The sequence below is a fragment of the Trachypithecus francoisi genome, unplaced genomic scaffold (assembly GCF_009764315.1).
Source record: "Trachypithecus francoisi isolate TF-2019V2 unplaced genomic scaffold, Tfra_2.0 Lachesis_group8, whole genome shotgun sequence".
Lineage (NCBI taxonomy): Eukaryota > Metazoa > Chordata > Mammalia > Primates > Cercopithecidae > Trachypithecus > Trachypithecus francoisi.
Genome location: NW_022681473.1, coordinates 102,702,218 through 102,769,545, shown reverse-complemented (window position 1 = coordinate 102,769,545; position 67,328 = coordinate 102,702,218). Strand labels below are relative to the sequence as shown.

Genomic DNA, 67,328 nt, shown 5'->3' with positions numbered 1-67,328 from the left:
AAATATATTTGATAAAGGAACAGTAGAAAGACACAAACTAAGAAAATGATTCCTTACTGGGAACTGGTAGGAAATGAGCTGACAGGAACAGGATTGAGTGGAATACTTCACAATATACACTTTTTAATATTGTTTTGATTTTTGAACCGTGCAAATGTATTATCTATTCTAAGAAATAAATTGTAAAAGCAACACAAATAAATACATTTTAAAATGGTATATCAATAGAGCTTTGTGTTTCAAAAGTCAATATTAAAATAAATATAACAATGACTCTGTTCAGTTTGGCTTTTCATTTACTGAGAATATAAACTACATATAACTGTAATTGTTGCATAAGTAGTTATACCCTTGGCATCTTTGCTATTATCATTTACAGAGGGGAAATTACCAAAATAATAAAAACTAAACAATTTCTTATTTTAAGCATAAAACATAAGAATTTCATAAATCAAGCCACAAAAGCAGTTTTGTCTGTGTTCAATGCTGCCACACATGATTAAAATAAACATAATAGTTAAGAATTTGATCTCTGGGACATTTAAAATCCCATTTTAGCTATTTTGAAATACATAATACATTATTATTAACTGTGATCACTATGAGGTGCAATAGTACACCAGAATGTATTCCTTCAGTCTAACTAAAACTTTGTACCCTTTGACCAATGCCTCCCCTTTCCCTGTCTACCCCACCAGCCTCTGATAACCATCATTCTACTCTCTACTTCTATGAATTCAACTTTTTTAGATGAGATGGGATAACATTTTAAAATATTAATGACAATGTAAAACTAAAATCTAAGTGATTGTGTTAAAGCACTGCACTAGGGGTGGTCTTTATGGTTTGACTGTGTCCCCACCCAAATCTCATCTTGAATTGTAGTTCCTATAATCCCCATGTGTCATGGGAGGGACCTGGTGGGAGGTAACTGAATCATGGGGGTGGTTATCCCCATGCTGCTGTTCACCTGATAGTGAGTTCTCACATGATCTGATGGTTTTATAAGCTTCTCCCTTTGCTCAGCTTCTCCCTTTGCTCAACTCTTATTCTTCTCTCTCCTGCTGCCTTGTGAAGAAGGACGTATTTTCTTCCCCTTCTGCCATGATTGTAAGTTTCCTGAGGCCTCCCTAGCTATGCTAAACTGTGAATCAATTAAACCGCTTTCCTTTATAAATTACCCAGTCTCAGGCCTCAGGTGTCCCTTCATAGCAGCATGAGAATGGTCTAACAGAGTTTGCTAAAGGTATTTTTTTGGTGGGGTGCAGGGGAGACAGATACAATACTGTTGTAGTGGCTTTGTACTGTGTCTACTTAGCTGAGGTGTAACTATAGTTCCCAGAATTCCTTTCCCTGTCTAGTTTCCATTTAGAGTTGGTGTTGTACACCAATGCCAACAAAGGTCAGAATTTGGCCTATGTTCCTGGTTCCTGGGAGAGAACCTCTATATTCTTGGAATTTCCCAAGTGATAGGAGTATCTTTATTATTCCTGGTGAGCCCTGATCATTTATGCTACAAAGGTGACCTCTATAGGGTCCCTAGATATTTCAAGATGAGGCCTAGCCATGCTAGAAAAGTCAACCACATGATTATAGGGTTGGGGCTTTATGCCATGTAGTATCAGTCTGATATTGATTGGGATAGGAGGGGACCAGAGACTGAGTTCAATCACGTGGCTAAGGATTCAATAATGCCTATGTAATGAAACTCCAGTAAAAACTCTGGCTATTAAAGCTTGGATAAAGTTCCAGGCTGATAATACACGGTGACAGGAAGTGAACACAGAAGTTTCACCTTCAGGACTGGCCTGGGTCTCACTCTATGCATCTCCCCTTTAGGCTGGTTTTGATGTGTTTTCTTTTGCTATAATAAATCTGTAATCTTAAGTATAGCTTTTGCCAAAGTTCTGTGAGTCTTTCTAGCAAGTTATCAAATCCAAGAAAGTAGTGGAAACCCTTGAATTTGTAGCCAGCTTGGCCAGAAGTGTGGGTGGCCTGGGAATCCCTTAGCATGTGGCTGATGTCTGAATTAAGGGCAGTCTCATAGAGGACTGAGCCCTTAGCCTGTGAAATTTGGCCTAACTCCAAGCAGTTAGTGTCAGAATTGCAATGCAGTTGACCACAAGAGAAATTATCTTGAGATTTGGAAGTCATAGGGAAGTAGCAGCCATAATTTTTACCCTCTGGAAGACTGATGCAGGGTGCCAGGCACTATGGTACCTCATGCACATTGTTGCTGATTCCCTGGCTCACCTTGTTGGCTCACCTTGATGGCATGTGGCAGCACCCAACCCGCAGCTCCTCCAGCTGCTGCCACATCCCCTCAAACTTCTCTGTGTTCTGGGCCAAAGATATGTGCAGCCCTATGGCTAGAGGTGCCAGCTACTCCTGCAGGCCTCAGGCCATCCAAGTCACATAAGGTGGAGTAATGCGAAACAGATGCAAGCTCCATTTTTTTCTAGAAGTTTTTGGTTGGTTCCTGCTTTTGTTCTTGTTCACCTTTCCTTCCCAACTGCTGGTCTGGCTGACCCATGGTGACTTCAGGCCCGGCACCACATACAGGCCAGCAGATTGCCCCACCAGCAATCCCACTTGCATAATGTTGAATCCCTAGAATCAGACTCTTATTCTAGATCACTCTTAGTTCTGCTTCTCTGACTTTTACCTTGACTGATACAACTGTTTCAGTCTCTCCATTGATAGAAAATGATAAGTTTGTGATTGCTGAGAATTTAAGGGGAAACACCATGGGAATAAAAATAGTGTGACACTAGAGTTCTCAACCCTAACAGAATATTCTTTAAAAAAATATTGATACCACTCTTTTCCTCTGAGATTTTGGGGGTAAAGTTTAGGCACTATTTTTTTTTTTTTGAAAGGTGGTTACAGTTTGCAATCAGAATTATGAAATGCTGCAGTAGATGAAAGAAAAAGAACAAAGAAAGGTGATCAATATCATAAACATACACATACAAGAAAGTATAGCAGGAATACATCAGAACATAAGAGACTCTCCTGAATTCAAATGGCAGAGAAGTACTAAAAATTAACCAATAGACAAAGACATATTAGGGAAATATTAAGTAGAATAAAGATATGATGATAGTAATATAAAACAAAATAGAACTAAAAGTTAAAAGAATGAAAATGGGCCAAGGATATTTACACTGATAAAGTTTATAGTACATGATGAAGAAATGTTATTATTCTTTTTGCATCTAGCATAGCTTGGAGTTATACAAGGCAAAAACTGACGGAAATACTCAGAGAAAAATGAGAAAGTAAAATCATCTCTCTCAGAATTAAGAGATCAAGAAGAGGACAAATACAAATAATGTGAAAAATATAATTAACAAGCTTTATCTATCATATTAGAAGCTCTTTTAATGCCACATACCTGATTCATTGGATTAACTGATGTTCCTTATTCTTTCTATAACAAATGCCAATGCCCTTGATATATGAAGGCTAGAGGAGTAAGCCACTTTCTTATATTCACCCACTTTTTCTCTTGCCAGTCAGGTTATTCCAGATCTTCTAATGTCAGATCTTATTAATGTAAGTTATTTTTAAATACTATGTAAACTAATAAAATATGAAGGTAAAAAATAGTTCTTTCTAGAAAACTAGTTGAATACTTTGTAAAGATTCAATAAAGATAGATTGTTTTGAAATTTATTGTCAGATAAGTATGCATAAGACAACTATAAAATGATTTGAGTGACAATCTTGGAAAACTTGAATACTCCACCAGTTTCTCTACATTTGCCTTGCACCATAAAGAAACCCAAGTTAGAACTCATAGGCAATACAGTCTGGTGGTGATCTATACAAGAAAGCAGATTGAACTCCAATCAGTGTACAGATTTTTTTTAAAAAGACTTAAAAATGGTCCTGTCCCTGTATCAAAAGACTGACAACTGAATGTATATTTTTGTGTATTACATTAAAATAAAATGCATAGAAATTTTTTATTTTTTAAATGACCCCTCAGTCTGACTTTTGGGTTTACAGATCTTATCAGGTAAGAGAGCATTTTGTAAAGATAAAATTTTGACACAGAGAAAACAAATAGTTTTCAAACATCCATGAAACCATTATAGAAGCTGGGAAAAGAAATCATGAACCAAATACCATGCAACTAAAGTGATGCCATGCCGGAGCCACACAACGCATGACAGACTCAGCCAGGGAGGTTGGACGTGGGCCTAGACTCTCTTGGCATCTTCTGGAGAGGTGTGCTTGAGCAGCGGTTCAGCATAGCTAACTCATTGCCAGGCAACATAGAAAAATCCTGTTATCAACCAGTTAGCAATCTGGTTTGTCTCTTTATGAGTTTTTATCACATAGATTACATTCTCTGTCTACAAAGCTATGAAATTAGAAATCACAACAGAAGAATAAAGAAAAGTCATTTAGAAATAAAGACTCTTCTGAATATCTAAAGTTAAAAGAGAAAAATCAAAACTAAAATTACAGACTATTAAAAATGAAGAAGAGTGAGTGCATTACAAATCAAAATCCATGGATTAACTTCAACTTCTGGCCAAGTTGGAGTAACAGGGATTAGATTTACCCCCCTGCCTAAAACACGCAATACAAAGGCAAAATACGTAAAACAAGACCACAGACATCAGGAACAAAGGACAGTGATCCCAGAGGAACAGAAAACAAATGAAGTGAGTCACATGATTGCCTTGCATGCTACCTTGAGGGAATGTTTAGGCTGCAGTGTGTGGGGTTGGGAGACAGGGCAGGCAGAGCCTGGCAAACTCACTGAGTTCAGGAGACACAACTGAGAGTCCAGCAAAACAAAGGCAGCTGGAATGGCCGGTACACAGCACTGAAAAGTGATAAGTTGCACAGGAAGAGAACTCCCGGAGACCTGCAGGTTTTCTCCCATATTCATGAGAGAGCTGATCAGTATACAGGTTTAAAGAAACTACCTAAAGATGGAGAAAGGATTTCCCAAAAGAATTAGAGGGAATACTTCTCAGCACTCACATGTGACCAGAATCAGTGTCTGTTCCCACTAGCCAGAATGGGACATTTCATAACTCATGAGGCATCTACCTATCAGAGTATTTAAGAAACTTGCCTCACTAACGGGGTGAATTAACCCAAGACTAAATACTTGTCAAATGCAACCTAACAAACCTTAAAAGCAAGTCCTGAAGGGACACAATTGTTTATAAATAACTTAACTATGTCCCAGAACAAAACTCCTGATTATTTATAGAAATACAAGTACTGTAATTTTACTTTATTGGTGAAATTCAGCATGCTCAGCATACAATTAAAAGTATAAAGCATACAAAGAGCACGAAAATACATCTAGTAATGAGAAGAGTGGGACACCAACCCAGAACCAACAAAGATACTAGAATTAGCAGATGAGGACATTAAAAATTACTATAAAGTATATTTTAAATGTTCAAAATGTAGGTAGAGACAACAAAGATATAAAAAAAGATCCATGATCAGGCAAATAACTTGAAATTTAAAAAGACAAAAAAAGACAAAAGACATTAAAAAGATCCCCCCAAAAAGTTATGAGGAATACTACAATGTCTGAAATGAAGATTATATTGAAAATCGCTGATTAGACATTGCAAAAGAAAAGATTAGTAAAGTTGAAGTCATAGCATTAGAAACTACTCACAATGAACAAAAAGAGAAAAAGTAATTTTAGAAACTTTGTACTAGGCTGTTGGGCAAGATGGCTTATGCCCACAATCCCAGCTCTCTGGGAGGCTGAGGTAAGAGAATCACTTGAGGCCAGGAGTTAGTGACCAGCCAGGCAACAAATTTTTTTAGAAAAAACTAGCCAGGAATGATGATGCGTGCCTGTAGTCCTAACCACTGGGGAGGCTGAGGCAGCAGGATCACGTAAGCCCAGGTGTTTGAGGCTGCAGTGAGCTATGATTGTGCCACTGCACTTCAGCCTGGCAACAGAGGGACATCCTGTCTTTAAGAAAAAGATACATAGGCCAGTTGTGGTGGCTCACACTTGTAATCCCAACACTGGGAGACTGAGATGGATCACATTGCTTGAATGAGTCCAGGAGTTCAAAACCAGCCTGGGTGACATAGCAAGACCCCATCTCTACACTACAAAAAATAAAAAATTAGCCAGGCAAGGTGGCATGTGCCTGTAATCCCAGCTACCCGAGAGGCTGAGGTGGGAGGATCACTTGAGCCCAGGAGGTTGAAGCTGCAGTGAGCTATCGCACCACTGCACTCAGCCTGGGTAACAGAGTGAGACCTTGTCTATAAATAAATAAAATTTCAAAATATAAATAAAATAACATTTTATACTTAACAGAGAGCTAGCTATATGACAACATCACGCAGCCTCATATAAATGCATTGGAGTTTCCAGAGGAGTGGAAAATTGGTATTAAAAAATTCAAATGTCTAAAATTTTTTTTCAAATCAGGTGAAAACTCCAAAGATTGATGCAGCTCAATGAACCCCAAGCGCAAGAAACATGAAGAAAACGATGTCAAGGCACATAGTAATCAATTGCTCAAAACCAGCTAGAGAAAAATGACACATTGTATACAAGATTTCCTTATGGGAAATAATCAAGAGAACAATGGACCAACTATTTTTATGAATTGAAAGAAAAGAACCTCATCAATTTAGAATTCTATACCTAGAATTTATTTAAATATATATTTCAAAATATTCTTCAAAATATATTTCAAAACGGTGAAAGAGACTAAAAGATTTCATCACCTGCAAAGCTGCCCTATGGGAAATACCACAAGAAGTCTTTCAAGCACAATAATTATACCAGATAGATAAATGGATCTGCACAAAGGAATGAGGAGCTCCAGAAATGGTAACTATGCGGGTAAACAGTAAGATTTTTTTCCTATTTTTTCTTAATTATTATATATAATTTTCTTATTATTTAAGAATCTGCCTATTTTAACAAAAACAAGGTAGTGTAGGGCTTATAACATATATAAATGTAAAATGTATGCCAAAATAGCACAGCCAGTCTCATCTGAGGATGAGAGGGAATGTAAAATATATTGTCAGGAACTAAAACTGCACTATAACCAGAGATATTGGGAGTTTTACAAAAATTGTAAGAAATACTATGTACAACTCTATAGCAATATATTCAGAAAAAGGGAATGGTTGATTTTCTTGAAAAGTATAAATTATCCAAATTATTTCCTGAGAAAGTAGCAAACCTGAAAAGATGCTAACTGTAAAGGAAATTGATAAAGGAATCAAAGAACTATTTCTAAAGCAAACCCAGATAGCTGTATAAATGAGTTCAACAAATCTTGAAGAAACAGCTAATTCCTTTATTATTCAAATGTTTGGGGGGCACGGAAAATGATAAGCTTGCCAATTTATTTTATAAGGCTAGCAGAACCATACTCCTAAACCAAACTAAGATATTACAATTAAAAAACAAAAGCAGGCCGGGTGTCAGTGGCTCACGCCTGTAATCCCAACACTTTGGGAGGCCAAGTCGGGCAGATCACCTGAGGTTGGGAGTTCAAGACCAGCCTGGCCAACATGGGGAAAACCCATCTCTATTACAAATAGAAAAATTAGCCAGGCGTGGTGGTGGGTGCCTGTAATTCCAGCTACTCGGGAGGCTGAGGTGGGAGAATCGCCGGAACCCGGGAGGCGCAGGTTGCAGTGTGCTGAGATTGCGCCATTCCACTCCAGCCTGGGTGACAGAGCAAGGCTCTGCCATAAATAAAATAAAAACAAAATCACACATTATTCATGAATACAGATCCAAAACTTTTTGAAGTTTGACAAAATGAACAAATAGAATTCTAGAATGCATGTACTGTGACATGTAATTCTCAGGATGCCATGTTTTAGGTTTAGAGAGGCTATTCAAAGTTTTATGTGTTGAATCCTCCTTTTCCTTATTCAATTAACAGAGGGTTTAGAGAGGCTATTCAAAGTTTTATGTGTTGAATCCTCCTTTTCCTTATTCAATTAACAGAGGTTCTTCCTTTCATCAAAAAGTTTCAATGTTAAATATATGCCAGGCACTGGATCCTGGGAATGCAGTGATGAATAAGATAAGGTCTGTCTTCACGGAGCTGTCTATGGAGACAGACAAGTAAAAAGAAAATTATAATACAGTCTAAAGGCTATGGTAAGATATAAAGATATTTGGGGAATACGTAACTTGGCACTGAATCTGCATTTCAGAGCTCTGGAAAGGCTTTCTAAAGGAAGTAGTGCATAGGTTGAGCAGTGAAGGGCAGTTACTATGAGAACTAAAGTGGTGAAGTCATCAGAAGAGATCGAAGTAGCAGATGCCGAATGGGGTCATATTAAGTTGAGAATTTTGTACTTAAGTCAGAGGACACTGACACTTTATTTCAGGTGAGTGACAGATTTACATCTTCAATTCTCAAGAGTGTGGAATGAATTTGAGGAAAAAACACTGGAAGCAGGAAAACATTAGGGTGTTCTGGGAATAATCCTCTTGAGAAAATTGCCTACTCTAAGATGGTAGCAGTGGGTATGGGGAAAGTGGGCACACACAACATAATCAGAAAGTGGTAGAAAAATTTTATTTTAGATAGGGAAAGGTAGAAAACACTAGATTAAGTATAAAGGGATTTTTTTACTATAGTACTTGTCAGAAATTTTACGGTGCTGTTTTTGAGTAAAAGAAAGTCACACAATAACACACAATGGCTTCCACACATTTGACTTTTTTTTTTTTTTTTTTCTTAGAACACCTTTTGAGACTAGCGTTCCATGGGAAACACTCTGGGAGAAACTATTCTCCCACAAAAATAATTTCTTCCTTTCTGTTCTTGCAGCTTTTGAAATAGATGGAGCATCCCAAATCTGAAATCTGAAATGCTCCGAAATATAAAACTCCTTGAGTGCCAACACAGATGTGACACTCAAGGCAAATGCTCATAGGAGCACTCTGGATTTTCAGACATGGGATGCTTGACCGACAAGCATTAAAGCAAATATTCCAGAACCCAAAACACTTCCCAAGCATTTTGGATAAGGGATGCTCAACCTGTACTTAGGAGTTGTCTCACCAACTATATTCAATTTTTTAAGGCTGTCTTGTCCTGTTCTTTACGCAATACATGTATTTAGTTTGGTTACTTTCAGCTCACTGAAAGTGAAGTGAAAAAGAAGATTCACTGGAACTTCACAAGCTTCCCTCAAAACGCCATTGAAAAAGATTATTCTGAGTCAGGGTCATCGGTTAACCAATATGAAAGGATCTGACCCACAGATAAAGTTGTAATAACGCAGTATTAGGCCGGGCACAGTGGCTCACGCCTGTAATTCCAGCACTTCGGGAGGCCGAGGTAGGTGGATCACTTGAGGTCAGGAGTTTGAGACCAGCCTGGCCAATATGGCGAAACCCCACCTCTACTAAAAATACAAAAACTAGCCGGGCATGGTGGTGGGTGCCTGTAATCCCAGCCACTCAGGAGGCTGAGGCAGGAGAATCACTTGAACCTGCGAAGTGGAGGTTGCAGTGAGCTGAGATCCCGCCATTGCACTCTAGCCTGGGTGTCGTAGCAAGACTGTCTCAAACAAACAAACAAAAACAAACATGCAGTATTAATCTTTGTTAACATCTACAAACCTACTAAGTTTTCATATAGATAAGACACCCAAAAATAATAATCTCATTGGAGACAAATTCTGTGAAATTGCTTAAGCAAACAAATTGTTTATCTTAATTCTATACTGAGTAGTTGAATAGCTCCATTTACTTAGATACAGAAAAACTGAATTCATTTATAAACAGGAAATCTAAGTGTACTTTAACTCCTAGAGACCACTGAGGGTAACTAAAGTACTCCAAACTACAATCGAGGGGTCACTGAAAATCTATTCTGAAACATCATGCTCTGTATGTACAAAAGATGTATTTCAGGATGCTCAAAATTAAAGAACTGACATTCTAAACAGCAGGCAATTAGTGAATAAAAGTATGTTGGTAATTCTTTGTATACAATGTCTCTGAAGTCAGTGACATAAAAAAAAATAACACACACCCTTCCTTTTATATTTTCAGTATATTAAAAAGGAACAGTACAAATGCTGTGGTATTAAAAAGGATCCTTATTTTTCAAAGAATGAACTTTTATAAACAATTCTGTAATGAAATGAAAACAGTATCTTAATACATTAAAAGTTTTTGTTAAACAAGATTTTAAATTTTTAAAATTAGAAAACGTTGAGATTAAATTCTTTCAAAGGTTCAAACAAAAAAAAAACCCTATACGATCTCCATTACATGTGTCTTTGTACACATCCTGGGCACTTTGAAAATGTTAAAAGTTTTTAACGTTTGACTGACAGAGGCAGCACTTAAAGGCTCCATGAATCTTTTTTCCGAAAAAGTATGCTTTCAGTAAAACATTTTACCATTTTATCTAACTATGCACTGACACTTTTGTTCTTCCTGAAAAGGGGATTTATGCTAACACTGTATTTTTTTTATAGGTTATTTTTTAAGGTAAAAATATACATGTAGAGATATTTTAACTTCCTGAGTGACTTATACCTCAAATGTGACTTAATGAGCAATTTCTAAATTTTAGAGTGAAACAGTATGTGTAGGTCTACACATGTATCTTCAACTAGGGTAAAGCTCAAGAGCATGTCACAGAATTTATACCTAAATTATCTAAGAAGTTAAGCAATGCCTTTATCCCCAAACTTTACCAATAAGTCTTCTCAAATAGAATGTTAGTAAAATGAATCACTGAAAAGTTATATTTTTGAATTAACAAAATACCAGTAGCCATTTCAGACTGTCAACTTGGACATTTTCTTGATTCACTAGCAAGAAATTTCTTGCAATACAAAAAGATAACAAATAATTAAAATATCTGCTTTATCATACAACTTCACTCCCTCCTAAAGTGTCTAAAATGATTAGGAATTGTAGCACTTTCTTTTGCATAAAACCCCTTCCTCTTCATAAAACCCTGAGGTGAAAGGTTATTAATGTAATAAAACCATAATTCATTTTGTATTAAATTGTAGCTTTAAAAAAATGTATAAAGAAATGTGACAACTTGTAAAGCTGCTCTGTACAGTTTTTCAACAAAATATTTCCATATCAACTTAGTCGAAGGGCCTAAAATGACCCTATAAAAACAATGTCCTTTTAACACGTTAGTGTCGAGATGAACGCCATTTTCCATCTCTACTACTGTCTCTTCTGTTTTCATAGTCATGGCTCCAGCCATCATGATTCCTATCTTCATAGAAGAAATCATCTCTGTTTCCTCTGTAATGATGGTCAGAGCCATGATCAGTGTAACGCTGTTCCCGGCTATAATGTCTATCTGCTAGGTAGGGATGAGAATTCATTCTGACTTTACGCTGTGATGACGGTGTATCTTGGCGCCACTGAGAGCTTGAAGACTGGTTAAAACTATGACTGTGTGATTGAACTGATGGTGAAAATCCTGATTGATCCAGAGGTGGAGAACCAAATTTTCCACCATATGACATTTGTCTCAAAGCACTGTTCATCTGAGGAAGAGGAAAAGCAGAAATGTTAATACTTCTAGATACCAAAGCCAATATGTATTTGGTCAGTTAACGGATGAAAGAAAATAAAGTCACTCTTGCCTAGAGGGATCCTCAATTAAACACAACTAAAGTAGTACAATAGCCTCAATCATTCCAATTTATACCTACGAAATATATATACATACATACTACGCTTTGTCCTCAAGAATGCAACTCAGAATAAGTCACACAAAATGACTATAATGCAAAATCACTGTGTAAAAACATAAAGAATCAGGAGGTCAGTATCATTAGGAAAGGTTTCATGAAGGTGGCATATGATCTGGGTATTAAAACAATGGATGGAATATTTGAAGAAAATATTTTAAGGGGGAGATATGCCAAGAAAAGGAAATTGCACAAACAAAAATAAAAGGGAAACACAGACCAGGTTCACAGAATACCAAGTAATTCCGGCTGAGACAGGTTACGGATCTTAATAAGTAGTAAACAATGAAAAGTAAGGCTACAGGGTTTACTGGAATCAGACAGTAAGAATCCCTAATAATTGGGTTAGAGAAATCTGACTTTATCTTACAAACAATGGAAAGTCAATGTGCAAGAAGATAAACAAAACAGAATTGTAATATTAATTCTGAAATGGTGTGCAAGATGAACTAGTGAGGGGGAAATAGGGGCGTAATTGACTAGACTGGTGGTTCCCAAATTCTGCCTGTGGATAAATATTAGTATATGATCATTTTTATTTGAATATTCTACAGGAAAATTAGAAAAATAGGCAATATGTACATAAAAGTTAACATCCTCTATACTGGTCTCTCAAATTGATTTTCACATCTATATTTCATTTTGCAGACCTATGAAATACAAAAGCCTGGGGACTACAAGCCAAGATCATGATTTGGGTACCAAATAGTTACCAAGAGCTTCCTACCTGAACAAGTGATGACAAAGATAAAACAGTAGAAGATAGCTAAGATTTTAAGCCTAGTCTCATGATGACGTTACCACCACCAGAAAAAAAAAAAAAAAAGTTTACGTTTAAAATGGAACTGGTCTAGAAGACCCAAGTTTACGATAAGTCACTCAGGATAGGGTACAAGAACATCAGACAATGAGTAAATGATGGTTGAAAAGAAAAACAAATGTAAAAGCAGTTTTACTTCTATTTATCTTCAGTCTTTTAAGTGTATATTTCAGCCCAGTGAAAACTAAAATGAGTGCTCAATCTATAAAGATCATGCTAGTCTAACAAAAATTTGAGAAAAAATTTTTCTTGAGGACTAAAGGAATAAAACCTCCAACTTTGAACAAAGTTAATTAAAAACCAGTTATTTGATACAATATGAACATTTTAACTAAGGATGAATTTTTTTTGGCAACTCAAGTTGAAAAATAGTCAACCTACCACTGCTTGTCTCTGAAAATTTTCTGGAGAAGAGAAAGATCTCTGAATTATCTGAGCTGATGAAGTCATGTTATCCATAGTCCTTTCGTACCTGCTAAAAAGAAAACCAACATATAACCATTCATTCACTAAATATTTACTAAATGACAACCATGAGCAAAACGCGTTTCTCAAAGGTTGGCATGAATAAGACAGACAAGGTATCTGCTCCCATGCAGCCAGAATAAGAATACAGACAAGAAGATATTTTCTCATGATTGTAAGTGATAAAATGTCTGATTAAAGATCAAATGGAAGTGAAACAGGAGGTTCCCCTATCTTTTAGCTGGTGAGGGACTGCCTTTCTAAAAAGGTGACATTTGTAGTTAGAACTGAACAACAAGGTTACAAAGAGGCAAAAATTTCCCAGCTGAAAGACTAGTGCAGGGGTGAGCAAGTATAGCCAGTGGGTCAAGCTGCCAAATCCAGTTTTCCCTAAACAAAGTGTTATTGGAACACAGCCACACCATTGTTTTTGTATTATCTATGGCTACTTAAGTGCTACAATGGCAGAGACAGAAACAGTATCTTCTGCAAAGTCTAAAATATTAACTATATGGCCTTCTCTAGAAATAATTTGTCAGTCCCTGAGCTAATGCAAAGACCTAGACTGAAAACTAAAATGAAGAGAATTTGATCGACTGGATATGTGGAATGAGGGAAGAAATAAAGGATCAAATCTAGACTTTTGGCTTGAGTAATTAGGTAGACATTTCCTGCGACAGAAAAGAGAAAGAAGTTTTGGGAGGTAAGGAATTAAGAGTTCTATAACATACATAGGATATTACTTTTGAGGATTTATACCTTATTCCTTATTTATTAAAGGGATAACTTGCTCTACAGAAAAGCTCACTTTAAAAATGCTTTAAACTATTTTAAAATGTCTTCAGAATCCTATAACCAATTGGCTAGTCTTACAGTTTGGATCTTTTAATTTTAGGCTTTCTCAAATCAGATTATATTATATTATCTGTATGCTAAGGGAAGAATTCAATTTATAGTATAGAAATGATAAACTCTCTAGCCTTTGATTAAAACCAAAGTATTTACTTGTACTTTTTTTTTTTCTTTCAAAGAAATTCTTTAAATAGAGAGACTGCCTTGCTATGTTGCCTAGGCAGGTCCCAAACTCAAGGCCTCAAGTGGTTCTCCCACCACAGCCTTCCAAGTAGCCGGGACTATAGGAATGGGTCACTGCACCTGTTTTTTTCTCCCCATGAAATTCTAAGAGGGAAAACTTTTTATTTTCCTCTACCTAGGATGCCTTTGAAGACTCCATTAAAGTAGCTGGAAGTGCTTTAAATTCCAACTTTACCAAGAAATGTTTAAACGCTGTTAATTAATTTCAGCTGACAAGAAAGAACACCGGGAGGGTACATGTTTTGCACTATGGCTTGCTCACTATCCACCTTCCAGTATCTCTTCATATCCATCCACTTCTCTCCAGCTCATGACATTACCTTAATCTAAACTATCAACCTCATCCATCAATAGCTTCCAACATCAATACCTTGCTACTAAAAGCTTCCTCACTGCTCTATTTTCACTCTTGTCCCCTCCAATCCATTCTCCCATTGCAACCAAACAACTCTTAATATATAAACTTGTTCCTATCAGTACCCTACCTAAAACATTTCACTGCCTTCCTATTCAATTTTAGGGTAAATCTCAAAATCCTGATTATAGTTTACAAGACCGTCTCCAGCCTATCTACCAAAATCCCCTACTGCTCTCCATTTTCATTCATTATGATCTAGGTACACTGGCTTCTTTCAGTTCCACATTCATCTATATCATCTCCTTCTCCTAAAATTTTCTCAAAGCCCTTTCTACTCTTTCTTTAGAGAACTTATTACAGTAATTGAACAGGTATTCACAAAAATATATATGTGTCTTCATTTAGACTTTAAGCTCCTCTAGATAATATATCATAGTGGCTGGGCTCAATCACACTACACTGCCTGGGTTTGAACCCCAGCCCACTGAATATGAGCAAGTTAACCTCCATTTTTCATTTCCCTTTATATATAAGGTAGAGATAAAAATAATCTCTACCCTCATAAAACTGCTGTGAGGAATAAATGAAATCATACACGTAAAAGATTTGGTGAAGAACCTGACATATGGCAGGTATTTATTAAATCTTCCTTAAACGACTGTTAAATAGCTCTATGGATACACCGGGAAAAACTGTCCCTGGTAAAATATTAACCTCCCTAAAGAAAATAAAATTATTTAAGTAAATACGATACTTTCTAATACTCAGTACCTGAAGGGATTTTACAAATCATTTAATTCAACTTCTTTTCCTTACACATGGGAAGATGGGACTAAAGAAAGGAGACTAGCTCAAGATCACACAATTGATAGATGCAGACCTAGAATCCAATTCTAGGAATTCTTAGTCCAATACTCTGCTGACTAATTGGTATTTTTAACTGTAAGTAACAAGCAATTAATGACTATAAAATAAATTAATGTTTTTCAATGAAATAGTAAATAATGCAAGTAGTGAGGGTAAATAATGTTTTGAGAAATTTTGTTTCAAGTGTATACATGTACTGTACACGTATGTGGGGATGGTCATGTCGCTCATGTGTTTTGAGGCTATTCCCTATAAGAAATCCTGGTAAGTGATCTTAACAATAAGTGAGAAATATTACCTGCTAGGAGATGTGGAGGTAGGGCTTGAATTTCCAACATGATGCTGGGGATATGACAAACTGACATCTTGCGAGGCATGACTACTTCCTAAAATGAAATAATTTGAAAAATTATTCTTGATAGAAAATCTAATTTGAAATTTTGTCTTCCCCACCTGAAATCACTCCAAAAAGGTAAACACAATCTAAAAGAGAAAAATCTCAAACTGCTGGCCCAGCGCAGTGGCTCACACCTGTAATCCCAGCACTTTGGGAGGCTGAGGTGGGCAGATTTCTTGAGGCCAGGAGTTCGAGACCAGCCTGACCAACATGGTGAAACCCCATCTCTACTAAAAATACAAAGAATTAGCCAGGCATGGTGGCGTGCACCTGTAATCCCAGCTACTCAGGAGGCTAAGGCAGGAGAATCGCTTGAACCCGGGAGTCGGAGGTTGCAGTGAGCTGAGATTGTGCCACTGCACTCCAGCCAAGGGTAAGACTCCCACTCAAAAAAAAAAAAATCTCAAACTGCTGTAGACGGCTTTATGGCTTCATCAGAGTGAAAATTATAAGTGTATAACATCAGATAAGCAAAACAAAGCATTCCATAAATATCCAATCTGACCATAATTTTCTGATCTCCACCCTAAATTGTAAGACTGGATACATGGCCAGTTTCATCCTCACATGATCAAGAATCAAAATATATGAAAGTAATTACAAAGCAGCCAGGAGAAGCATTTTCAGAAAATAAATCTAGCTCTTTTTCAGAGCACCCAAGCCCAACTCTCTTAGTGATACAGTTTATGTTCTTTTCACTAACCCAAAATGAAACTTTAAGCTGTTTTAAAATTATAATTTCAAAATCCATGTGTCAATGTTACCCGTTTTCAAGATAAAGTTTGCCAATCACGATGCTTAAGAAAGCAGTTCCATCAACAAATAAGAGGTTCTTTAAAACTGAATAGTAAATTTAAAAACAGCAGGAAAAAATGACCCCCTAACCTCATTGGACATTTACCTGATCTAAATTGAATTTTGATAGGCCTTCCATAAAGTTTGATTCCATTAAGTAGATTCATTGCATAAGGAACAGATACTTCATGTTTGAAATTCACAAACGCAAACTGCTTTGGTTTACCATCCTTATCTTTTGGAATTTTCACCTTTATTACTGGCCCAGCCTACGAACAAAAAGGTGTTTAGAATTTAAATAAAGCAACTAAAGGAAAACACTCAAATTTTACAAATACGAGATGACAAAGTTAAAAAACAACGGAAATGTAATCAGAAACTTCTTTTAAAAATGATGTACGGATTTCCACTTCGGCTACAGTAAACATCCTAGTTATGACCGAACATTAGATTTATTTGGGGAAGGGGGCCCATAAGGAACTGAAAACACAATCACTTTTGCAGCTCACAGCACTGTATGGCTTCTCAGCATAGTGACCAATCGCCATTATTTTGCCACTCCATGAAAATGAACATTTATCAAGAACAAGAGAATGATTTTCTTGAACCAAAAACTGACTTTTGTATTGATTAATCAAACAATACCAGTTATTAGGGGATAGGGATGGGGGGAATGGGATACTCAGAATTTTTCACACATTTTAATATAGCAACACTAAAATGCTGTTTTTCTACGGAGTACTTAATGACTTTATTTTACATATTTTAATAATGTTGCAATTTGATAAGCAAACTTTAGGGGAAAACTGACACAAATAAATTAAAATATTAAGTTCCCAGTCAGATAAAGCAAAGACAAATTATCCTAAGGGGAAGATGAGAACAGGAGGGATAAGAAGAAGCACTGCTCAACGAAGACCCTACACACACACTATGTTCCCAAGGACGCCTGGATCTCTAATTACCCCGAAACTTGACCGAGGATCCCTCCACCACCTTTAGTCGTCACTTTTGGCCTAAACGAACCAAGATCTTCCAGGAAAGCGACACCCAGCGAGCGTTTCGCAACCCAGACGCGCCCTTCACCCCCAAACAGCCACCAGTCGGGTCCCCTGACGGCCACCCGTCAGATAAGCAAAACGGGGTGGCCGCTGGGCCAGGCCCTAGGCGAGACGGAAAACGAAAGGCAAAAGAGCCGAACCCATCCGCTTACCTGGTGGAAAAGCTCGAAAAGGAGCTCCTCGGTCACTTTCGTTTCAAGGTTGCCCACAAAGAGAGTCCGATCCGCTTCCGCCGCCGCCGCCCCCATCTCAGCGTCGCCCCCTCCCTAACCTGGCCAAAAGGTCGTGGCCGACGCACCCACTGCGCATTCACGGAAGCCCCACGTCCTCACGCTCCCTGGCGTCACCAACGCAGACGTCCGTTGCGCTTGCTCTCAGCGGGCGTCGACTTGTGCGGACGGATTGCGCATGCTCGCCAGGATAGCGCTCGATAAAGGCAGGGCGGTGTCTGGCTTATTCCTCAGGCTCAGTTATGGCTTCCGGTGTGGTTAGTCACCCGATCCGAGACAGGCTGAACTGATCTGGGGAGCCGCGAAGGGCCTTTCTTGACCAAGGGACGTAACGCAAATACTGCGGGCGGTGTTTGAGGATGGCCCTGAACAATGTGTCCCTGTCCGCCGGTGATCAGAGGAGCAGGGTGGCCCACGGCTCTTCCCACAGCGACCTCAGACCGCGGGCGTCAGCGTTGGCAATGGTCTCTGGAGACGGCTTCCTTGTTTTCAGGCCTGAAGCGATTCATCTAGGACCTCGGCAGGCTTTGCGACCAAGCGTTCGTGCCGAGAGCGGTCGAGTGAATGGTGGCGGCCGGAGCCCAACCCGCTTTATAAACGGAACGGAACCGAATGGCCGGGGCCGGAGCCGCCAGGCCAGATTCTCACCTTACCCTGGCGTTGAACCCGATCTCCTAAGAAGTGTGCTGCAACAGCGCTTGATTGCATTAGGAGGTGTCATCCCAGCTCGAATTTCAGCTTAAACGACCGCCTTTCCTCTGGCCCTCACTTACTTTGTGAACAGGCCTTTTTAAAATCCTTTCTTGGTGTAGCAGCAATCTTGTTGTCTTATTTTTAGATGGATGTATTTTCATTTAATACGTGGGAGTTATATGAATATATCTTAGCACTAACGGAAGTGTAACAGTTGATAGATTTAGGTGGTTTTATGCAGCCAGAATGATTGGATCAGGAAAAGGGTGGAAGGGATATTCTTAGGTCGTCACAAAGCTGAGCTGATGGGATCACCCTCCCCAGAGGTCAACAATCCATCCGTTAACTCAGACACTTTACCTTTACTTCTGTTGGCGAAAAAGAAGTACTCCTTTTTATTACAGTGATTTATCCTTCCATCTTTTCCTTGACGTTTACTATCTTCCATCTCTCCCTTCACTTTTTTCAGATGTGTCTACAAACAAACTCCAATCGGAGTCGCACTAAAAATAAGAACAAAAGCTAAACCTTACTGTTCTTTCAAATTATTAATTCAATTTGCATTCCTTTCTTTGGCAACGATTCCAAATTTTTACTTTATATTTGTAATTTTACTATTAGCATTCAGTGCCAGCGCCTTAATCTGAATCTGCTGTCCTAAAGTACACTGGTGAAAACATTAGTTGTACAATCTCCTATCAGAAAACTGTTCATCTCTCACTGTAGTGCCCTCCTTGAAATTTGTGTTTACTCATTAAACTGACAATATGTGGGGTTCCCTGTAGTAAACACTGTGTATGAACTTTACACAGTCTGGCCATCAAGAAAGATCACGGAGTATATTCTAGATGGGGAGGCTACTAAGTGAATAGGAATCACCACACTGGGCTGTTTATTAGGTACAGTAATAAACATAAGTACTGGTTGCAGTGGCTTTTTTTTTTTTTTTTTTCCTTCATAATACTGCACTGTCCTGGTTCTTCTCTTACCTGGCTGATCACTCCTTATTTGCTGATATTTTTGTTCTCTTAACCATACGTTTCCCAATGTTTAAAGGGTGGTATTGTGAGAAAGTTACTGGGTTTTGTAAGTGCCAGCTCTTTATATAAGCAGGTAGACTAGCTTTTTCCCAGCAGACGCTTGTCTGTTTAGACTTCCTTAAAATAATTATGTTCAAATAAAGCAAAATCTCCATACACCACATAGTATTGAATTGTTAGAACTACATGTTAAGAATGTTGAGTAAACAAGATAGCTTCCATAAGAGGGTGAATTAATGTAGTGGGAATTCTAGAAACCAGATCATAGGAAGAATGATTAAAAGAATACTAATAGCTACCTTTTATTGAGTGCTATGTGCAAGTCAATGTTCTAGGACTTTTATTGCTTATAGAGATATTTATTGAGAACTTACTCTGTACCTGCTACTGCCTGCAGTAAGCACTTAGAATAAAGTGGTAAACATGATAAAGTATCTGTTCCTAAGGAACTTCGTATGTTATTTGATTCTCACAGCAGCCCATAAGGGGGTACTTGACTTTCATTTTGTTGCTGAAAAACAGCCTGAAGGAGATAAAATAAACTTTCCAAGGTCATATAGCTAGTAAATGATAGAGCCCTGCAGCCTTTCAAATGAGGTTCCTCATCTGAATGCCAAAAAAATGACTTGAATAACTATTTTCTTAACTTTCCCAAGGATAATATATAACTAATATTTTTTTCAGATAACTAAAAAGAAGTTAGTTTGTAATATACAATGGATGCCTTAACCTGGGCATTACAAAAACCTGTGGTTGAGAAAGGGAATTCCAAACTATAGACAGAGTTTTAGGCTGGGGAAGAAGAATAAAATTAAAGCTGAAGATAAAGAAGATTTCTTAAAACTTAGAGATGCCTAGTAGTGGAAAATACCACCTCAAACGGTAATGAATTAGCTGCCAGAAAGTTCAGATAGAGGCTGAATCTTGTGAAGGATTTTGTCAAAGGAATTCTTGTAGTGTGAAATATGACTAGGTGACTTCTTCATTTTTCCCCATTTAGTATATAATCCTATGCTTTAAAAAATAAACTCGGTTAAAGTTGGAAATGGGGAATCGGCAGATGAGAAGAGAAAAATTAGGTATGACACATCGGGTGACCATATCAGCAAATAAGGGCACCTGGGAGTGGAAGAGGGTGCCATCCATTATGCTGAAGTGACAGGCAGACCTGTTGGCTCATATAATTATCACCTACAAAATGATTCAGCACTAAATATGCCTTGGAAGCATATTTTTTAGCTTACGAGGGAAAAGAGGATGAGATTTGTCAAATAAAAGAACACAAGTCACAAAAGTACACAAAAGTGCTCAAGAACAAGGGAGGACCAAGTGGGAGCGCGACTTCATTTCTGTTCTGGAATGGGGTCATCAAGAATAGGGCTTTGGCCGGGCGCGGTGGCTCAAGCCTGTAATCCCAGCACTTTGGGAGGCCGAGACGGGCGGATCACGAGGTCAGGAGATCGAGACCATCCTGGCTAATACGCTGAAACCCCGTCTCTACTAAAAATACAAAAACTAGCCGGGCGAGGTGGCTGGCGCCTGTAGTCCCAGCTACTCGGGAGGCTGAGGCAGGAGAATGGCGTAAACCCAGGAGGCAGAGCTTGCAGTGAGCTGAGATCTGGCCACTGCACTCCAGTCCGGGCGACAGAGCGAGACTCCGTCTCAAAAAAAAAAAAAAAAAAAAAAAAAAAAGAATAGGGCTTTGGTTGAATAATAGTGTATGTGCAGTAAAAAAGAAAATGGTGTGGTCTGTGTTTTGTTTGGCAAGAGGAGAACCTTGTTCACATAAATGCTCCATTATTTTAAATCTGAGTCAATGGATATCTAAATTCTTATTCTTAACATCTGCAGTAGCATTCAAGTTACAGTGTGACTCTCGAGTCACAAAGACTGTATTGTAGCCGGGCGCGGTGGCTCAAGCCTGTAATCCCAGCACTTTGGGAGGCCGAGACGGGCGGATCACGAGGTCAAGAGATCGAGACCATCCTGGCTAACACAGTGAAACCCCGTCTCTACTAAAAATACAAAAAACTAGCCGGGCGAGGTGGCGGGCGCCTGTAGTCCCAGCTACTCGGGAGGCTGAGGCAGGAGAATGGTGTAAACCCGGGAGGCGGAGCCTGCAGTGAGCTGAGATCCGGCCACTGCACTCCAGTCCGGGCGACAGAGCGAGACTCTGCCTCAAAAAAAAAAAAAAAAAAAAAAACTGTATTGTAGAAGCACAAACCAACATAAACCCCTTTTTAATTAAATTATCTAAAGCAGGGCCAACTAAGTTTCCCAAGAGCAGACCAGAGTATTAAACATCCATATATTAGTGCACAAAATGAATTTTTAGATAATATGAATGATTAAACATAGCATGTTGTCATTCTAAAATAGATGAGTTCTAAGAATAGTCCCAAACAATTATACTTCTGTAAGTTCTTTAAAAGCCATTGTAACTTTCAATTTGTTTTTACTGTCCCTACTTCTCACATCATACTAAGCAACTTGCTAGCATATGTTGAAATGAGGTCCTAATAAGATACTTACTTCCTCTATTCATCAGCACTAAAACTCCTAAAAAGCAGTTTTAAGAACTCTGAAAAAGAAGAGTTGTGTTATTTTTGTTTCATTTTGTTTTAATATCCATTTGGGAGATTGAAAAAAGAGACCAATGAGATTGCTTCCCTCAATAGCCAGTCTGGTGATAAAGATATCTTGAAGATGGCTGACTTAGAAGGTAGAAAAGAAAAAGAAAGGAGGGCGAAAAGTCCAATAGGAAAGAGTAAGGTTCAACTGTCTTTCCAGCAAAATTAGTTGTATGTCTTTCATTCCCTTGGTAAGTTTATCCAGATCCCACTAAGGTGCAGCTTTTGTTTTCTTAATTTCTATGAAGAGTGTACCAATTTTTCTAGCCAACAAAGTGTACGTTTGAATACCTATGACTCTGTACCACCTGTATCCTTTCCTCATTGCCTATTTCCATTCATTGGCAAAGTCCTGCCCAATTAAAATTTACAATGTATTTATGTTACCTTTTGGTAATCACTCTCATCACCTGCACTATATTTACCTGGATACATAGCCTGTTTTCTTTGCCTCTGTCTCTCTACGTCATCCTAAATGTGCATAGCCTCCAAATGAATATTCCTAAAGCACATCTCTGATCACATAACGAATACTTTAGTGTTTCCCAAAGTATGTTCTACAGAACTTTCACTAGAAATACAAGATACACCTTTGAAAAAAAGACATGAGGCTAATAAATTTGACAAGCACATGCTTTATCACCTTCTTAGGGAGTCATAATGTGTAAGGACATGTTAAAGGTTCAGAAAAAGAAACCTGTTTGATGTTGTTTCAACTAGTGTTTCACAAATTTCTTTGTCCATAAATTTAAAATATTTCCAGACTACTGCCTTCCTGAGGAGCCTCTCTTCTACAGAAACAAAATTAGAAATGCCTTACTTAAAAAGCTCCACTGGCTCCCTACTGGATCCAATTTTTCAGTTGGTAGAAACGGATTTTTATATAGTGTGTCAGACTTAGGTAAGCTTCCAGAATTTTAGGAGTGGGGCACGGTGGGTCGGGCCTGTAGTCCCAGGCTGTAGGCTAAGGTGGGAGAATCCCTTGAGCCCAGGAGTTGGAAGAATGTAGTGAGCTGTGATCACACCACTGCACTCCAGCCTGGCCAACAGAGGGAGACTCTCTCTAAACAAACAATGTTTTTCATTAGGCAGGTGGGCTGGTTTTCTCACTCCTGGTTTGATAAGGTTCAACCCTGTCTTTACTGCACATGATGACCCATATCTATCAATGTCTTTGGCAAGTGGGTGGGAGAAGGGAGGCAAGCATGCAGCTGCAGATTCCCTAGAGGCTGAGGATCAAAATTGGCATTATTGCTGATGACAGACATTAGGAACATCCACTGATGAATACAGGTGAATGCAAGTGTTTCTTAACAATGCTAATGATGTATTTTCTTTTTAAAGTAACAGTTTACTTGGCTCCTTATTTCACTAGAATACCTGAAGGCTGCTCTGCTTCAAAATGCACTTCTAAATCAGAGGAAGAAAATATTGCCTTCAACTTCCCGAAGACCTGAGAGTCACTGAAGCAGTGCAACTCTATTACATTGCACACTCCAAAAACATTTAAAACTTTCCATAGTGTGACCAAGCTGCATTGCCAGCCTTTTCTCCTTAATTCCCCCAGGTGGCTGCTGTTCTTCTCTGCATCTGTGGCTATGCCTGTTCTAGTCCCCTTAACTAAATTGCTTGTCCTTCTCATTTTCTGTCAGTTAAACTTTTATCCATCTAGTTTAGTAAATGGCTCCTTACATTCAAAGAACACACTTATTTTAACCAGGTTAAGTAAATGGTCTATACTGACTGACAGAACTGGGAAGGCAGAGGGCACCTCCTCTCTCTACGTTCAACTGTTTGGGTGAGACTTCACATCTAATTCCAGGGATGGAGGTGTCATTGATGTCTTATCTCTCCTCTGTAGAAGTTCCCTGAGGGTAGGCAACATGTCTACATTTATCCTGTCCCCAAAGAGTGCCTGAATGCCTGTTGAATGAATGAGTAACCTTCACAGATAGGCTAGCTCTCCTTGGAATCAAAATCCAAAAATAGAACATGTCAGGAAGGCAAGGGCATAATTTGTAGTCTCCTTGGTCTAAAATTATCTAGTTTCCTGGACAAATAAGAGTAACATGGTAAGATAAATTTTTCTTGAAGGATTTCAACCTGCCCCTAGGAATGCAACCTAAAGTTAGATCCTAATCCAAGATGTGGACAAATATTTATGAACATAAATATTTAATGCATTTAACATTTTTCTGTTTGTAATTTTAAAAATCCCTGGAAATCTATGCCCAAAATAGATAATGGATTAAAAAAAAGTCAATACCTGGCAGGGTGTGATGGCTCACCCCTGTAATCCCAGCACTTTGGGAGGGTGGGGTGGGTGGATCAGAAGGTCAGGAGACTAAGACCATCCTGGCTAACATGGTGAAACTCCGTCTCTACTAAAAATACAAAAAAGAATTAGCCAGGCCTGGTGGCGGGCACCTGTAGTCCAAGCCACTCTGGAGGCTGAGGCAGGAAGAATGGCGTGAACCCAGGAGGTGGAGCTTGCAGTGAGCCTAGATGGTGCCACTGCACTCCAGCCTGGGTGACAGAACGAGACTCTATCTCAAAAAAAAAAAAGAAAAAAAAAACAAGTTAATACTATATTCTAGTTTACTGCTAACCACTTTCACAAGGATTCTTTTATTTAATCCTCACAATCATGCTATGACAGGGATTGGCGAACATTTTCTGAAGACCTAGGTAGTAAATATTTTAGACTTTGTGGTCCAACAGGTAAAATCGAAGCTCTTATGTAAATACTTATATAACAAGAGAGAAAACAAACTTTCACAAAATCTGTTCAAATGAAACTCAAAGTATAATACTAATTGAATACAATTTTTTGTAGTGCTAATGCTTTCAAGGAAAAGATGGAATTCTTTTTTGGAGGGATACCATTTCACTTCACTAAAGTACAAAGTTAAGTGTTCTTTATCATCAAAATCAATAGAAAATGCTCCTCTATAAATGCTGATTTTTAATGAGATTTTATGTATTTCATCTTCAAAATGTCTTTTCATACAGATAGGTACTGACAAATACTGATATGAATCCACAGGCATATGATTTTAATTGAACATGTTCATCATTGGGAAGGCATTTATACTATTCTATTACATTTTTGTCTTGATATTTGCCTTTTAGCCTGTCATTACATTGCAAATTAATTGCTTCCAATTGAAGTAGAAGCTTCTCAATTGCACAGTTAAATGGATTTTGAATTGTGAACATATTCTTTGCACTTATGTTCAGGTCTAAAAGGCACTGTTAGAACTCTACCTTGAGCTTGTAAAATTTATCTACAGCAAATGTGTGTGGGTATGGAGATCTTGCTTCTTGTTTTAACTTTTAACAGATAGGAGGGCATAAAGCAGCTTGAGATGCTGGTGTTCAAACAATGTTAAGTTGTTGTTGAAATGACTTTACCACTCTATAAGTTTGGCATGTAGGAGCTGTTTTGCCTTATAATTTTAGGTTTGAGAAACATAAGTCTGCAGCAAAAGCTAATTGTTGAACCCGTTCACAGTTCAATAACAGTGGTTAAAGGTAGTTCTTCCAACCATTTCTAAATGTACTTAAATCATTCTTAGCTGGAGGGCTGTACAAAACTGGCAGAGGGCTAGATTTAGCCTTCAGGCCTTAGTTTGCAGAGAATTTTAGTAACTGCCTAAAGGCACAAAACTATGTAGTGGTGGAGGGAGTATTCACTTGTTGACTATGCAATACCGCTTATCATGCTACAGTGGCCAGTGGGCAGATCTGGCATGGGGTTTTCTGTGGCTAACAGGAGTTTCTTTTCTTTTCTTTTCTTAAAAAGATGCATTATACAATTTTTTTTTTTTTTGTTAGACAGAATCTTACTCTATTGCTCAGGCTCTGGGGTGTGGTGGAGTGATCATGATGCACTGTAACCTTGGTTTTTTGGGCTCAGGCGACTCTGCCACCTCAGCCTCCCCAGTAGCTGGGATTACAGGTGCACACCACCATACCCAGCTAATGTTTTTTCTTTTTTCTTTTTCTTTTTCTTTTTTTTTTATCTCATACTGTCATCTAGGCTGGAATGTAGTGGCATGATCTCAGCTCACTGCAACCTCCACCTCCCAGGTTCAAGTGATTCTCCTGCCTAAGCCTCCTCAGTAGCTGGGATTACAGATGCCCATCACCGAGCCTGGCTAATTTTTGTATTTTTAGTAGAGATGGGATTTCACCATGTTGGTCAGACTGGTCTCGAACTCCTAACCTCCAGTGATCCGCTCGCCTCGGCCTCCCAAAGTGTTGGGATTACAGGCACATGCCAAGCACCCAGTCCCTAGCTAATTTTTTTGTAGAGATGGGGTTTCGCCATGTTGCCCAGGCTAGTCTGAATTCCTAGGCTCAAGTGATCTGCCAGTCTCAGCCTCCCTAAGTGTTGGGATTACAGGTATGAGCCACCGTGCCTGGCCACGATATTTAATATATATAAAACAGTGTAAGTAAAATGTAGCCAATACCTGTGTACTTACCATTCAAGTAAAATATTGCTCTACACGTTAAATCCCCTTGGTTTAACTCATCTTGATAATCTGCCCACATCCCTTTCTCCTGCCAAACATAATCATTGTCCTGAATTTGTTTTGCATTCCCATGCTTTATTTTTTTTTTAAAATGACTTTAACTACATGTCTATCCCTGATGTATCCCTAAGTGTAACATCTAAGTGTTTTACATGTTTTAAAACAACATAATATATTATATTGCACATAAAATATTTAAGTAAAGCTACTACAATTTCCCTTTATTTCTTTTTTTAAATTAAAAAAATTTTTTTTGTAGAGATGGGGTCTTCCTATGTTAGCCAGCTGGTCTCCAACTCCTGGCCTCAAGCAATTCTCCAGCCTTAGCCTCCCAAAGCGCTGGGATTACAGGCGTGAGTCACAGCGTCCAGCCTCTCTATTTCTTTTCTCTATTTTTTTAAGACAGTCTCACTCTGCTGCCCTGGCTGGAGTGCAAGTGACACGATCTTGGTTCATTGCAACCTCCATCTCCTGGGTTAAAGTAATTCTCCTGCCTCAGCTTCCTGAGTAGCTGGGATTACAGGCATGAACCACCATGTCTGGCCTCTTTATCTCTTAATCATATTAACTTTAGACTATTATTAACTACTTAACATAAATCAATCAGTTCTTGCATTGTCCTCCCAGTAGGTCATTTCAAAATAATAGTAAATTATATATAGGAGCTATAGCCTAGACCAAAGAACAAATGCATTAGCTCTGCTGAATCATTTCTCTTAAACACTGTCAAACAAAGATTGTTAAACTATATCAAAACAAAGATTGTAGGCCAGGTGTGGTGGCTCATGCCTGTAATCCCAGCACTTTGGGAGGCTGAGGTGGGTGGATCACCTGAGGTCACAAGTTTGAGACCAGCCTGGCCATCATGATGAAACCCCGTCTCTACTAAAAATACAAACATTAGCCGGGTGTGGCGGCTCATGCCTGTAATTCCAGCTACTCAGAAAGCTTAGGCAGGAGAATTACTTGAACCCAGGAGATGGAGGTTGCAATGAACCAAGATCGTGCCACTGCACTCCAGCCTGGGCAACAGAGCAAGACTCTGTCTCAAAAAAAGAAAAGAAAAGAAAAGAAATAAAGAGAGGCTGGACGCTGTGGCACACGCCAGTGATCCCAGTGCTTTAGGAGGCCAAGGCAGGATAATTGCTTGAGGCCAGGAGTTGGAGACCAGCTGGTTAACATAAGAAGACTTCCGTCTCTACAAAAAAAAAAACAACCATTTTTTTAATAAAAAAAGAAATAAAGAGAAATAGTAATAGCTTTATTTAAATATTTTACAGATAATTTAAAGTTTTAAAAGTATTTTCTGGGCGGGGCAAGGTAGCTCACGCCTGTAATCCCAGCACTTTGCGAGGCCAAGGCAGGCGGATCACCTGAGGTCAGGAATTTGAGACCAGCCTGGCCAACGTGGTGAATCCCCGTCTCTACTAAAAAAATACAAAAAATTAGCCAGGTGTGGTGGCGGACACCTGTAATCCCAGCTACTAGGGAGGCTGAAGCAGGAGAATCACTTGAACCCAGGAGGCAGAGTTTGCAGTGAGCCAAGATCGTGCCATTGCACTCCAGCGTGGGCAACAAGAGCGAAACTCTGGTCTCAAAAAAAAAAAAAAAAAGGATGGTTCGTATTGATACAATAGTGGGTTAGATTATGGCCCCTGGACTCAATGAATTTGTTGAGTAACAAGTAGTCTCTTTAACTGGAGAAAGCGGCATTCTTTAGTTTAACATGTGTTTATTTACATCTATAAAATACATATATGTAAATCCTTATTTAAAATGTGCAGATGACGTTTTTGGTTTTTCGTTGTTTAATTCTGGGAAGCCTTTTTTCAATGCTTGTTTTAAATAATTTTAAAATATGTTTGTAAAACTAAGTTATTGTGTGAGTGTGTATATAATATGATTTGGGAGGTCATCATTCTGATCATTGTGCAAAACATACATGTGTAAAATCATATATGAGGTCTTAAGATGATGTCAATAAATGCTCTTTATATGTGGCTACTAAAAATAGACCCTGGCTAGGCACAGGCTCGTGCTTATAATCTCAGGGGTTTGGGAGGCTGAAGCAGGAGGATCACTTGAGGCCAGGAGTTCACAGCCTAGGCAACCTAGTGAGATCCTATATCTACAAAAAATAAAAAAATTGGCATGTGGTGGTGTGTACCTGTAGTCCCAGCTACTCAGGAGGCTGAGGCAGGAGGTTCGCTTGAGCCTAGGAGTTCAAGGTTACAGTGAGCTAAGAACCCACCCCTGCACTCTAGCCTGCGCAACAGAGTGAGACCCTGGCTATAAAAAATCAAAAGTTAACCACATATTATATTAAGTTCCATTTCACAATTGGCTCTAATAAGAGTGCACCTTATCAACTTTCTCTGAAAGTACTATCTAAAGGCTATTGTGGGTAAACAGTTGTAGTATATTTATGCCATGAAGTACTACTCAGCAACAAAAAGGAATTATCTGCTGATATACACACAACATCAATAAATCTCAAGAACACACTGAGTGAAAGCAGCCAGACACAAAAGACTATATACATATGATTCTATGTAGGTGAAACTCTAGAAAAGACAAATCTAATGTATATTGGTAAAAGTTGGGGGTTGCTTGAGGATGGTAATTGATTGGGAAGAGGGGACACAGAGGAATTGTTTGGAGGGTGATGAAAATATTCCACTGTTTGATTGTAATGATTATTACATGGGTATATATAACAGTCAAAACTTATCAAACTGTATATTTTGAATGGATGCATTTATTGTATATAAATTATTTACGTATTTACTTAGAGATGTGGTCTTGCTCTATTGCCCAGGCTGGAGGGCAGTGGTGTGATCACAGCTCACTGTAACTTCAAACTCCTGGGCTCAAGTGATCCTTCCACCTCAACCTCCTGAGTAGCTGGGGTTACAGGTGTGAGCCACCACACCTGGCTCTGTATATAAATTATATATTTCAATAAAATTAGAAAATAAACAAAAAATATTTTATTGCGGAAGGGGTAGTCTACATGGTATTTCTAAAGAGACAATCTTATAAGCAAGTATTTCCAGGGTTTCTCCTGTTGAGGGAAGTGTGTGCCCCAATGTGAGAACACTAATATCTCATTGGTAGAGATGGATGCCTGGCCAGATAAAACTGCCAAGTGAAACCCATCAGGTTTTTTTTGTTGTTGTTTGTTTGTTTTTTTGCCCTTGCTCCAAGCTATAAAAGCAAACATCGATCTAGCATGTCTTGAGGGAGAGAGTGTACTCGGTTCATGTGAGCATTCCAAGCCCCAAGGTGTCTTAGTCCATTTTCTGCTGCTGTAACAGAATACCACAGACTGAATAATTTACAAAGAATACACATTTATTTGGTTAGCAGTTCTGGAGGCTAGGAAATCCAAGAGCATGGTGCCAACATTTGGTGAAGGCCTTCATGCTGTGCAATGTGTTATCCCATGGCAGAAGAGCAAGCAAGAGCTGAGACAAAGCAAAAAGGTTCTAAACTCCCACAGAGCCCTTATGACCTAATCACTTATTAAAGGCCCGACTTCCTAATATTATCACATTGGCAATTACATTTCAACTTCAGTCTTAGAGGGGACATTCAAACCATAGCACATGGTTATTGGCATTCTGCTTTAAGTGCCAATTTCTTGTCAGTTTGGTTCATATGAGACAATTCCAAAGAACCTCATCATATTTGGAGGTCCTTACAAAGAGCTCCGTAACATCTGAAGCTTGAGGATCAGATCCTCGAGCACAGTGTCTATATCAATGCACTTCTGTTTCTAGAAAGCCCTTTCTTGACCATCCTCCAGTTCAGCATCTCTTAGGTCATACTTCCTTTACATCCTCTGCACTTCACACATACAATAATACCTCAATTCCATTTCATTTTTCAACTTATTAACAAGTCTATATGGTCAAAGTGAAGGCTTGACAATCACAGGTCAACAATGTAAGTATTTTCCAAGAAAATCCTACCTTTCTGTTAACTGGGTAAATGAACACAGGGAGGTCTTTGTTGCTGGGTTATCTGGGTATAGCTGGCCTCTGACAATATTTTACATATAAATTAATATTTATTGGCTACTTCATTTCAGGCAAAGCAAAAGAAGTTGCCACACCACAGGAAATGTCAATATTTTTGTGGGGGAATTCTGGCAAACTTGCCAAATTATGACATACCAGCAGTTTTGAAAACAATCTAATATGTTGACATGGAAAGACTGCATATAAATTCTTTAATTATCTCTCATTTTGGCTAAATTTTAGCTTTGTGGTGTGAGAGCAGATCTGTATTTGCACTGCTGCCATAATATTTGATGGCAGTTCCACTTGGCTCCTTTCTAGGCCTGAGTTCAGAGCAATACGGCAGTTTTGTGATGTGGACACAGTTTCTATGCTAAAGCCATCTATTTTAATAAAGTAAAGGTCTAGCCCATTGAGCCTAGTTGAATACAGCTGTTGCATTGATCTCTTCTCATGCTACAGCCATTGAGTTCATTTTCTTAATCACGTTTTCCATACGGGTAAAAGCATGAAGCTGCTTAGTATCTTCCAGAGTGCATGCATTCTAATTTCAGAATTTAATCAAATGGAACTGGCTTCCTGACAGAGTAAACAGAGCAAAATACTGTATCCAGACCAGCTGCCAAGCTAGCAGCCTGAATTTATTTTTCCTTGCTTTACTAAATGCATCTTGAATTTTTGAAAACATAGTCCAGGTTTAGGAAATTTAACATTTTTGAATCAAGACCAGTCACCTCTAATATTCCTCCATAAATACATCCATTAAATTTCAAAAGTCAGGTGGCTGAGTTAATCGTTTCTCACATGACTGTGACAGAGAAGAAAACACATTCCTTTTTTTCTATTGAACACTGAACACAGGAATTGTGTACATAGACCCTTGCCATTTGGGCTAATCAAATGGCAGAGTAACTTTAAATATCTATCATTTTTTTCTGATTACTAGCTCTGTAGTTCTTATTTGACTCCTAGAATCTAACTTATCTCTGAAATCTTTCCAGGTATTCTCTATGCCACTTTTGAATACATCATTCAATATATAAATATTACAGTTTTATTTATAATATAGGTTCTTCATAGTAACCAGGACACATAAAGAGAAATGAAAGAGGCAACTGAGTGAAAATACCTATTTCTCCAACCACTTGGCTTATGAGAGGGCTTGAGGAGGTATAAAATATTGTTACCAATTACTTTGTTATTGCTAATTCTAATTTTTCTATCTGCAAAAATAATTTTTGCTGCATATATATTCTTTATTAAGCACAAATATTTATGCTTATATTTATGTAGTAATTTCATTTATCCCTTTAACACAATATCAAGGATAGCCTTTGAAGGAGGTACGCGATGGACTTAGAACTTTATCATTTAGCTAGGGGATTCTTAGAAATGCACATAGCCTCAAATCAAATCAAAACAAGTAGTTTATTTATATCCTAACTTCCTAGGAATTCTCCTTTTTATATCCTCAGCTCCTTTTCCAGGCTAACCCCTAATCATATACACAAATTTAGATAGGCTATTACCTCCTCCCAGAAGCTTTCCATGCTCTCTTCTCTTCTGTTTCTTCATATTCTTTCTTATTTCAAATGTCCTCCATATGCTGAGGACTCCCAGATCAAATCTCTAATCCAGATCTCCCTGAGTTTCACACTATTTATAATAATTTATATGTATAACTGTTTACTTACTGTCTCCATTTAGATGGCATCTCAAATTCGACATGCCCAAACCAAACTCATCACTCCTTATTCAAAAAACCCTAACCTGGCACTAATGAATGAGTTATCTGGTGCTGTGAAACCAATTATAAACAAATCTGGTGGTCTAAAAAATAATGAACATTTATTACCTTACAGTTTCTGTGGGTCACAAATTTGGAAGTAGTTTATCTAGGTGGTCTGACCAAAAGTCTCTCACAAGATTGCAGTAAGATGTTGGCCAGGGCTGCAGCCATCTGATGGCCCAAATGGGGATGGAAGATCCCCTTCCAAGATGGCTCCCTCATATATCTGGTAAGTTGGTGCAGTCTGTTGGTAGGAGACCTCAGTTCTTCCCATATGGACCTTTCCATAGGGCTCCAGAGTGTCCTCACAACATGGTGGCTGACTTCCTCTCCAGAATAGGTAATCCAAGAGAGCACAAGGAGAGAGCTGCAGTATCTTTCATAACCCAGCCTCAGAAGGCAAACAATGTCACTTTCTCAGTATTATTTCAGTCATACAGGCTAGCCACAATTTAATGTGGAAGGTGAGTCATAGGGGTGTGAAGACTAGGAGACAAGGATTATTTGGGCCATCTTGGAGGCTAGTTACCACCACTGTCAGTCCAATGGCTCATACCATATACCCGAGTCGTTTTGACACTCCCTCTCTTTACAACCTTCAGTCAATATCAAATCCAGTCTACCATATCTATACTCTGACTCCATCTACTGTTACCTCTGTACTCCAAGCCACCATCATCTCTTGTCTATAGTCCTGCAGTAGCCACTAAAGTGTTCTCTCTCATGCAACTCTTGTACTCTTTCAACTAATTTTCCACACAGGTATCAGTAATCTTTTTCTTGTTGAGACAGAGTCTCGCTCTCTTGCCCATGCTGGAGTGCAGTGGTGCAATCTCGGCTCACTGCAAGCTCCGCCTCCCGGGTTCACGTCATTCTCCTGCCACAACCTCCCAAATAGCGGGAATACAGGTGCCCGCCACCACGCCTGGCGAATTTTTTGTATTTTAGTAGAGACGGGGTTTCACCGTGTTAGCCAGGATGGTCTCGATCTCCTGACCTCATGATCTGCCCGCCTCAGTCTCCCAAAGTGCTGGGATTACAGATGTGAGCCACCGCGCCCAGCTGGTATCAGTAATCTTTTAAGAATGCAGATTGACTATACCACTCTCCAACTTAAATACCCTTCAGTGGTTTCCTTTTAGATATACCAGACACATGAACTTGGACAATTTATTTAACCATTTTTAGACTCAGTTACTTCCTCTTTAAAATGATAATAAAAAGAGCTAACTCAGTCAGGTGCGGTGGCTCACATCTGTAATCCCAGCACTTTGGGAGGCTGAGGTGGGCAGATCATGAGGTCAGGAGTTCGAGACCAGCCTGACCAACATGGTGAAACCCTGTCTCTACTAAAAGTACAAAAAATTAGCTGGGCGTGGTGGTGCGTGCCTGTATTCCCAGCTACTCAGGAAGCTGAGGCAGGAGAATTGCTTGAACCCGGGAGGTAGAGGTCGCAGTGAGCCAAGATGGCACCACTGCACTCCAGCCTGGGCAACAGAGCAAGACTCCATCTGAAAAAGAAAAAAAAGAAAAAAAGGCAACTCATGGAATTGTAGTGAAGATTAATTTAGGCAAAGTATTTAACTGTAAAAAAGTTCCTAGAAGTGAACCACTGCTCAATGCCTACTGAAGAACAGGTCACTTCTAGTTGACACATATTGTTTAGCTCTGATGGCATCAGGAGGAGAAGTCTTTCTGGGAGGAGGTAATTAGCCTGATGGGGTGCAGAGGTTTAGCGAACTATGTCTTCTGTGATAAAATAGAGCAGAAGCACAGTCAGTCTCAGTTGCTATCTCCTTGGGCTTGCAGCAGGGAAGAAAGGAGAAGGTAGCAAGAGGGAGAGGGTGGAGTTGATGGCTTGCCCTAGACATGATAATAAGAAACGTTAAGATTGGGTAATCTCTTGGCATTATGCAATCTCCTTCAAACTGCAGGCTTTTAAACTTTTCTGGAGTGAAGAACCCCTTTGAGAATCTGCTGAAAAATTGACGAGTGCAATCTAATTAAACTTAAGAGCTTCTGCGCAGCAAACGAAACTATCAACAGAGTAAACAGCCTACAGAATGGGAGAAAATACTTGCAAACTATGCATCTGAAAAAGATCTAATATCCAGAATCTGTAAGGAACTTAAAAAAATTTATAAGAGAAAAACAAACAACCTCATTAAAAAGTGGGCAAAGAACATGAAGATTTTCAAAAGAAGACATACCTGCAGCCAACAAGCATATGAAAAAAGCTCAATATCGCTGATCATTACAGAAATGCAAATCAAAACCACAATGACATACCATCTCATACCACTCAGAATGGCTATCATTAAAAAGTCAAAAAATAACAGATGCTGGTGAGGTTGCAAATAAAAGGGAACATTTATACACTGTTGGTGGGAATGTAAATTAGTTCAACTGTTGTAGAAAGAAGTATGGTGATTCCTCAAAGGGTTAAAAACAGGAATACCATTTAACCCAGCAATTCCATTACTGGGTATATACCCAAAGGAATGTAAACCATTCTACCATGAAGACACATGCATACAAATGTTCATTGCAGCTCTATTCACAGTAGCAAAGACACGGAATCAACCTAAATGCCCATCAATGACAAATTGGATACAGAAAATGTGTTACATATATACCATGGAATACTATGCAGCCTTAAAAAGTAATGAGATCATGTCTTTTGTGGGAACATGGATGGAGCTGGAGGTTATTAGCAAACTAATACAGAAATAGAAAACCAAATATGGCATGTTCTCGGTAATAACTGGGAGCTAAATGATAAGAACTCATGAACACAAAGAGGGGAACAATAAACACTGGGGACTAGTTGAGGGTGGAGGGTGGGAGGAGGGAAAGGAGCAGAAAAAATAAGTATTGGATACTAGGCTTAGTGCCTGTATAATAAAATAATCAGTACAATAAACCCCTCTGACAAAGTTTACTTATATAACAAATCTGTTCGTGTACCCCCGAACCTAAAATAAAAGTTTTTCTTAAAAGGGAATCTGCTGAAAGACATAAGCTCTCTATACAAAAATAAATAAATAAATAAATAAATAAATAAATAAATAAATAAACAAACATTAAAAAAATAAAAAAATGTACATAGCCATATGCATGCAAAATTTGGCAAATGATTTCAAGGAGTCTGGGGGTTCACATAAGAGCTCCTGCTCCAAACAAAGGCCCTTCCCTAAGAATCAAATTCAAAGGCCATTTTGCAATTAAAAAAAAAAAGAATTACCTTATGCATATGATACGTATGAAGATTTCCATTTTTGCTTTACAGGTCACTTAATCAAACTTGTTCTTCAATGATTGTATTATATATTTTGAAGGTATAAAGACTAAAACACACAATGGCTTTCACACATAATCCTATTTATACCTTATCCCATCTGTTAATATTGATACCTTCCTTAGTCAAACAAAATTAAGTGACCTAAATTTGTGCCAAATATTGGACTACTTGGAAACACATAGTTTATCTTTAAGACCCCAAATAGGTGGGGGGAGGGGGGAGGGATAGCATTAGGAGATATACCTAATGTAAATGAAGAGTTAATGGGTGCAGCACACCAACATGGCACATGTATACATATGTAACAAACCTGCACATTGTGCACGTGTACCCTAGAACATAAAGTATAAAAAAAAAAAGACTCCAAATAAAAATTCAAGTGTGCTTTAAGAGAGTTTAAATGTAGTTATTTGGAAGGTTTTTTAAAAAAATTCAAAAAAGAACAAGTAAATAGTTACATTCTATTTTTTTCTCCAGCTTGACATTTTGTGGTTTAAGATTTTAGAATAACTGTGGGAGTAACTTGTTAGTGTGTCAGTTGTAGTGAATTTAAACTAGGCTGTCACTCTGTTGTTGTTTTATTTGATGAGATCCCTCTAAGACTATAGCATCTCACTGTATGAGAGCCAAGAGCTGACAGGCAGTGTGCAATCTCTTCTGTAATGTTTCTTTACATTTCACAATGGAAGCGGTCCTGGACCATATCTCAAGCAACTAAACCACAGTATTGTCTCAATGATACCTCACCTTCCAAATTCTTTTTTTTTTTTTTGGAGACGGAGTCTTGCTCTGTCGCCCGGGCTGGAGTGCATTGGCGCCATCTCAGCTAACTACAACCTCTGCCTCCTGAGTTCAAGGGATTCTCCTGCCTCAGCCTCCCGAGTAGCTGGGATTACAGGTGCACACCACTATGCCTGGCTAATTTTTGTAGTTTTAGTAGAGACGGGTTTCACCATGTTGGCCAGGCTGGTCTCGAGCCCCTGACCTCAGGTGATCCGCCCACCTCAGCCTCCCAAAGTGTTGGGATTACGGGCGTGAGCCACCGCGCCCAACCCCAGATTCTTTATCTACAGGATGTTGGAAAATGAGAGAAACTGCAGTTATTGAGCTCCAGGTATTTAACATGTATGATATACTTTAATTATTACAAGAAGCCTGTGAGAAAGGGCTCTTTATCTCCATTTTTCACAACAGGAAACTGAGTCACTAAGTCACTAACCCATATTGTCACAGCTAGTGAATAGCCAAGCTCAGTTCCAGAACCAGGTTTGCCTGCTGCAGAGCTCATTTCAAGTTCTACCTCTGCAGAAAAACTCCTTCAAGGCACCTGCCTACAGTCAAAGCAGCAGCCTGTGTGATTAGTGTGGTCTTTTAATAAAGAGACTTCAGTCTTGACATAGAACAAAGGGAAGGTATAAGTTAGAAACAAGTTTTTAGATCTTCCTTTCCCTTTAAAGAAGTAAATGACACTTATCTCAAAGAAAGATCAAGTCTTTGTAAGCTGGGAGAAGAGACTGATCTTTAAGAGAATCAAGGCCCTCGGCAGTGAAGAGAATTTAAAGAAAGATCAGAAGCTGACCTAAGTGTGTCAAATAGGAAGGTGAGGGAAAAGGAGATTTCTGTTTTCAAAACTGGTCTAAAGCACTCAGAGACCGTGTCTTATATAAGCATGTAAGTTGGTGGCCTGAGCATGAATCAAAGATAAAGTTTGTGTACACCTCTTTTTGGAGGGCATAGCCATAGCAGAGCACTCAGATGAGAACGTGCTTGTGTTTTACTGCATCCAGAGGTCCAGCCTCCTTTGGTCCCTCAGCTGCCTCATGTTGCTGGAGCTGTTAGGGAAGATTTCATAATTTGCACTGCTCAGGGACAGAACATCCTGATGAGGAGACAGCAAAAGTTCACTTAACAGAAAAGCACCTGAAGCAAAGATCTGTTCCTCAGGAGGTTCCATTGCAATAAACGGAGGGAATTTCAGAAAGAGGACCCAATTAACGCTCTTGACTTGTGTCCTCTTCAGCTCTGGGGACCAAGTGTGGTAACACGGAAAGGGCATGTCTAGGCTTTACTGTGGGAAAGAAATGGGTTCTTATCCCAGCTCTGTCATTTATAAGTGGGTGTTTTGTGTGCCCCTCCTCCCAGGGGCTCCACGCCTCCATTGTGACTCATTAACTTAGGTAAGAATGAGGGGTGTCATTCAACTCCTCATTCTTACCTAAGGGTTGTGTGAGACCCCTCCTCCAAAGCTTTTTGCATCTTAAGAAAGATAATTCCTAGGAAAGATAAAGGAATGATTCTCTTATGTCCAGCAGTGTAATGCCTAGTATTTTTGGCCTCCTGGCAGGCAGGGAAGACACTATTTTTAGGTAGAGATTGGGCTTAGCAGCTTTGGTCAGATGCAGGTGCCCAGGGCAGCTGTACCACGCTCGGCTCAGCTCTGTTCCTGTGTGCCCTCATGAGCTGCCTAATTCTTTTCCCAAACATCTGCTTGCTGTCAAGTTAGGAAAGCTACACCTGCTTTCCACTCTCTGAGGGATGTTGAGAGGATTCATGAAAGGCTGTAATGAAGGGAATTGGGAGATTTTCAAGACATATATTGTTTAATTGCTTAGGTTGTGTCTGCGAGTAAGCTTAGATGTGGAGAGCTGACAACTGCCTGGGGCATCAGTCAAGGTTCCTGTTCTGAAGCAGAGGGCAAGCCCCAGGCACGGTCCAGGTTGCCTCTGCCACTCTGCAGCGAAATGGACATGAACTCCCGCTAGCCTCATATTAGGCTGGTTGCGTGCCAAGGCAGGGGGAGGGGGATGTGGCCCCTTAGGCTCCATGGTCCTTACCTTGTGAGACTCTCCAGAAAAGAGGGGTTTTAATAGGAAGAGAGGCTTGATATCAAACACCCAAGGTGTCTACCATCCTCGCTTAATTTGCTCAGAGTAGTAAGATTAGGCTGGATAATTCAGCCAGACAGTAGGGTAATTTTAGTTTTTCACAATTGTTGCTTCCATTAATGGTTCATTCAATTATATAGCATCTATAATATATTTGTAAAATACTTTACAGTTTATAAGAGGATGCCTCCTCCTTTTTTCTCTTTGGCTTCCAACAGTTCTGTGAGATATGCCCAATTAGGATAAGGTTGAACTTCAGGGACTTGAAATATGCAATTGCTCAAGCAAAATTATTTATTTCATAAACTAGCTTAGCAAGCAGCTCTCTTCCCTACAATTATTCAGGGACCAGAGTCTTCACCATCTTGTTTCTTTGTCCAATTTTGTGTGAGTGCCTCACCTGGGTCATAGCCAGTGGAAAAAGGAAAGCCTACAATAGCTCCTGGTCTGGTATTAAGAGGCCAAGCTGGAAATGGAAGGCATCATTCCATCATATTCTTCTGGAGAGAACTTAGTCACATCTTCTTCACAGAAGATGGAGAAAGGTGGCCCAGCTGGTCAGCCCTGTGCCTGGCTCTATTTCTGTTACTATGGAAGGAGGGAAGAAGGAAAGCCAGTAGTGCACGTCACCCTTACATAAGGTCAGTATTAGTCCTTCTTTCTACAGACTAGGAAACAGGGTTAGAGAGAGAAAGTGATGCAACCAAGGACCCACAGCACAGCTAGTGAAGGGACAGCACTGGAGCAACGGCATTGGCTGTGGCTCCTCAGTTCTTTTCTTTTTGCTACCATTCTTCCAAGATGTTGGGACAGATCATTTGAAATTAGAGCTGCCCTGGAAAGCCTGGGGTGTTATTAACACCCACCCAAGAGGCCAGAAGTTGTGGGTGCTGGAGAGTGACAGCATTGTCACTCCTTCTGCCTTCCTTCTCTCCTCCAAAGGACAAAGACTCCAACCTGGTGGCTACACTGCCGGCTGGGGTCCTAGGCTTCGGAGAGTGACTGCATGCAGATATACAGAACCAAGTAGAGATATTGGTAAAAGCCGTTCTCACTCTCTTTACCAGCCTTCTCAGGTCATCTACCTCTTGCCACAAATGTTTTTCTATGACTATTCCAGTTCCCACCGGCTTCTATTATTTTAGAATTCCTTAGACTCTTGACTGTTTCTCCATTACAATCAGTCTATGGAGAGTAAGAATTGAGTAGGCAAAAGAGACCCAGATTGAAGCAATTATGCTCTGTCCCCTCCTGCATTGGCATGCATGACAATGACTACCCCAGCCACCTCCCTCCTACCAGGACTCCTACAGGAAATCATCCTGAAACCAGTGCTTTTGCGTGATGTGACTCAGACATTTCCAAGCATCAGCAGCCTGTGGACTCAAGCTTGGGGTTCCTTGAGATTCAAACCAAAATCTTATTAATTCTGGGCTTTGATGACTCATAAAAGTAATTCTAGTTCCTTCTAAAACCCCAGCCCCCAAGCCCTTCTGAGAGTATGGGGGAAGGGGCTGTCTGACACATGTTCGTGTTTCAGGGCCGCCTTCTCGGGCCTCTGCTGCTCTAACATGCACTCCCTCTGTGGGCCTCTGCTCCTTCCAAGGAAAAGATACTCAACCCTCATTGCTCATAGTCCTCCTTGCCCCAAGCTCCCTGACCTGTCAAGGGTTGAGCAGAGAAATACTTCCTCTACTGTTTCACGCCCTTAGGGGACTCCCACAGCAGGGTTGCTTGGGCCCTGAGGGGTTGCCGGTCCAGTGAGATGGCTCATGGAGTTTCACACACTTCCCAGAGCGTGTAGGCTGCCAGGATGACCAGGCCTGGTAAGTCCCGGGACCAAGGTCTGCCTACGCCTGCCCATGCATTGACCGTAGGCCCTGATGCTCATTCCATATGTTCTTCTCTCACCTTACGATGAATTTTCTGTGCCCTGCCCTCTCTGTAAATTGGCTCTCCTGGAGCATCCATCCATCCCTAGTTTGAACTAGCTTACAGTCCCACCAACAGTGTAAAAGTGTTCCTGTTTCTCCACATCCTCTCCAGCAACTGTTGTTTCCTGACTTTTTAATGATCACCATTCTAACTGCTGTGAGATGGTATCTCATTGTGATGATGAGCGTTTTTTCATGTGCCTGTTGGCTGCATAAATGTCTTCTTTTGAGAAGTGTCTGTTCATATCCTTTGCCCAGTTTTTGATGGGGTCGTTTGATTTTTTTCTTGTAAATTTGTTTAAGTTCTTTGTAGATTCTGGATATTAGCCCTTTGTCAGATGGGTAGATTGCAAAAATTTTCTCCCATTCTGTAGGTTGCCTGTTCACTCTGATGGTAGTTTCTTTTGCTGTGCAGAAGCTCTTTAGTTTAATTAGATCCCATTTGTCAATTCTGGCTTTTGTTGCCATTGCTTTTGGTGTTTTAGTCATGAAGTCCTTCCCCATGCCTATGTCCTGAATGGTATTGCCTAGGTTTTCTTCTAGGGTTTTTATGGTTTCGGGTCTAATATTTAAGTCTTTAATCCATCTTGAATTAATTTTTGTGTAAGGTGTAAAGAAGGGATCCAGTTTCAGCTTTGCACCTATGGCTAGCCAGTTTTCCCAGCACCATTTATTAAATAGGGAATCCTTTCCCCATTTCTTGTTTTTGTCAGGTTTGTCAAAGATCAGATGGTTGTAGATGTGTGGTATTATTTCTGAGGGCTCTATTCTGTTCCATTGGTCTATATCTCTGTTTTGGTACCGGTACCATGCTGTTTTGGTTACTATAGCCTTGTAGTATAGTTTGAAGTCAGGTAGCGTGATGCCTCCAACTTTGTTCTTTCGGCTTAGGATTGTCTTGGCAATGCAGGCTCTTTTTTGGTTCCATATGAAATTGAAAGTAGTTTTTTCCAATTTTGTGAAGAAAGTCATTGGTAGCTTGATGAGGATGGCATTGAATCTATAAATTACCTTGGACAGCATGGCCATTTTCACGATATTGATTCTTCCTATCCATGAGCATGGAATGTTCTTCCATTTGTTTGTGTCCTCTTCTATTTCGTTGAGCAGTGGTTTGTAGTCCTCCTTGAAGAGGTCCTTCACATCCCTTGTAAGCTGGATTCCTAAGTATTTTGTTCTCTTTGAAGCAATTGTGAATGGGAGTTCATTCATGATTTGGCTCTCTGTTATTGGTATATAAGAATGCTTATGATTTTTGCACATTGATTTTGTATCCTGAGACTTTGCTGAAGTTGCTTATCAGCTTAAGGAGATTTGGGGCTGAGACAACAGGGTTTTTTAAATATACAATCATGTCATCTGCAAACAGGGACAATCTGACCTCCTCTTTTCCTAACTGAATACCCTTTATTTCTTTCTCCTGCCTGATTGCCCTGGCCAGAACTTCCAACATTATGTTGAATAGGAGTGGTGAGAGAGGGCATCCCTGTCTTGTGCCACTTTTCAAAGGGAATGCTTCCAGTTTTTGTCCATTCAGTATGATATTGGCTGTGGGTTTGTCATAAATAGCTCTTATTGTTTTGAGATACGCCCCATCAATACCGAATTTATTGAGAGGTTTTAGCATGAAGGCTGTTGAATTTTGTCAAAGACCTTTTCTGCATCTATTGAGATAATCATGTGGTTTTTGTCTTTGGTTCTGTTTATATGATGGATTATGTTTATTGATTTGCATATGTTGAAACAGCCTTGCATCCCAGGGATGAAGCCCACTTGATCATGGTGGATAAGCTTTTTGATGTGCTGCTGGATTTGGTTTGCCAATATTTTATTGAGGATTTTTGCATCGATGTTCATCAGGGATATTGGTCTAAAATTATTTTTTTTTGTTATGTTTCTGCCAGGCTTTGGTATCAGGATGATGCTGGCCTCATAAAATGAGTTAGGGAGGATTCCCTCTTTTTCTATTAATTGGAATAGTTTCAGAAGGAATGGGACCAGCTCCTGTTTGTACCTCTGGTAGAATTCAGCTGTGAATCCATCTGGTCTGGACTTCTTCTGGTTGGTAGGCTATTAATTATTGCCTCAGTTTCAGAGCCTATTACTGGTCTATTCAGGGATTCAACTTCTTCCTGGTTTAGTCTTGGGAGGGTGTCTATGTCCAGGAATTTATCCATTTCTTCTAGATTTTCTAGTTTTTTGCATAGAGGTGTTTATAGTATTCTCTGATGGTAGTTTGTATTTCTGTGGGATTGGTGGTGATATCCCCTTTATCATTTTTTATTGCGTCTATTTGATTCTTCTCTCTTTTCTTCTTTATTAGTCTTGCTAGCGGTCTATCAATTTTGTTGCTCTTTTCAAAAAATCAGCTGATTAATGCTTTTCTTTATTCCAATACCTTATTAGTGTTTTTGACGCATAACCTTTCAGTCATGGCTATTGTTTTCCTCCTGGGCTACATCTTCAGATACATTGAGAAATAAAGGAAATATTTATGCACAAATTGTATGGCTACAAAAATTACCAGGTAGCCCAGACATCTGTCTTTATGGAAAATTATTAATTTGTTCTGCCAGTTCCCAAAAAGATCGTGAGAAAAGTCTTTCGATCAAGTAAAGCTGATTAGATTCACTGTAGTAAAGGCCTTGACAATCTTAGTATCTTCTCAGAGGGGAAAAATTAGGGAAGGGTATTCTTAGTATTTTAGGTCCAGGGCCAGGTGACTTAAGGCAGATCTTTCAAGGCAGAGAACTAGTTGGTATTGAGCAGAGTTCATGACAGGAGAGCTTTGGACTGATGACCACACAAAGTAAGGGTGCTCTTAAAGTGAGTATTGCCAAGCAAGCTGTCAGTCTTTTGATAAGCAAGCTAGTTTACTTGGCTCACAGCATTAACTTCCAGAAACAAGTTTTTCCAGAAACTGTTAGCTAAGTTACTTTTGCCTAGTCCTAGTCTGATTTAGCACAGAAACAGGGACATAAATTTCAGTTCCAAAAATTTCAATGTATTTGTATTACACATTCAACTCTAAGTTGTCTTTATTTTTAAATTTTATGTGTGTTTATTTTTTCTCCTTGGTTAGATTCAAGGTTTCTTTAGGACAGAAGTCAAAGCGTACATGTTTTAATTTGGCAGTATACAGCACAGGGTTGTGCACAAGCATCCCACTCACTCAGCCTCTCTTCTTCCATGGAATCTTTTGTGATGCCCCCTCCAAGTGCTCAGTAATTTCACATGACTTTGTTCACACCACGATTTTGGTGCATGTGATCCAGGGCAAGCTAGAGCTTTCTTCTTTCCTCTTTTTCTCCTTCACACTTTCTTGGGAGGGGACTCTTTGGTAAGACAGAGTAAAGAGACAAGGACTTGGTTAATATAATAATTCACTGAAGTTAATCTATGAGAAGCAATCAATATTAGCAAGAGGGAAAGGGTTTATTAATTTGTGAATGTAGAGAACTAAAACCTCTTCGGCAATTCCAAGATAGATTCCATTTGATGCTGCTCCTCCAGATGGAGCTGAATCTTGGGGTTGGGGAATTGGAGAAATTGAGCGAAATCAAGGATCCTATAGGGAAAAAGAGTGAGGAGGACTAGAGAAAGAAAGGTCGCCCTAATACTGATAGGCAACTGATTAGAGACTCACTGGGAAATGTAGAGGAATAGCCTGCTTCGTCCTTGGTAGCTGCATACAATTAGTCTTCGTGCCTGCCTGTTTCTTTGCTAGATTAGGAGATCCATGAGAGTGGACCAGGACTATAGCTTACTCATTTTTGTATCCCTGGTGCCTACCAGGGTGACATCCCTTCACAATAAGGAGTTTTCAACAAATTGATTATGAGGCCGACTTTCTCCATTTACAGGAAGAGAATCAGCCTTTCTGTCAACTGTAGCACAATTGGATACGTTTGTTGTTTAGATGTCCAAAACCTTTCAAAAATGGCTGTACCCCATTGTGTCTATCTTCATGGTCTAAACTTGGCAGTCATATATATTAGCCACCCTGTAATCCTCTTCTCTTACCTCCTTCATTAAATGTCTCTTCAAAATGTCTTTTGAAGTGTAGCATCATTATATCATTTTTACTGATACCAGTCCCAGGTCCAGTTTTCCCTCTGGCAGTTTCCTTAATTGGTGATTAGGCAACATTGGGTTTTTTCTTCCAACCTGCCAGTTTCCTTCATTTAAAGTAAATTCTATCAAATGAATAATTGCCCATAGCACAATTACCAAACACAAAACGAAACTGCAAATATGCATTAGCTTACCAGGGTAGTGCCTAGTATATTAAAAAGAAGGAGACAAGGATATGAGATTGACAAGAGAATGGAGCATTTCATTTTTTCATTCTGTTTTATTGCTGCAATATCCCATTTGATGGCCTCCAGCTTTCACAGCATCAGCTTCCTGCAATGACACTAATGAAGAAATGCTGCCTTTTGTTCATTCTTTAACCAACTGTGTTGCTCTTTAATGGGAATATGGCACTTTCCGCCCTATTCATGCAGAGTTACGAACAGCTGAGTCTCTAGGGTACCTCTGGTGTGTACAGCACTCTTTTCCTTTTAGGATTTCTCTGATTAGATGGTAAATACATTTCCTGTCAATAAATTCAATGTTCTAGATATTTCAAATTATGGGCAGAAATAGGGATATTTTTCCAGCTGAGAAAAAATAAAGCCCAAGGGGACAGAGTGATTATTTTTCACCACGTTTCTCTGCTTTGTGGAAAATACTGTTTTCCTTTTAATTATTTCCTAATCGTGTTCTTCAGTCTGTTCCTTATTAAGGCACCCACATTTATAACCATGTTGTTTAATTATTTGCACATGACTGACTTCTAAATAGTTTCTCACTTAAGCAGAAAGTTATTTTGCCATTTTGCTAGGATGTCCACTCTGGCTTGATTTCCCATGAGGCTTACTTAGTTTCTTCTCTATTTTCTTCTCTGGGTTCCTTCCATTCGCTCAAAAGTGTGGAATTTGATCCTATGTCAGTTCTAAGGGATGCCAAAATAAATGAAGGCTAGGTTTAAGCTGCCAGAACCATAAGGGTGGTGAGGTGAACAAACTATTTTCAATTCAGCCTGACCTCCTCTCACAAAATGTAACAGAGTACCAGGTTAGGCCCAAACTAGCTGTGACATAACCTCACATGGACAAGACCTGCTTCAAGATCCAGGGTTAAAGGGAAAATGTTCTGGAGTGCAGGAAAGAAGTGGATTCCCTCTCCTTCCCTTTACGAGCATTTTATTTCTAAAGGATGATGAACAGATTTGGATGTTACCACAATAAATGTCTACATCTCACAGAAACATCAAATTGAATGGAAATGAATAGGCATTTCAAATGAAGCTTCTGGTATGATATCAAAATAAGTAAATAGATCAAGAAATTTCTTTTCAGTTGTGGGCAAAGAAAAACTGATATAATGTTTCCAAAGAAAAAACAAACTTTATTTTTCAAATCTTACTGAAATTGTTGAGTATGAATGCCTAGCAAAGGCTTGCTGACATTATTATTGTAAATTACTATTGCTGTTATTAGCAATTCAAATCAACAAACATTAATCGAGGCACTGTTATAAAAATGGGAAGAAACTAAATGACAAAATTAAATGACATAACCCTTGAATTAAGAAGCCAGCAAGACAATGGGAGAAATAAACATGCAAATGACTAGCTATAAAGCAAGGTGGAATGGCCTAAATTCTAAGTAGGCAACCCTGAGAAAGGAACAGGTAATTCTGACTTGGGGTTTTGGTGAAAGAGATAATAGGTAAGCTTGGCAACGAAGTATCTGAAGGGTTTTAGGCAATGAAAACTTGTTGGCTTTCTAGATTGAGGGAACTCTACAACCTAAGCCATAAGGGCAAGAAGGTGAATCACATGTTCCGAGATTGATGGGCAGTCTCACGTGCCTGGAGCCGAGGGCTGCAGGGGAATGTGTAGGGTAACAAGCTGGAAACATAGCTTAGGCTTAGCCTGAGTGCCATACCGGTGCTTTGTACTTTGTGGAGGTGACATGATGTGCCACAAGCAGTATAACGGAGTAAGACTTCAAATCCCAACTCTGACATTTGATAGCTTTGTGAACACGGGCACCAGTTTTTTGATCCACAAAATGAAGATAATAATAGTAGTTACCGCCTCAAATTGTGAAGATCAAATATCTGTGAAAGAACTTAGCACATCTCCAGGCAAAAAGTAAACTCTCAGAAAAGTGTAGCTATTATTATTGTAAGTATTTTAATATTGTAAACAGATCATTGTAGGAGACATTGAGAATTTACTGGAAATACAAGGAAGGGAAAAAGAAAGAGGCACCTTGGAAATTGCTGCAATGTTAAAGAGAAAGTTGGATAGAGAATAGAGGTAACAAACTTTAGTGGCTTATAAGACGTGAAGTGTAAAAAAAGTATAAAATGAATCTAAGTTTCTTTCTTTTTTTAATATTCTACAATTTAAGACTTTTAACTAAAAAGTAAACTTTCATGTCGAACATGCAAACTTGGGGAAGACAGAAAAGATCACACACAACGCTGTCACTTCACACTTGGAAAGTTGCACAGCGGCTGGGCAGAGGCGCTCCTCACATCCCAGACAGTGGGGCGGCCGGACAGAGGCGCTCCTTACTTCCCAGATGAATCTAAGTTTCTAGCTTATATAGTTGAGAAGACTGTAGACTGTGTTGCTATTATTTGAAAAAAGAACTTCGGAGAAAAAACAAGTTAGGGTTATTGGTGAGGAAAGGTGTTGTTCTGTTCGGTTTTGGAAATGATGAGTATATTCATTTCCTAGGGATGCTGTAACAAATCACACAAACTAGGTAGATTAAAACCACCAAAATTTATTGTCTGGTAGTCCTGGAAGCTAAAGTTTAAAATCAAAATGTCAGCAGGGCTGTACTCCCACTGAGACCTGGAGGGAAGAATCTTTCCTCACCTCTTCTACCTTCTGGTGTTTGCTGGCAGTCCTTGGTGTTCCTAGACTTGTAGCTTTATTACTCCAATCTTATTTTTTTTTTTTTGAGATGGAGTCTCATTCTGTCACCAAGTTAGAGTGCAGTGGCGCAATCTCGGCTCACTGCAACCTCTGCCTGCCAGGTTCAAGTGATTCTCCTGCCTCACCCTGCCCAGTAGCAGGGATGACAGGCGTCCGCCACTATGCTGGGCTAATTTTTTATATCTTTAGTAGAGATGGGGTTTCACCATGTTGGCCAGGCTGATCTTGCACTCCTGACTTCATGATCTGCCTGCCTCGGCCTCCCAAAGTGCTGGGATTACAGGTGTGAGCCACCGCGCCCGGCATATTGCTCCAATCTTCACCTCTGTCATCACATGGCCTCTTCTCTTTTTTTTTTTTTTTTTTTTTTTTTTTTTTTTGAGACGGAGTCTGGCTCTGCCGCCCAGGCTGGAGTGCAGTGGCCGGATCTCAGCTCACTGCAAGCTCCGCCTCCCGGGTTTACGCCGTTCTCCTGCCTCAGCCTCCCGAGTAGCTGGGACTACAGGCGCCCGCCACCACGCCCGGCTAATTTTTTTTGTATTTTTTAGTAGAGACGGGGTTTCACTGTGTTAGCCAGGATGGTCTCGATCTCCTGACCTCGTGATCCGCCCGTCTCGGCCTCCCAAAGTGCTGGGATTACAGGCTTGAGCCACCGCGCCCGGCCACATGGCCTCTTCTCTATGTGTGTCTGTGTCTCTTCTCCTTTTATAAGGACACTAGTCAAATAAGATTAAGGGCCCACCCTACTCCAGTATGACCTCATCTTAAGTAAATGATATCTGCAACAATTCTATTTCCAAATAAGGACACATTCATAGGTATTGGGGGTTAGGGCTTCAATATATCTTTTTAAAACTCAGTTCAACCCATAACATTGAGTTTCAGATGCTTAGAGCCCATCAAGGTAGAGATGCCCAGTGGGAAGCTGAGATGTCTGGGGCTCTGGAGAGAGGTAAGAGGTGTAGGTAAGAGGTAAGAGGTAGAGATTTAGGAATCATAGTTTGAGGTGACAGTTGAAACATGGGTGTGACCATATGAAACTGGACAGAGTAAGAATAGAGAGTACATAGAAGGAAAAGCATACAACCTTGTACAGTTCTTCTCATAATTATGCCAGCTTCTGCTCTACAACGGGCCGGGAATTACTGATGAGGATAGGTCTGGTAGTGAGTAGTTGCTGAGCAAGGACTGAGCCAGAATTGGCATGGAATAAGGGCTGACAGCAGGAATAGCGCTAAGTGGTTCACCTGGGATATGGGGTTGGATGTGAGATCAAGATTGATGGCTGAAAACAAGGTTATGTGGAGTAGAAAACTTACATAGACAACAGAAAGCCAATTTCTGCTTCCTGGGGAGAGTTGGAGCAGATAGTTATCTAGAGCAGTAATTCGCAAAGTGTGGCACCTGGAGCAGCAGCAGCACCATCACCTGTGAACGTGTTAGAGATGCAAATTCTTGGGGCCCGTTCCAGATCTACCCAATGAGAAACTCCAGTCCAGGGTAATCTGTGGTATAACAGGCCCTCCAGGTGATTCTGGTGTGCAGGTAAGTGTGAGAACCAGTCAAGAGTGTTAAGCACCAGTCCACAGACTGAGAAATTAGAAGTAGAAGGAATACTGCTGAGTGGGATATTTCACGAGCTGCTGCCCAATGCTCAAGTCCATTTGCAGATTATTTTCTAAGGCCAGAAGAGAGGAGCAGGGTTTTAAGTTAACAAAATGATTAATAATAGCTGAAGATTAGTGCAATGACATCTGACTGTTCCTTTGCAATTATTTTAATGTAATGCTAATCATGGTGTAGATTAGTCTTTATTATGTTTATTACTGTATACAAGGTCAACATTTTATTGGGGACACAGTATAATATAATTGGGACATAAGATCACTCCTGTAGATGATTGTGGATGGAATATCTCAAGAGGTACCCAAGATGGCCAGGGGATTCAAAGAATATGTTAGGATTTCTATATTTCAAAAATATAAGAAAAAATTTAAGGCTAAATAATTTTTAATATTCAAATTGACCCTGGCACCCTCAGTATCATCTGTCAGATGGATATGTTTCTCTGGTTTTCCTAAAGGGGAAGAGGGAATTCCATAAGGTTGAGGGTTTGACAGTGGAGCCCTCATTCATTCAGTTCCATTGATTTATTGCAATATACATTGCAGTTAACATGTGCCTGGTTAAGTGGATTTTTGGACGACATTATTTGTTTGACTTAAAGTCACCATACACCAAATAGACAGGTGATATTTCTGAAAGTGTGGACCGAAGTTGAATTTTAATAGCGAAAGTATAAGGGAGAGCAAGAAAGTGGAAGAGCCAATGCTTCTCCTATGCCTGCTTGGGCAGCTTAATTCAGTAGATAAGAGCAAGGATTCCGGAGCCAGCCACCTAGCAGCTGTGACTTCGGGCAAGTTACCGAAACTCTGTGTGCTACAGTTTTCCAATGTTTAAAAAGGGGGTACTAATAGTACCCATCACACAGGCTGTTATGATCATTAAATATGCTCATATTTTTGACACTCTTAGGACAATGTCTACTGTACAGCAAATGTTTGTTATAATAAAAAAGCGTTTGAGTCTTTTGCCAGTGACATTACAAGACAAAAACAAGGACGTATTTAGATTTAATAGAAAGTTAGCCGATTTTCTTTCAATCACCAAGAAAACTATTTGAATTATGGATTTAAATCCTCTGACATAAACTGTGAACCTAGCCCTCAGGATATATATTGTACTTTTAGTTCTTAGGCAATGATGGTATGAAGTCATAACAATTCAATTTACATCCAAAAGCATTATTCATCTGTATCTCATTTTTAAAACTGTTCTTAAATGTTTTATAATGAAGATAATATATTAGCACATTTGTACTTGTATATCATTTATACATAAATAAAAATATACAGTATTGGGGGTTTGTATTTAAGGCATTGTGGGTTTGTACATATGTGGGTGTTTTGTTTTATTTAAACTGACAGCATGCAAAATCAAAAGAATTGAAGACAACTTCTCTAGAACAAGGGTTGGCAGACTATGGGCCACAGGCCAAATCCAGCCCACTGCCTGTTTTTGTAAATAAAATTGATTGTAGCCAGACATGGTGGCTCACACCTATAATCCCAAAACTTCGTGAGGCCGAGGTGGGAGAATCGCTTGAGCTCAGGAGTTGAAGACCAGCCTGAGCGATATGCAAAACTCTGTCTCTACAAAAAACACAAAAAATTAGCTGAGCATAGTGGCCTACACCTGTAGTCCCAGCTACTGGGGAGGCTGAAGTGGGAGGATCGCTTAAGCTTGGGAGCCGGAGGTTGCAGGGAGCCAAGATTGTACTACTGCACTCCAGCCTGGGAGACAGAGTGGCACCTTGTCTCAAAATACAATTAATTGCAACATAGCCGTGTTCATTCTTTTCCATATTGTGGATAGCCACGTCTGTGCTACAGTGAGAGAACTGAGCAATTGTGACAAAAACTGTATGTCCCACAAAGATGAAAATATTTACTATGTTTTCCCTTGACAGAAAGTTTGCTAAACCCCTGGTTTAGACCACTCATTATCCATGGTAGCTTAGCTGAATTGCCAAATTATATCTAAAGTGAGTCACATAACTTCAGAATATCAAGCTTTGCAAGGACAGACCTGTCTGTTTGTAGCAGACATCATACCTGCCACAGGTTAAGTCTGTGACATTGTGGCTGAGAACACAAACATTGCTCGTCACCAACCACCAGCTTCTCCGTGGGGAGCAGAGGTATTCCAGCAACAAGTAAATCGCAGAGAGAATTCTGCACAGTCCTAGGCTTTTCCCTGGGGCATGGAACGTCCTCCCTAAAGACCCCCTCTCACACTGATCCACAGACTGTCAGCCACAGTACAGAAATTTTCTGCCTGCACCACAGGTAAGGAAGAATTCAAGCAGACATGGTCCGTTAGCATACGGAAGGTTTGTTCCTATCACTTTTGTCCACAATACATTTGACCTGAGGCATCAGACTAAAACAATATGGCTAATCTTTTTGGTCACTTAATAATAGGACAGTTCAGATCACAGAAAAAGTGGCTGTCACCATTTACAGATAATCAAGTTATCCTGGAAAGAGAGGAAGCAAGGTTTTTGGCCATCTCTGTGTGTACTTCAAGGAATCTACTGTTTTAGACTAGTTTTTGTTGCATTAATGGCCTTGGCCCAAGAAATCAATCAAACATAAAGCAAATGAGTTAGTTGTAAAAAGTATTGACAATTTAGTAATCAATGGATTGCTTTACACTGTGGATTTTAGATGACTGGGAAAATGCATCAGCTGAAGGATTTGATTCAGTTACACCATATCCATCATCTATAACTCCTCAGAAGTAGGTCTTTCACTACTCAGATAAATCAAGTCACAGGAAATGCACTGGAGAAACTAACTGCTATTGGAAGTGTTCTTTTTTTTTTTGAGACGGAGTTTAGCTCTTGTCGCCCAGGCTGGAGTTCTATGGCACCATCTCGGCTCACTGCAACCTCCGCCTCCCGGTTTCAAGTGATTCTCCTGCCTAAGCCTCCTGAGTAGCTGAGATTACAGGCATCCACCACCACGCCTGGCTAATTTTGTATTTTTAGTAGAGACGGGGGGCGGGTTGTGTGTCTCACCGTGTTGGTTAGCCTGGTCTCGAACTCCTGACCTCAGGTGATCCACCCACCTCGGCCTCCCAAAGTGCTAGGATTGCAGGCGTGAGCCACCGTGCCCGGCCTGAAAGTGTTCTTAATCATATTCTTCCAATGCTAGTAATACAATGGTTTTTTATTGCCAAACGCTATCACTTATTATATAGCAAATCTACAATCAAAGGATTGTTTCTTAATGTATATGTTGTTCTTTTTTAAAGTATTTAGCTGTATAAATTGAAGTGTTGAGAGCCAAGACTTCACTTAGTCTCTGGATGCCACAGGTAAGATCATCCATGACTTAAAGCAACCTGAAAATGCTTTTTATGCTAAAAAGCATAAAAAATGAAGACTCTGGGACTTCTAGGTGCTGTCAGTGCCAAGGACACTTTTGTGAATCTTATAAAACAACAACAGTAGCTCTTTCTACACTGGCATAGGGTGTTAGTTGTCTAAACTCAGGAGATTACACCAGAGCTAATGTAAGACAAAGCTTAAGAATCAGGCATAAACAGTACCTAGATGGAGCTTCATTTCTTAGGCTCTAAGTGTCAGCTCAGGGAATGGGCTTTGCTCCTGAGAAAAGCTATTTGCTATTTGTTCCTAATGATGGTTAATGTATGAACAAACCATTCTCCCAGAGCTATAACTGATATCATCAATGATGCTGGTACACAAACAAAGACGCTAATGAAGCGAAGCCATGTGGCTTATGCTTTGAAAAAGTCTGTGGTAGAGGTGGGAGGGGAAGAGTTTGGCTAAATGAAGTCATTTCTCAGAGCAGTAGATAAAAGGGTAGTGCTAGAACAAAGCAACTTCTGAAAACAATTACATATTTAAATTCCCTTTACCCTGTGTGGCAGGAAAATTTTATCACTTTCTCCTCTGACATGTTAAAATACATAAAGCTTTGACGTCCTTAGGGGCTCTGATCTCCAGAGAGAAAAATAAGAGGCCGAATATCCAAAAGGGCATTTTGGCACCAGTGATGGACAGGTAGGACATTCTGCAAACAGCTCTGTCACTCATCCCTCCTCCGCCCATGGAGCTGATTGCACATGTCAGCTGTGCCTCTCTGCCTGGCTACCCTCATGTTCCATGTTGATGCCGTGGCTGCCTCAATGACTCGTTTTGCTCAAAGACCATTAACGTTCTGAGGGTTACAGAAATGGAGCTGTTCTATGGGGCGGGGGGAAAGCTGAATCTCTGCATGTTTTGCTACCCTTGAGAAAATGGCTGTCCCTAATTACACAAAATGATAGAGAGAGCAGTTGACTAAAATCACTGCAAATGACAGTTATTTCTCTGAATAGCCTAAAAGAATAGGTCACCCTGGCTAATACACTAACAGCATACTTTTCTGTATATGCAATTTCCGTCACATTCCCCGAATGCTTGGGCGCTGACTGACATCTTCGCTGAGCAGGGAAAACAGTCTTTTTTTGGTCTTCTTCTTGTCGAAATCTCTAGCGATGCATTTATGTATGGACTCTGTGATTTGTTTCAGTAAGTCATGCATTTGTTGTAGGAACAAGGAGACAGCTTTGAGTCAGAAAGCAAGGGCTTTATGGCCATAACCACAGCTGTGTGTATAGAACAAAACCTAAGGCATTTGTCTTCCCTCTTCGTTTGCATTTCAAGTACAGGACAGTCTGGAACTACCAATAATGCCAGCTCCCTGCTACCGTCATGTGTTTTCACCCCACCTCATCTTAATCTACTGGACAAGCAAGTAAGGACTGCAGGTCATTGATCGATTTTGTTACAGTCTTAACTACAGACACTTCACCCAGCTAAATGTCTGGATGTGCTACTAGATCAGACCTGCAGTTGAGGTGAGGGTTTGGGAACCCCAGCCCTTGTTCTTTTTGGGTGGGTGGCTCCATCTCCAGGGGAAGCTGCAGTAATCAGGTTGTGGGCTGGTTGCCTCAGGCAAGCCACCTTTGTCCCTGGGGGGACAGGGCTGAAGTGAAGGAGCATTCTCCTCTTCCACAGAGAAGATGCTGCAGAAATGGCTCTAGGAGTGGGTCTGCGGCTCTCCAAGTTGCCCAGCAGGATCTTTGAGGTGGTATTTATTATAGGTCAATTTGCTTCAAGTACCATGTATTGGGCATCTATGAAAAGGTAGGAATGGCAAGGAATTAAAATAAGTATGTTCTATAGTGTTTCTCAAGTGATATGCAGGAAAGACATACCCCACACTTTCCCAACATCCCCACCTGCTGAGCAAGTGACCCCTGTCACTGTTTCTAGGAGAGTCCCACTGTGGGGAGGATAGGAAAGAGGATAACAATGCCCGCCACCAGGAGCAACAGGCCCCAGATGTCAACTCACTGCATGGTTTGCAGGCATCCGGATCACCGGAAAAGACTCAAAGAATCAGGTCACAGGCACTGGAGGGAACAAGGCTTTACTCACATAGCGAAGAGACAAGATCAGGCTTAATAGTAAGCATGGGTCCCCCATGGCCAGCAGGTCTCACGTTGCAGATGACGCAGGGAGATGGTCTGCATGCACCCTTCTTGTGCTGCAAGTAAAGAACCCACTTCCTCTGTAGCAGTGGGGATGGCCAGGTGCCATATGACCCATATACTTTAAGCAGAACACTGAAGTACACATCAAGCCCGGAATAGGGAGAAATTCTCCCAAAGACGACAATAAGCCCAGCACAGGCTGTGAAGAGTCCTTATCAGCATGAAAGGAAGTGTTCCAGGCCTAATGTACATTCTTACACAGCCTGCAAGGGTCCAACAAACTGCCCATGACTGCCTTTCCTAACATCCCACACGCCAAAGAGTGGTAGGTTGGTGGGACAGGATGTGAGTGAAAAAATACTTATTGTTTTTGTAATATAAACAACAGAAAGTGAAGTTTAACATAATCTTCCTGACTGGTGAGGGTGCAAATAAAATGCAGTGAGTGGCAAACCTACAGCTGGAAAGGAGACTATCTAGTGGAGGAATCGGATACCGACATAAGCCAATGTTAAGGCTGACTAAGTGTGATAACTTGCCTCAGGAAAGATGTACAATTAAGTATCAAGGAATTGCCTTTAAAAATTTTTTTAATAGTAAATTTTCTAAATGTAATACTCACCAGGAAAAGAGAAGAAAAAACATCCCGTGCACTTCAATATAAGTAATTCTAATGTGTTTATAAGAATAACCATGAATCTGTGCTAATTTAGTTTTAAAACACATCTGCAATCCCAAGGACTTTATTATTGGTACGAAATTTCTGAGGAACTGTCTAAAAGAAAAGAAAAAAAATGAGAAGAGAGAAAAAGGGTATTAATGGTATTTGTGTCCACACTTTTATTCCCTGAAATTTTCAGTGTATCCTTGTTTATAGTATTTTTTCTTTTGATTCTGTGAACTAACTCAGTCTCCTTCCAATAAATTCCATTTTGAGTTTAAACTAATTTGCATTGGGTTTCTTTTCTCTCATTAAAACAAAAAATTCCTTAAGAGTATATCTTTATAGATAAGACTTTTAATTCTGGATTGGAAATTAGAATGTCTCAATTCTATTTAACCTATGCTATTTCCTAGTTGGGAATCCTTGATAGTCACCCAACTTCTCTGACCTAGTCTTCTGGCTGAGGAGAGGTCCTGTCCATTTCTTATAAATCTACAACTCCAACAGGAGAAAGCCTAATCTTCAGAGTCAGTTAAGAAATTCTGACCTTCTAGGGTGGGTTCTTTGGAGGCCCTGTTATTTAATCTTTTTTTACATTGGGGTTTATTATGCTCTTGTAATGTTTTATACTTTCCATAATTAAAAAATAAAAAAGGTACAGTTCTTGCTTTCTCAGACTATAGCAATGCAAGGATAACCAGGGGAAATTGAATTATAAAAATTGGTTTGGGTCTGGAACCACCTGTGGCTGAGTAGGTAAGTCTGTTTAGTTCTAGAATTTAGTCTTGGGAATTCCATCTGCCTCCAGATAAAACTCACATTCTTCAACATCAACTTCATTAGTAATAAAAATAATCATTTCCTCTTCATCCACCTCATCCCCATATCTTCTTTTTCCATTCGCTCAGGAATTTGTTGGAAAATGCAATTTATTGGCTTGTTCAGTTTCCTAAAAATGTTATTACTCCTGCCTCATGGATTGACCTTGGTATTGCCATTGGAGCTTCACCTTGTCAATATCACACCTCCTGAGATGGGGAAGGGCTCTCTCAGCACCGTTGCTGTCACTTACAAGGATTCGCTAACATGTGATTTTGTTTTCCCATTTTCTTATAGCTCCCTCCATCAGGAAACTTAAGACCAACTCCATTTGATGTGATCAGAGGACATCTATAAGAACCAACACAGTGTCACATTCAAAAGCATCTTTCTCCCCTGCCAATCAACCAGTGTCCTGGGGTCTTCTTACCTCGGGATAAGTTCTTTGCTATTTTGGGGTCTCCTAGAGGCAGACAATGATCTTCCTTTTGGTTGAGAGTCCTAATCGAGGAGCCTTAAGATCTGACCATTTGTCTAAAAGTCCTCTAGATAACTTCTCCCAAGTTTACATTGGTCCTTATGCAACTAGACCTCCAAATGGCCCATCCCAGAATGTCAGAATTACTTAACTGTACCCTGGAAACGGAGTCTCAGGGGCAAACCAAGAAAGTGTCCCAGAGTGGACTACCTGAAGCACAGTACTTATACATTCTCTTTCACAGAAAATGAGAAGGTGGCCGAGAAGGAAAGGTGACATTCTTATAACTCTAATTGGTGCTCAGTGTTGTTATAAATAAGATAAAGCAAATATGTGGTTCAGGTATATGGGATAAAAGGTTAACACGTATGTAAGCATCTCGGGGTCTGGGGAGGGAAGATTGATTTTATTCTGCCTTTGTTCTTCATCTATAGGCAAGGTTGTCATTGACACAGGTCAGTGGAATATTTGACATGCTCTAGGCTTGCAGGCTGAGATTTCAGCTTTTGTTCATACACCTTGTTTCTATTAACCATCCACGGTTATTAAATGTATTCCTACCCGCAGCCATCTTGGGCTGCCAATTTTTAAAAAATTTTTCTTCAATTTTTTCTTTCCTCCAGAAGTTGTGGTACACCACCCTCCCTGCAAGTGGCTGTATTCAGCAACCTGGAAGCTCTCTAAACCCTGTCTTTTAGGATTTTATAGTGACTTTACTACAGAGACATGATTGATTAAATGATTGGCCATTGCTGATTAACTCAATCTTCAGCCCCTCCTTCCTGGAGATTGGGGGTGGGGCTGAAAGTTCCAACCCCTAATCATGTGATTGGTTCCTCTGGCAACCAGTCCCCATCTCTTCAGGAGCCCCCACCCATCAGTCATCTTATTAGCATATTTTAAAGAAACACATCACTTTGGAGATTCCAAGGGTTTTCAGAGAGGTGTGCCAGAAAACCAGGACAGAGGCCATATATATATTTTATAGTATCACAAGATACTAACAGAATATAGTTTAAACTCTGTAAAATGTTTTAAAGAGGTTTGTTCTGAGCCAATATGAGTGACTGCAGCTCAGGAATACAGAGTCTCAAGAGGTCCTGAAAAAGTGAGCCCAAGGCAATCGAGTTATAGTTTGGCTGTATACATTTCAGGGAGACAGAAATTGCAGGTAAAATCGTAAATCAATACATGGAATTTATATATTGGTTTGACCCACAAAGGTGGGACATCTCAAAGTAGGTGCTTAAAGTCATAGGTGGGTTTTAGGTGTTCTTTAGTCAGCAATTGGTTTGAAAGAGTAAAGCTTTGTCTAAAGACTTGCAGTAGAAAAAAAAAAAAAGCTTAAGATACACAGTCTGCTATCTGTCATGTGATGCTACACCAGAGTCTTATTGGTCAGTAAGTCACATTACACCGGGTTACTTAAAACACACACACGCACACACACATTAACGGGATTTTATGGTTCATATATAGGGTGTGACTTAACCCGAGCCTTGCATAGACTTAGGTTTTGTTTATCATTTGGTATTCTATTGCCACAGAAAGCCTGTTTTGTCAGTCTTATTATTTCTATTTTAACATTAATGTTGGTCATTTGTGCCTAAGCTTCAAAAGGGAGAGCGTATAATGAGGCATGACTGACCTCCCTTCCCATCATAACCACGAACTCAGATTTGTAGGTTTCTCTGGGGTCCCCTTGGCTAAGGGGGGGTCTGTTCAGTCAGTTAGGGAGCTTAGGATATTTTTAGCTTATAATATTACTCTGTTTTCTACTAAAAGTGTAATCCTTTTAGCTCTTATATTAGGGTGTATAACTTACCTCAAATTAATTTTTTGTAGGGTATAAGATGGGGCCAAGGTTTATCTTTCCATATGTGTATATATATTTATATATATTTACACAGATATATGTTCAAATATTCAAATATATATATTTGTGCGTGTGTGTTCAATTGTTCCAGCACCATTTGTTGAATAAACTTCCCTTTTTTCACTGAATTTATTGGGCATCTTTGTTTAAAATCAATTGACCAATACAAAAAATTAGCTGGGCGTGGTGGTACATGCCTGTAATCCTAGCTACTGGGAGGCTGCGGTGGGAAAATCTCTTGAACACAGGAGGTGGAGGTTGCAGGGAGCTGAGATTGTGCCACCGCACTCCAACCTGGGCAACAGAGCAAGACTCTGTCAAAAAAAAAAAATCGATTGACCTATCCTTATATAGGTATAAGGTATACCTTATAGGTATAGGTATTATCACTGGGGTTATATTGGCTCCATAAATCAATAGGGGAAGAACTGACATTTTAGCAATATTGAGCCTTCTTTTCCATGAAAATGGTTTATCTCTGAATTAATTTACGTATTTTTAAATTTTACTCAGTAATGTTTTGTACTTTTTTCTTTTCTCCTTTTTTTTTTTTTGGCAGGCTCTCACCCTGTCACCCAGGCTGGGGGGCAGTGGTATATTCTCAGCTCACTGCAACGTCCACCTCCCAGACTCAAGTGGTCCTTCCAACTCAGCCTCCCATGTAGCTGGGACCACAGGTGCACACCACCACACCTGGCTAATTTTTTTGTATTTTTGGAAGGCTTGGGGTTTCGTCATGTTTCCCAGGCTAGTCTACAACTCCTGGGCTCAGGTGATCCATCCACCTCAGCCTCCCCAGGTGCTGGGATTATAGGCGTGAGCCACCACGCCCAGCCCATGTTTTGTAATTCAACATATTTTGCATGTCTTTTGTCAGATTTATTCCTGAGCATTTTATTTTTGACACGATTACAAATGGATAAACATGTTTCCCATTGTTTGCTGTTAGTATATAGAAATACTGTGCAACTGATTTTTGCATGTTGACCTCATATCCTGAGATCTTGCTAAACTTATGTTTTAGTTCTATTCGTTTTTTTGTTTCAATTTCTTAGAATTTTCTACATAAAAAATAATATGGTCTATCAAATAAAGAATGTTTTACTTCTTCTTTTCCAACCTTTATGTCTTTTCTTTCTTCTTCTTGTCTTTTTGCACTGGTTAGGACTTTTGGCATAGTGCTGAGTAGAAATGAGGAGAACAGACACCTTTCCTATTTCCAATGTTAGTGGGAGGATGTTCAAAGTTTAATTTAATGTTAACTATAGATTTTTTAATAGATGCCTTTCATGAGATTGAGGAAGTTTCCTTCCATTTCCAATTTGCTGATATTTTTTGTCATAAATGGATATTGAGTTTTGCTAATTGCTTTTCCTTCATCTGCCGAGATGTTCATATTGTATTGCTTCTTTATTCTGTTAATATAATGAATTATACTTATTGATTTCAAATGCTAAACTATTCTTGTATTCCTAGAATACACTCCATTTTGTCATTCTTTATGTTGCTCGTTTCATTTAATATTTTGCTGAGCATTTCTGCATATATCTACAAGGAATTTTAGCCTATAGTATTCCTTTCTTGTAATAAAGGTCACATAATATGGAAGTAACTGGGACTCTGGGAAAGTATATTAAGGTTGACGTGCTTTTTGGTGACTCTAAAATTATACCAGTAGTCAATCAATTACCCACTCTACCTTAAGACACTTTATATATATGGTTTAAACATTGCTTTAAAAATATAGTTGGTGTAGTGCCTTAGTTGATTTCAATAACTCAATACAAATGACTGCACAGCATATTTGATAAACTGGACAGAAAAAGGTAATTAAGATGGCAAAAGAAAGAGTTCAGCCATCAGCCTTATATATTCTCAGAAGAGGGAGGAAGAGTAAAAGGAATTGAATTTTTTCCCATTTCATTATCATTTTATCATGTTTATATTTACACATTTCAAAAGGGAGAAAATTCAACTCATTGAAATTGGAAGAGAAAGTTTTTCAGGCCATCTCAGTAATTCTTATGCACAGAAGCATTGAAACCATTGGCAAGTTCTGTCTGGCAGGTCCTTATTAATGACAAGTCTGTATGGATTTTTTTTTTTTTTTTTTTTTGACAGTCACTTGGTTTAGTTTTCATTTGAGGATCTCCATTTTAAAGGTCACTGTCCCATATCTCTATCTTAACTTTTAAAAAAGACATTTGTATCTGGCTGAGAGCTACCAGGAGGGTAAAAACAAACAAACTGATGGAAAAGAGACAAGATAAGTGTCTTACATTGTTTTCAGATGTGAAGACAGTGGGAAAAATATGGCATTAATGTGTTAAAAACACACACGTTTTGACAAAACTGACAACAAAATCTTTGAAAAGGGCTGCCCCCAAGACAAAAAAGCATGTCCTTACTTAACAAGGACAATTTTGAGATCAGAGATATAAATGAAGATATGTACAAGACTGTGCTTTGAGTAGCAAATTTTCTAACAGTAGCAGAATTATTAAATAATTATTGAGCCATATGATAGAATATAATGCAACCATTGAAAGTCATCATGAAAATATGCAATGTCATAAGAAATGCCTATGATACCGTAACAAAACATTCAGATATACACACATCCCAATACAGTGGGCCAAGTGAAATAATTAAAATTAATTAAAAAGAACAATCCTCAGATACTAGATACAAGCATGGAACAAATACTAAAAGGAAAACACTAAATTTATAATGGTGGTTATCTTAGTGTGATATAAATATATGATTTTCGTTTTATTCTTATAGTTTTCTGCATTTTTAATTTTCCTAAAACTGGTATTATTTCTCTAACAAAAAATATAGAAGAATAGATTTTTTTAGATTCGGTTTGGGAAGAAGTGTCACGTATCATACATGATACAAGAGAATAATTTTCCACTCAGCTTTAGATATGTACTTGTGAAATAGCAAGGGATTTAAGATCAAGGGATAGCTGTATTTTAGCAGAGACAATTTACTTGGTGTCTTAGTATCTTGACGATTTCCAGTGAGCCGTTTGGTTTTTGAAGGACAGTTCAGGCAGCCACATCTTAACAGCTTGACCCTTCTCATTTCTGGCATGTGGAGCTGCCAGCTTCCTCATTCTCTGCCCTCTGAACACCACAAGCTGTCAGTTTCCCAGTCACTCTGAACTGTTGGTAGCTTTACAGGCAGGTTGCTGTGCAGTATATCTGTGTTTCTGATAAATACTGGGTTCTGTTTTGCATACAGACCAGGTATATGAGGCAATCAGCTGGAGCCAATACATAGACATGTTTGATTGTTCTGTCTGGAGATCCAGTAGAAAGAAAAATGCTGGGGGCTTGGCCGTGGAGACCTGAATTTGAGTCTCTTCATGACATTAGACAAATTCTTAACTGCCTTGGGCCTCAGCTCACCTGTGAATGGGTAAATTAAATGACTTTTGCCATACCACTGTGACAGAGTTGTGAATTTCAAACAGTGCATGTGAGATATCTATAACTCGATTTTAAAGTTTATAGGGGCTGTGCACAGTAGCTCATGCCTGTAATAGCAGCACTTTGGGAGGCTGAGGTGGGTGGATCACCTTAGGTCAGGAGTTCAAGATCAGCCTGGCCAACATGTCGAAACCCTATCTCTACTAAAAATACAAAAATTAGCCAAGCGAGGTGGCGGGTGCCTGTAATCCCAGCTACTCGGGAGGTTGAGGCAGAAGAACTGCTTGAACCTGGGAGGAGGAGGTTGCAGTGAGCCAAGATCACACCACTGCACTCTAGTTTGGGCGAGAGAACAAGATTCCATCAAAAAAATAAATAAAAAAATAAAAATGACAAAGTTTATAGTGGGAGGCAAAACAAACAACAAAACCTCACAGAATAGCCAATACAATACTGAGAAACAAACTCGGAGGACTGAAAGTACCCAGCTTCAAGACATACTATACAACTACAGTTATTAAGACAGTGTAGTATTGGCAAAAGAACAGGCAAATAGATCAATAGAACACGAGAGAGAGGTCAGAAATAAACCCATACAAATACGGTTAACTGATCTTTGGCAAAGGAGCAAAGGCAATTCAATGGAGAAAGGATAGTTGTTTTTTAACAAATAGTGCTGGGACACAGGTACATCAACATGTAAAAGTATAAATCCTGACATAGGCCTTTATCTTCCACAAAAATTGACTCAAAATGGATCATAGACTTACCTGTAAAATATGAAACTATAAAACTCCCAGGAGATATCATAGGTAAAATCTAGATGATCTCTGCTCTGGGGATGACTTTTTAGAAACAACAGCAAAGCAAGATCAATGAAGGAAAACATTGGTAAGAGGAGTTTCATTCTGTTGGGGTGATCAGATCCAGCACCAGGTCGTGGGGGTGACAAAGTCCGGCAGAGTCAAAGGATTGAGAAAAAGACAGCTTGAGAGAGAAAGGTGGGACACCAGGGGGCTATCACTAGTGTGTGAAGGCTGCAAAGACCCCGAGCGCTGGGAACCCACGCTATTTATTGGTAATCCGACAAAGAAAGAGGTGGTGAGAATTTGGAGGTCAAAAGGGCACGTTGCATTAAGCACATGATTTATAGCTGTGATGGTTTAGTATTTACATGGAACACGTTCTGCTACTTGAGATAATGGGAATAGGAGACTAGGAGCCTAGGAGGGCTAGAAACAAGGAGCCAGCAAGTCTAGACACATTCCAGAGGACATTATGCAAGCCCTGCCTCAGTTTCCCCTCCCAACACTCAGCTTTTTCCCAACACATTCAACTTAAAAAATTTTGCTCTGTGAAAGACACTGTTAAGAGAATGACAGATGAGCCTCAAACTGGTAGAAAATATGTACAAAACATATACCTGATACAGATGTAGTATCCAAAATATACAAATAACTGTAAAACTTAACAAGAACAAAACAAATGACCCAATGAAAAAATGGGCAAAACATCTAGACACCTCAGCAAAGAAGATACATAGGTAATAAATGAGCATGTGAAAAGAAGTTCAACATTACGTAATCAGGGAAATGCAAATGAAAACAATACTACATATGGCCTATAAGAATTTCAGCCTATTAGACTGGCAGAAATCCAAAACCCTGACGACCATGTGCTGGAGAGAACGCAGAGCAACAGGAACTCTCATTCATTGCTGGTGAAAATGCAAAATGTTACAGCCACTTTGGAAGATGGTTTGACAGTTTCTTACAACACTAAACATACTCTTACCATATAATCCTGCAGTCACGCTCCTTGGTGTTTACTCAAACGAGTTGAAAACACAACAAACCTGCTTACACATGTTTATAGAAGCTTTATTAATAATTGCCAAAACGTGGAAGTAACCAAGATGTCTTTCAATAGGTGAATGAATACATGGAATATTATTCAACAATAAAAAGAAATGAACTATCAAGCTGTGAAAAGACGTGGAGAAACTTCAACGCATATGGCTAAGTGAACAATCTTATAGTACCACATACTGTATAATTCCAACTATATGACATTCTGGATGAAGCAATACTACAGAGACAGTAAAACAATTAGTAATGGCCAGGGGTTGAAGGGAGGGTAAAATGAGTAGATGGAGCAGAGAGGATTTTTAGGCTCTGTGCTGTAAGGGTGTACTGTAAGGGTGGGTGGACACATGTCATTATACATTTGTCAAAACCCACGAATGTACAAGACTAAGAGTAAATTCTAATAAATTTCAGGTTTTAGTTCATATTGGTTAATCAGTTGTAACAAATGTGCCATACTATACTGCCAAACATTAATAATAAAGGAAAATGGGAGTTGGGTGGGAAGTGTATATGGAAACTCTGTATTTTCTGTTCAATTTCCTGTAAACCTGAAACTATTATCAAAAATAGTCTATTATTTTTTAAAAGTGTATGTGAAAGCCATTTCTCAGTAAGGCACTATATAAGGATATTTTGGCTACAAATAATAGAAAACTCAGTTAAAATATATGTGTGATTTTTTGTTTGTTTTTCAAGACAGGGACTGCCTCTGTCCCCCAGGCTGGAGTGTGCAGTGGTACAATCATAGCTTACAGCAACCTCAAACTCCCGAGCTCAAGGGATGATCCCATCTCAGTCTCCCCAGTAGCTGGAACTACAGGCCCACCTCACCATATCCAGCTATTTTTAAAGATTTTTGTAGAGATGGGCTCTTGCTATGTCGCCAGGTCTGATTTTGAATTCCTGGCCTCAAGCGATCCTCCCACTTGGTCTTTCAAAATGCTGGGCACCACTGTGGCTGGCCTGTATGTTTTCTTGATTGTATACGCCTAACAGTAAAAGAAAAATTGTTTGAGAATGCACTCAACAATTTATATAAAAGTATGTACTTGACCAAGCGCGGTGGCTCACACCTGTAATCCCAGCACTTTGGAAGACCAAGGCAGGTGGATCACGAGGTCAGGAGATTGAGACCATCCTGGTGAACACGGTGAAACCCCATCTCTACTAAAAATACAAAAAAGATAGGCAGGCATGGTGGCGGGCACCTGTAGTCCCAGTTACTCGGGAGGCTGAGGCAGGAGAATGGCGTAAGCCCGGGAGGCGGAGGTTGCAGTGAGCCGAGATCGCGCCACCGCACTCCAGCCTGGGCGACAGAACAAGACTCCGTCTCAAACAAACAAAAAAAAGTATTTATTTATTTATATATAAAGTATACACATTACCTGTATCATTTTGTTATGTACATTTTATAAACGTATATAAAAATACAATTTTAACAATATAAATAAATATAAATAAACTTTAAAATAGTTCCAGGTTTTATACTTATTACTGACATTTTTAGCAGGGGTACTCTGCTTTATTATTTTTGAAACTTGAAAAATATTTCAAAATTAAACAATCTGAGAGCCTAAATTTGTTTTTGTGCTAGGTTTTGGTGGCTGTCAGAATAAAAAAAATCCTTTGCAAATATTCATAGATCTAAATGAAAGAAGTTCATAACTGGCTGTCATTTCTAAAGAATGGTATTTACCCAAATGGTAATAAAAACACATAAAAACCTGCTTACAAATGTTTATGACAGCTTTATTAATAATTGCTGGAAGTAAATCTTGGAAGTAACCAAAATGTCTTTCAATAGGTGAATGAATAAATGGAATATTATTCAACAATAAAAAGAAATGAACTAGAAAGAAATGAACCACCAAGCCACAAAAAGACACAGAGAAACTTAAATGCATATTGCTAAGTGAAAAAAGTCAATCTTAAAACGCCACATACTGTATGATTCTAACTATATGACCTTCTGGAAGAGACAAAACTATGAAGACAGTAAAGAGATTAGTGATGACCAGGGGTTGAAGGGAAGGTAGAATGAGTATGTCAGTCCCATCCCCAAATTGTGAAACTGGTCAGTATATTACCCACTCCCCGAATGAAAAACATTGATCTTGAAAATTATTATTGGAAGGTTAGCTTTTATTTTTAATATATTTGCCCAAAACCCATTGCAATATTCTGTTAGAAAGATTTTTGAAAAGTTAGATAAATTTGTGGTCTTATGCATGATAACACAATGACATACTTTTAGCAATAAAATACATAGTAATGAAAACATTTCCAAATATCCCTTAAAAAATACTCTCCTAAATTTTGAAAATTATATTATTTAAGAAAATATAATCTTTGAGTCCACTTAATTGGGCATATGTAAATTATAATATGTCAAAGTACCATTATGCTTATGAAACTCCCACTCCTGTCTCCTGGGTATGTCTGGAGACACAGCTTTCTGACAAATAATAGACTAAGTGGAGCTACTGATTTCAATTTGTATTTTTAATATGCTTTTAAAAAATGAGGTGTTAACACACAGAAAGGAATTGATTTTCTATTGTTTTCTTTCTTCCATTTTGGAGACCAGTGACTTAAATTATAAAGGTTTTATTATATAAACGAATAATATAATTTTATTATATAAATTTTTATTATATAAACATATATAATATATAATGTAATAATATGAACTTATTATAAAATAAGTTTAGAATGATTCCAAGATGGTTAATTCAGTGGCTAAAGAACATCAAGGACTCACGTTCTTTGCATTTTTGTGCTCTGTCAACATCTGTATGGTTTTAGTTTTTGTTCTTAGGTCTGTCTCCTCACAGTTGCAAGACAGCAGCTTCAAGCATCCTATCCTCAATCCATAATATTCAAAGGCAGGAAAAAAGTTGCTTTCTCTTTGTCTCTTTTTATGAGTGAAAAAGCCCTTCCCATAAGCACCCAGGAGGATTCCTCCTCATTCCTCATTGGCCAGAATACATCAAATATTCATGCCTGCCAATCACTGGAAAGGAAGATGTAATCATAGACTAATCATGATTCATCTTCTGGGTTCAGAAGGAGGTCTTGCTCCTTAAACCACTCAAAGAAAATAATGATTCTGCTCGCAAGGAATGATGCAAGGAATGTTGTTGGGAAGGGAACCAAGAGCATCAGTCACAATCCTGATGCAGACATGATATTATTACAAAGACAGTGCATGTGTTAACAGAATAGTGCTCAGGTAACATGTACTGCTTGTTTAATATGGACATCTTGTTTACAGTGAAGAAAAATTCTGGGTCTTGCATGAAATTATAGAATCATTATTTTCTTTTTATTCATGCTCATAAAATGCATATACAATGGGAGGTATACATTTGTTTCAAGAATATGCATTTTCAGGGA

General features: G+C 39.3%; 2 protein-coding genes across 3 annotated transcripts; one reads left to right on the top strand and one right to left on the bottom strand.

The window, feature by feature from the left end:
- Positions 1-8,688: 8,688 nt before the first annotated feature.
- On the bottom strand, positions 8,689-17,980 carry RBM7 (RNA binding motif protein 7). Of its 2 annotated transcripts, none has more exons than XM_033203805.1 (5): positions 17,744-17,980; positions 16,637-16,799; positions 15,637-15,724; positions 12,935-13,028; positions 8,689-11,526 (listed from the first exon to the last, which is right to left on the bottom strand). In XM_033203805.1, the coding sequence occupies exons 1-5, from the start codon at positions 17,837-17,839 to the stop codon at positions 11,164-11,166; spliced, it is 804 nt and encodes a 267-aa protein (XP_033059696.1). In that variant the 5' UTR covers positions 17,840-17,980; the 3' UTR covers positions 8,689-11,163. The 2 variants fall into 2 exon arrangements, with proteins under 2 accessions (XP_033059696.1, XP_033059697.1); XM_033203806.1 differs by having other exon boundaries at positions 12,935-13,025.
- CUNH11orf71 (chromosome unknown C11orf71 homolog) lies at positions 17,908-19,981 on the top strand. The gene has a single exon (XM_033203807.1). The coding sequence runs from the start codon at positions 18,181-18,183 to the stop codon at positions 18,562-18,564; it is 384 nt and encodes a 127-aa protein (XP_033059698.1). The 5' UTR covers positions 17,908-18,180; the 3' UTR covers positions 18,565-19,981.
- The last annotated feature ends 47,347 nt before the right edge of the window (positions 19,982-67,328 follow it).

Coding starts and splice junctions, on each gene's coding strand:
- RBM7 (XM_033203805.1), bottom strand. CDS start 17,839: ATGGGGGCGGCGGCGGCGGAAGCGGATCGGACTCTCTTTGTGGGCAAC. Junction 15,725..16,636: donor CAAAATTCAATTTAGATCAG/GTAAATGTCCAA, acceptor ATTTCATTTTAG/GAAGTAGTCATGCCTCGCAA. Junction 13,029..15,636: donor ACCTCCACATCTCCTAGCAG/GTAATATTTCTC, acceptor TTTTCTTTTTAG/CAGGTACGAAAGGACTATGG.
- CUNH11orf71 (XM_033203807.1), top strand. CDS start 18,181: ATGGCCCTGAACAATGTGTCCCTGTCCGCCGGTGATCAGAGGAGCAGG.